Source organism: Thalassophryne amazonica, chromosome 13 (assembly GCF_902500255.1).
Source record: "Thalassophryne amazonica chromosome 13, fThaAma1.1, whole genome shotgun sequence".
Taxonomy (NCBI): Eukaryota; Metazoa; Chordata; class Actinopteri; order Batrachoidiformes; family Batrachoididae; genus Thalassophryne; species Thalassophryne amazonica.
The window spans coordinates 41,601,654-41,660,564 of NC_047115.1; the positions used below are offsets into that span (position 1 = coordinate 41,601,654).

A 58,911-nucleotide genomic window follows, 5' to 3' on the forward strand; every position below is an offset into this window, starting at 1 on the left:
GGAAAGGTGATGTAACATAGTGGTAAACATACCACTGTCCCAGCTTTTTTGAAACATGTTGCAGGCATCCATTTCAAAATGAGCAAATATTTGCACAAAAACAATAAAGTTTATCAGTTTGAACATTAAATATCTTGTCTTTGTGGTGTATTCAATTGAATATAGGTTGAAGAGGATTTGCAAATCATTGTATTCTGTTTTTATTTACATTTTTCACAACATCCCAACTAATTGGAATTGGGGTTGTATATTTACAGTGAAATCTGAAATTAATTTGCATGTTTCCTTGTTGACAACTTTGCAAAGAGCTGCCAGTGCAAACGGTCTTTATTTCCCTGTGATGCAACTTGTGTGTCTGCATTGTCAAAGTCCTTCCAGCTATAAAGGGATACTGGCCTCGGCTGGAGAAGTAACCTATATGAGACTTGTGTCCCGTCCACGGGGAGATGTAGATTCTCATCAGTGTCACGCTTCAGAATCCGGGTATAAGCACCAGCACCACCGAGCCTTAGTGGGACTTGAAAATGCTCCCATGGGAGGATCCTTGAGTACTGCTGGAATGACTTTTTGTCAAACAAACAGTTACGTAGGGAGAATAAGATGAGGAATATCACTTACATTGTGAGGGAACATCAGCTATGACATTTTGGCCATGTGGCGTGTTTCTCTGGGCATGGTGCAGTATGCAGGGGTGCTTCAGTGCTGAGGACTCCAGAAGCTGGAGAAGGCCAAGGGGATGCCCACTTTTTCCCTGGCTGTTGCAGATAGATGGATACATTTTAGAGTTGGGGGCGGACTGATTGTGTGCCTGGGTGGCTACCATATGGAACCCAAAGTGGGCCCATGGTGTCATGTGGGACACCAGCATTTTCCCAGATTTGACCTGACTAGACATATAGTATCTACATGGACATATGCAGGGGCATTTATGAAGCTAAACTGTTACAAAATGTTTTGTAAACTACCAGAACTGCTTTGTATTTTTATAGAGGAGAAAAAGCGGCCTACACGTCTGGCTTCTGTTAGGTGCTCGCCACCTTATTAGTACAGCAAAAGGTTGTCTATTCTCAACATGTTGTGTTGGTTAAATTGAAAATAAATGGGTGACTCTTACAGCTATCCTTCTGGAATTAATCCCTTAAAATCTCGTCTCAGTCACATATTGAGCTGTATATTGTCAAGTATGAATAATAGGGGGCATGGTGAGTCAGACCATTGCCCAAATTAACCCAGAGACAAGAGCTGAAGTCTCAGTCAGATTTGTTTTGAAGAAAATGGCTGCAACAGCAAAATACTTTTGTCTGTGCCACAAATGGATTGGGAACAATTATGGTCAGGCCATGTTTGGGGGCATGAACTGGTACAGCACATCACCAAATCTAACACACTACAGAACTGCAATGTGTCCTGACTGACAACCACACAGGCAGACAATCGGTCCATGTCCACTTCTTGAACTCTGTCAGTCTGGTGAACCTTGGCTTTCCTCTTGGCCTTTTCCAGAACAATTTTGCATACCAAGAAATGCATTACACGTCATTTTTAATCTCTCGTTTCTGTCTGTGTTTGTGTAAACAAAATAATACAAAGTCTTGATCCGATTTGGACCAATCTTGGTGAAATGAATGCGGTTCAGTCAAGGACTATCAAGTGATTTGATTTAGAGAAAAACTGCTTAAAAGTTAAGATCATGGGCCAAGGTCAAACATTTGATGCAATGCTTAGGTCTAGGGGTTATTTAAAGGAAGTGGTTACAACCTCACTGATTTCTTTGAAACACTAATATGAAGCCATATTTTGCATTCCTATTGGTCATATGGGCCATGTGTGACCTTAAAAGGCAATTGCTGAGTTGACTTGTGTTCTGCTTACAAGTGCTTCTTTACCACAAATAATAAGGATCTGGTTACCCTATATTTTTTTGTCCAGCAATAAAGACAAGTGTTTCAGTGAAAATTCATCTTTATTGATACTGCATATGAATTAACAATGACAAAAACCTGGCCCCCCCCCAAAAAAGTTGAGATATAAAATCACCCCTATGGTGAGGTCCTACAGGAGCAAACTACGGTACACTGCTATTCCACCTGTCTGACATATATCAAAACGTTACTTGTGTCATATTTAGGGACCACAGTATTGACATAAGATGTCTGTTGAGATTCTCGGTCATCCAGGTCATGCTGTCCAAGCAGGTTGAGTCAGGTCAACTGAACGCATTTGCGGTAGCTTGTTGAAGACATTTTGCACTTCATCTAGAAAAGCTTCATCAGTTCTAGCTGTAGTAGTGAGAGACTGAAATATTTATCCTCTGTGGGGTACTGATGTCACACTGATGTAATGACAACTGTTAAGAATCATAGATCACCAGAGATCACTTGAGGGCAGGTGTGAGTTCTTAGTTTCATTTTAGGACAGGTGACGATGATCTTTGTTTCTGGTATTGATGACAGAATTATAGGTGGGAGAAACCAATCTTCCCTGTCTAAAATATTTAACACTGTGATATTAGCAAGTATGTCCTCCATCCTTAAGGTGCAGAGACATGTCCTGACCAGCGGAATTGATCTTCCTGTGTTGATTGCTGTGTTTGGTTTCTCCAATGTAGAGCTCATTACACTCCTCGCAGCGCTGACGTGCCAACACCAGATTGCTTTTGTGGGTGTGCTGTCTTTGGTTTGACGCAATTTCTGTCTGATAGTGTTGCTCAGTTTTGAAAGCAGAGGAATCTTGTGTTAGTGTGAAATCCTCCAGTTTCTCAAAAGCACCAGCCACATGTTGAATTACACTGTTATTCCTTTTCTTCTTCTCTTCATCACCCAGTTGTATTCCTTTTTGGCCCAGTTGTTTTCAGAAAATAGCTACAAGAGCCACATATGGCCTCTCACTACTTACTCCAGCTCAAACTGTTTCAGCTTTCCTCAATGAGAAGTAAAACTTCAAGTCCAGTTGACCTTACTCAATCTGACTCAATGTTGACTTCAGATTCCATTCTGTCAGCTCAGACAAACTCTTGCACAACAAAAGGACACTACAGCTGTTAAGGACAATGATTAATGATTTAAACACAAAAGGCTGTAGCTTAGGATGGATTTCCACACAGCTTTTCTTACAGAAATGAAGATGGAGGAATTTCTGTCTGGCTGCTCAGTTTCGTCCTGATACTGAGAGACCCCTGCTGGCAAAGTCTGCAAATTACAATCCAAATGTTATGACACGAGATGAGTCTTTTTCCTGCTATGATGTCAGTGGTCAGCATATGTTGCCATCAATCACATATTTATGAGGGGATTTTTTCCTTGTACGTATCTATAAATAAGATCTGAAACCTGTATGAGCAAAATGTCATAAAATTAAACAATGAAATTTGTTAAATTAACTGCTGCACCACTGTGGCACAAACCAGAGTTTGAAGAGGGATTAACATTTCAAAGTTAAGTGCATGAATTTTCGCATCTTCCAAACAGGTTAAAAGCTACTTAATGTCAGGGAGTTATGGTGTTTGATCTCTGATTTTCAGATTGATTGAAAATCCTTAAGAAAAAAGTACGGTTGGGATTTCCTGTGCATGTAGAAACTTGTGTTGTCAGAGATATAAACACTGTGGAGGGTGTGGAAAAAGGGTTCTTTTAGGCATCTATGTCTTATAAACTTTTAATCAACTTGCGACATACAGTATATTATCTTGATGAAAGAAACAACAAAACAGTATACTGAAAAATATGCTTTAACATGCTTATTGGGCCTTATTGATCGTGTAACCTCATTTATTGTTTGTTTTTAAGTAACAGGAAGGACTTTTTATGCCATTAACTGCTGACACAGCAGCCCCACAAACTCCTCCATATACTTTGATGAGAACTGTACAAATGTGTTGGACCTAAAGAAAATGTCAGTACATAGAAAAATAAATACAGTCTGCTAAAATGAGGGCAAAATTCTTTATCAGTGATTGTACTGTTAAAAATCATGTTTAAAAAACTTTAAGAGGATTTCCATCTCTTTACATTAGATTGAGTTTCTCATAGCTCTAGGAAGAGAATACATCAAATAACTTTTACAGAAATTACTACCTAAAGATATACAAGCACAGACACAAATATGGGGAGTAAAGCCAACAAAACAATTGTTCATAAAACAAACAGCTCAGTGTAATCAATATCCAATGAATCTTTACATGTAACTTCTTGGTCTACAGCTTCCTCAATTGCCAGTAAAAACACTTCTGGGAAACACAAGTTATACAAAAGTCTTTATCTTACTTTACAATCCCTTTGTTTTTAAAATATTTTTGAGTAGCAAATTTGAGAAGCTGTGGTTGTTTTTGAAACAGAGCACCCTCAGAAAGAGGTTTCAAGACAAACCAAAGAGCTCTGGAATGACAAGACAACAGGTCCAAATATGGTGCTGGTAGAAAATTACGTGGAGACACTGGTGTCCAGTGCATTGCTTTGGATTCACATTGAATGACATGTCGTACCATTTTTAAAAGACTACCCTCGTTTCTGCCAAACCTGTTTTCTCGCGCTGAGGTTTATGGAGCTCATAAAAATGATGTCTGGTACACATGGGTGACATTATATCAAGCACAAACTTACATGAAAGTTCTTACCATCACATTAAGAATGATCTAACAGCAATATGTATACATTAATATACTGCAGGTTTCTGATGTTTACAGTTCTTACATTAGGAATAATAGAAAAAGAAAAAAAAATACAAGGTGAATTCATAAGAAAAATAGATTGGAGTTAATAGTGGAAAAAACAGTGCAAAGGATATTCTGGGGTGTTTTTGTTTACTTGGTTGTTTATTTTTTAGAAAGTGTTTACAAAAAATTAAAAATAAAACAAGTCTTAAAACAGAGAAAATGAAAACACAATTCTGAATTGGTCTGGTGATCTAGTCCAGACATGCTTCTCCAGTACCTCAATGTTTTATGCTGTAGGTGTAGGTGAGCGTGTGAGCATTAGGTCGAGTGTGTGTTTAGGATTTTGCGTAGTGGTTCTCAACTCCGGTCCTCAAGCTCCGGCACTGTACAGGTTTTTGTTCCAACCAGGTCCTACAAAACAAATAATTGAGTTTTTAAAAAAAACTGACTGTTGAATTTTTTATGCTAATAGTGCACACAGTTTCTGCAGCCTGCAAAAATAAAAATAAATAAATAAAAAAATAAGTTAAATGAAAGCTAAGCATTTCTTCCCTGTGGCATGAGCACAACAGAAAATGTAGTGCGTTGTCAAGAAAACGCACGCCTGAGAGACCCGAGGTTGGAACAAGAACCCACTGGCATGGTTGCCATGGCGAGCACTCAATGACAGGACATACCGACTTCAGCTAAAACACAGCACTGAGGGGTGACCGTGGAGCACATGCATGGTTGCACACCGCCACCACCTCGCCGGTCCCACCACGCCTCTGTAAGGCCTGACTGACACACCAGAGCTGAGCACCACTGAGCATGTGCAACAACTTTTGAAGGCGCAAGAGTGGGATTCTGGTGAAACCTTCAAACTGTCCTTCATGTGACATCATGGAGCTCTTTCAGTCTGTCATCTATTAATCCTTTCCCTTCCCACTTCTTGCTTGAATTTATTTTTTCCTTACAAAACATAAATTCAAAATTTAACACAAAGTGCTTTAGGCCACCCTCCCTTACTCCTCCTGCTAGTGTGTTGGCTCAAATGGATCCCAGTAGTTTTAAAAAAAATTGAGAGGGCGGGGGGCTGGGACCGTGGCGCTCTACTGGGATGACTGGGAGTTGTCATTCTTGCTCTCCTGACTGGAGGGAGCCTTGTTGTTCCAGGGCGAGTGTGCACCCAGTGCAGGTGAACTGGTGAAACTGTCCTCATCTTCCAGGCCATTCGCCCCATCGTATTGCGTGTTCTCCAGCCGAGTGATCAGACGCTCGTCCTCGTCACCAAACTCCCCTCCCATCAGAGTGGGCTCTCCCACCATCATCACGTCCTAAAAGGGACAGCAAGGGCCGGTACATATTATCCCCATCGTGCAGAGGGGGTGCGCGGAACGACTGGTGGCACGGACCGTTTTCACTGTAAAATTTTCGCCTATTCTCTATGTGTGATCAACAGATTAGAATCCATTTTTACAAACTGAATCCGTGTCAGATTTTTCAAATAAGCTTAAATCACAAAAAGGCATTATTACTGTTTATATTTAATAATATCCCAACTATCAATATCCTGAGGTATCGGCATGCTCTCATTTCAAACCCAATCACAAGACGTGTGGTTACTCTGGTGCCCTGACAGTTCAGAGGCCCAAATGGCCCCGATTTCCTGCCCGTATTCAAAGAAATGGGGTTAAGGGTCAGCAGTGGGCATCCCTGATCCTTAAGTGCTGCATCATGGGGGGTTCATTCCACCTCGGGTCTCGTTGAGTCAACCAAACAACCAAGTAAGCAAAGGCAGCAAGGATGTGTGATATGCTTAGTGGCAGTTGTGTAAGTAGTTAGTCAGGTTGATATCATGGATTTAGAGGAAGAAAAAAGAAATCTATCCCACTGGAAATCAGAGCAAGGTAACCCATAATCCATGGCCCCACAAAATATGAAGCTCAAACAACTGTGTGTGCAGCTAGAGGTCATGATTTCCTCCTTAATGTAAACCCATAAACCTGCGCCCCCCAGAGGACCAGGGAGTGCCCATCACCGGTTCACATTGGAGGGTTTAGAAACTAAATATGCTCATCCTCAAAATTGCAGAAATAACTTTATATAACCCTTATAAATTTTAAGCCCAGTTCAAAACCTTTCTGAAACACCTCTATTCTGACCTTTATGCTACTACATCTACTCCGGCTTGCACAAATAATCAGGCTAGCAAGCATTTATCTAAAATTTCTTTCCCACACTGACTTTGATTCCAGCCCCTCCACCCTCTATTCTATCCTCCCGTGCTTTGCTCAGCATAAGTAACAGAAAGAGGACAAGCAGATGTGATGCTTACAGGTACCTGGCTGGAGAGAGAAAAGCTGTTGGCTGGGCTCTTCTTTTTGCTGTTGCTGTTGTTATTGCTGCCTCCACCAGAGCTCACAGTGCTCCCACCAGACACCTTCCTTTTCCGCCGTTTGTTTGGCGCTTGTCTGGCTGGTTCAGCTACAAGCACAGAAAGAGAGACAATGAGTAATATTTATCAAATAGTGGAATATCTATACATGTATTGTGTCTGGTTGGCTTTAGCCCTGTGCCATGTAAAAATCTGTTCCAGGAACAGAAGAAAGGTATACTCTGCAACTAAAATTAGATTTATTTACACGGACAATAAAGCATAACAAATGTAAAGGATAATGTAATAACTTGAGTTTACAGGTTAAGATGGGTGTCTTACCTGGAGGTGCTACCATCCTTTGCCACTTCTGGAAGAGACAGGTCTTCAGGCAGTCTCTGGGGCTCAAACTGTATGTCTTATGTCTGGACATTAGTTCTTGCATGGGCTCCAATATCACACAGAGCTAAGGTAAAATAAAGAAAAAGCAAAATGATACTAGGAAAGTTTCAGCAAAATGTTATATGTGTAGTTGATTTTAAGTCAATGACTGAACAGAAAAGGATTTAGGGGGCTGTGTAAAAATGTACTCACACGGAGGTAGTTGAGTGTGGAGTTAGACAGCCCACATCGGGTGATATTTTTAGCCAGCTGATCCAGCATCTGAGGATCCTGAATGATGGGATTCAAAAGGCAAGAGACAAATTAATTCATGTGCGTTGCTTGTATGTGCATATGAATGTTTAGGCTTCCAAGTTTACATGCATAGCCAAAATGCTTCTTGGGAGGACTTCTCTGTGCTGTCTGATGCTGAAGTGCCACGTCTTGATCCTCATCATGTCATCAAACATGAACTCCAGGTACAATCGGCCCTCCACACAAACCTTATTCAGGGGTGACAGATCAAAAGTCTGAACGTAAAATACCAGCAAACAAGGAACAAGGCTGAGACAGACAAATCTTCATTCTGAGAAAAGAAGCTCACTCTTCATCTAACAACAACAGTACCTGTGTGAACATAGGTTTGCCGTTCTGGGTAACCATGGTGCACTGGTCACAGTCGAGAGACACAAAGTTACTGTGGAACGACTCCTTTGGATGCTTCAGTACGTAGAAAAGCTCAGTGGCACCCCCCTCAAAAATACTTCGGAAATATCGTGGAATCAATGTCCTGCCAATGGCTGCAAACAGAAAAAGTGCAACTATAAGAATACAATTACTGGCCACTTCATTATGTCTGTTCAACCAACAATCAAAAACTGATAATCTACTGGGATTTTCCTGGACAACCAGTCCCCCACCCCTGATTTTTTTTTTTAGCTCATCTTACTGTATCGTTTGGGACCATCTTCCAAACAGAAAGTGATGGTGAGCATGGCATCATCTTCAAAAAACTCTGTGGTGAAGGCATCCCACCAGAGATTGTCACAATCCTGAAAGCAGTAAAAAATTGTGCATTTCTTATCTTGGGAAAAAAAGGAAAAAAAAACCACACACACATATCCTTATCAGAGGTTCTACATAACACAACTTGCTTATTAATATATTTATAACAAGGTACTATAATAATACCTGACGCAAGACACAGCAGAGCAGATAGCTGAGAGGATAAGGCCTGCCCATGTGTAGACCTGAGTTTGAATCAATATCATACACCCAGTCTTTCTCCTTGGACAAGACAGTTTACTACATTGTCTTGGCCCACCCAGCTGTAAGTGGGTACCTGCCTCATTAGGGAAAATAACCTACATCGGACTGGCATCCCGTCCAGGTGGAGTCATGGACTCTCATGTGCTTGATGCACCTGCACCAATGAGCCTCAGTGTCTATACTGGACTTACTGGACTAACTATTTTCTAGTTCAGCATAAAACTGCATTAGTTAAATGTAGCCCTGCAATAGACTGGCGTCCTGTCCAAGATGGACCCTGCCTCACGCCCTACTACTGCTGGTATAGGCACGAGCCCCCCCCCCACCCCCACCCCCGACCCTTAATTGGAGTAAGCGGTTATTGAAAATGGCTGGATGGATAATAAAATGTATACGAGGAATTATTACATTATAAATTACAGCAGGGGTGGTGGCCAAGTGGTTAGTGTGCTTGGTATCAGTGTAGAAAGTTCCTGGTTCAAACCCTGCCCCTACCACATTTCTCCATATATGAGGTCTGTTAGAAAAGTAAGGCCGTCTTTAATCCAGTTGGAATTGTCCTTAATCTGTGTGATCCCCATAAGATCTTCACCGAAAGCCATCTGAATTTTCCAAATGGTTTCCACTTGGCTGTCTCTCACACTTTCTGAAAAAATTTTTGATGAAGCAAAGCGGCAGTCGATCAGCCAATTTCCTGACAATGAAAATCCGAACAGGGGGCTGGACCACTCCTCCCACAAGGTGTGCTCACAGGTGAATGACGCAACCGACAGGCATGAAAAAACTCACGCATGCGCACGAAGGTTCAAGCTTGGCTGATGCAATCACACATGATTCAAATCCATATAGTTTTTGCAAAAAATAAAAAGGTCCGTTACTTTTCTAACAGACCTCGTAATTTGTCGACCCTGAGTGAAAACAAGGGAGCAGCCAAAAAAGACTTACTATTACATTATAAATTACCTAATGGAACATTTAATTAATTAATTAAACAAAACACTCAGTGTCCTGTATGCTGAAAAGACATGAGGCTGTTAAACATTGTACTTTATGTGAACACCTAGTTGTACCAAAAGAACAAGCAGTATCTTCAATTGTCCATCTTTAAAAACAATTCTACTGGTCTTTTTTTAACAATCAGATCAATGAAATATAACCCCAATTCCAATGAAGTTGGGACATTGTGTAAAATGTAAATAAAAACAGAATACAATGATTTTATACTTTTATAATCTATTGAATACACCACAAAGACAAGACATTTAATGTTCAAACTGATAAGCTTTATTATCTTTGTGCAAATATTTGCTCATTTTGAAATGGATGCCTGCAACACGTTTCAAAAAAGCTGGGACAGTGGTATGTTTACCACTGTGTTACATCACCTTTCCTTCTAACAACACTCATTAAGTGTTTGGGAACTGAGGACACTAATTGTTGAAGCTTTGTAGGTGGAATTCTTTCCCATTCTTGCTTGATGTACGACTTCAGCTGTTCAACAGTCCGGGGTCTCCATTGTCGCATTTTGTGTTTCATAATGCGCCACACATTTTCAATGGGTGACAGATCTGGACTGCAGGCAGGCCAGTCTAGTACCCGCACTCTTTTACTACGAAGCCACGCTGTTGTAACACGTGCAGAATATGGCTTGGCATTGTCTTGCTGAAATAAGCAGGGACATCCCTGAAAAATACGTTGCTTGGATGGCAGCACTGTGTTGCTCCAAAACCTGGATGTACCTTTCAGCATGGATGGTGCCATCACAGATGTATAAGATGTCCATGCCATGGGCACTAACACACTCCCATACCATCACAGATGCTGGCTTTTGAACTTTGCGCTGGAAACAACCTGGATGGCCTTTTTCCGCTTTTGTCTGAAGGACACGACGTCCATGATTTCCAAAAACAATTTGAAAAGTGGACTCATCAGACAACAGCACACTTTTACACTTTGCGTCTGTCCATTTCAAATGAGCTCAGGCCCAGAGAAGCAATGGCGTTTCTGGATGTTGTTGATGTAGCTTTCACTTTGCATGGCAGAGTTTTAACTTGCACTTGCAGATGTAGCGACAAACTGTGTTAACTAACAGTGGTTTTCTGAAGTGTTCCTGAGCTCATTCGGTAAGATCCTTTACACAATGATGCTGGTTTTTAATGCAGTGCCGCCTGAGGGATCGAAGGTCACGGGCATTCAATGTTGTCTTTCAGCCTTGCCGCTTACAGGTGGAAAGTTCTCCAGATTCTCTGAATCTTCTGATTATATTATGGACTGTAGATGATGGAATCCCTAAATTCCTTGCAATTGAGCATTGAGAAAAATTTTTCTTAAACTGTTGGACTATTTTTTCACGCAGTTGTTCACGAAGTGGCGATCCTCGCCCCATCTTTGCTTGTGAACGGCTGAGCCTTTTGGAGATGCTCCTTTTATACCCAATCATGACACTCACCTGTTTCCAATTAACCTGTTCATCTGTGGAATGTTCCAAACACGTGTTCTTTGAGCATTCATCAACTTTCCCAGTCTTTTCTTGCCACTGTCCCAGCTATTTTAAAATGTGTTGCAGCCATCCATTTCAAAATGAGCAAATATTTGCACAAAAACAAAAAACTCTATTCGTTTGAACATTAAATATCTTGTCTTTGTGGTGTATTTAATTGAATATAGGTTGAAGAGTATTTGCAAATCATTGTATTCTGTTTTCATTTACATTTCACACAAAGTCCCACCTTCAATGGAATTGGGGTTGTACAAGTTTGTGAAAACTATGAGAAACTTTAAACTGTGTGAAAATGATGCCTGTGCTTCAATGTTAACCCATTGCTACAGGTTCAATTCTCCAGGCAGACGTGAAACTCACGAAGGTGTAATTGCTCAAACCCCTAAACCCCAAGTTGTTCATGATGTGCAGTTGAGCGGCTTTTGTGGCAACACCCTGATATGGATTTGTTGAGTGTGTGTGGTGTGCGAATGGGTGAAAGCAGGGCATCACCGTAAAGAACTCTGAGTATGTGAAACAGATTAAAAAAAACGTGCTGTGTAAGCGCAGTCTATTTTTAATTTAAGTGCAATCAAAAAATCCTCCATTGTGTAGAAGTCAGGCTTTCACCCTTTTAGAGACGTTTCCAGAAAGATGTTCTCAGAAAACCACACCTAATAACAGCTGCTCAGTCACACTCTTAGTCATAAAAACAGTTGGCACTCCAATTACGTTTTAGGCAGGTTGATCGGATTATCCCATTAGTGCCTGAATGTAAATTAAGTCAGTGTGTTCTCAGGCTTAATTTCCCACAAAATCCCAAGCATGCTAAGCCACACATTAAGCGGCAGCTGGAAGGCTAAAAAAAAACAAAAAACAGAATCAATGTCAGAGGAGCTGTAGAATGCAGTGCTGCAGACTTATCATGACTACCCTGAATATGAAGCACTAATGAGCACAACCTGTGAAGTGTCGCTCACCTCTGTCCAATTCTGTAGCCTTTTGTTCAGCTCATATATCCTGTAGTCTGTCTGGTTCCCGTATGGTGTAGGTCTCCTGAAACAGAAAACTGAGTTAACACTCTGGTATTAAAAAGCCACTAAAGTGGCACCAACTGCAAAGAATTTTTACAACCAGGGGCATTCCCAATGAAATTATTTGGCGCCAGTTCTTCCCTCCGACAACATAAAGACTTGTTTGGAGTCTTTCAGGAGGGGGATGGGGAAATCAATGCTGAAAAGACAGGATATGGCATGCATAACTTTACATTTCCTGACCGTACCTCCTGCATTTGAATATGATAGTCATGATGCTGGTGGTTCTCTTTCTAGATATATTCAACAAAAATAAATGCTGCACTATTGTTTTTGCTGCCATTGCTCATGAGCAGGAGTAAAAGATGTAATACTTACATACACACAAAAAGCTTATTTTACAAATTTGGTAAAAAAAAAAAAAAGTCCTTGGTGGTGACACCCTTACTTGGAATAAGCTGTTTATGAATGAATGAATTATTGCACAAAAATTCCTTGGTCAAAAGAAAAATGAATCACTCTTAAATGAGCAAATCTTCATGAGATTAAGAAGCCAGATGTGGCAGTACTCGCATAGCATGGTTACACATAGTCTACATTTGTGAGACTGGGTGGGTGTACTGCCAAATTTTCAGAAATGACGGAGGCAGTTTATGATGGCGAAATAAACAATCAGTTCAGAGTTCGGGTGGACATTCCTCTTATCTGCATGCACACTCCCTCAAAATTTGTGACATCTGTGGCATTATATTGTGTGGTAAATCTGCAAATTTTACAGTGGCCCTTTATTGTGACTGAAGCCCAACCGAGATATTGATCGACTGAAAATATCAGCCAATATGAGACTTTTACAAACATATCAGTATTAGCACTGTTTGCCGAAATGAAAACCTTTATTTAACTACATAAACAGTGCAGAAATCACCTTGGCTGTTGGAAATTATGTCATTATGTACTTTGTCCAGCAGAGGTCAGTCTGAAGGCATTGTTTACAATGCTGTCAACCATGGCTGGGACCCCCCCCCCCCCCCATCACCTCTTGGTCAAATTAGCTACTAGAGACAAAGATAAAGTAACCAGGTGCCATTCATTTTCAATCAGAGTAGGCATTTTGCAGTAACAAGAGACAGGTGGTCGCTCTGCCACCAGCTAGGTGGGCCAAATTAGAGGAGAAGTCTATTTTATGCAAATGCTGAGCAATGTGACAGGGTGACTGCCAAACCGAGGGATGGCAGTGTGACAGAAGCGTGACTTACATTGGTTGGTTGTTAGTTATATTTATAATTATTTACAATAAACTTTACATTTAAACTGTAAAACAACAAGCCTCAATTACAGCTATTTGTCATAAGGGTTTGATAAGGAAATGTTAGGAAACCATTTTTTTATGTATACAATAGCAGATATATTGGTATCTAAAACTTTTATCAGTCCCAAAAAATCCATATCATCAGGCTCTAATTGTGTCAATCCAAGGTACATGTGCAATAATCATGCTGTTTAACCAGTATCTTGATATGTCCACCTACTAGGAAAGTGAAGTCATAAGTAACAGATCTTCACAAATTTGTGAACAAAATTTGAGAGAAACAAGTCTTTTGTGTGCACACAAGAAATCATAGACTTTTTACATCAATGCACAGGAAAAATGGGAACGAAAACAAAAGTGCTGCATTTGTATTTTGGTTGAGTATAGATGTTGAACCGACCTGAAAGCAGTCACTCAACTTGGTGCATACTCCTTGTTAGCATAGTGGACAGTCTCACCACCTGTCACGCGGAAGACTGGGGTTTGATTCCCTGACAGGGAGAGAGATGTATTTTGGCAGCAAGGTGGATTAGTGGTTAGCACTGGTGCCTCACAACAAGAAGGTCGTAGGGTCGCTTCCTGCCCTTTCTGTGTAGAGTTTGCATGTTCTCCCCGTGTCTGCATGGGTTTCCTCTGGGCACTCCAATTTCAGTCCACAATCAAAACATGCTTATTTAGGGTCTGCTCCTTTCTCTGCCTTTGATGAAGGCAGCGTCTCTACATCTGGAGTTTGTCCCCGAGCACCGGACTGTGGCTGCCTACTGTGCCTAGTGGTTAGATTGTGTCTAACTATAATTTGGATGGGTTAAATAAGATAAGATCAAGTTTATTTATCCTAAAGGAAATTATTTCACCAGAGTACAGTGAACAATGCTGTTTTTTTTTTGTTTTGTTTTTTTACAAGTACAACAAATTTACTTTGAATAACTGAATAGCGCTCTCTGAATAATTCTGTTCATTTATGTATTTGTCCTGCAGAAGGGAGAGGAATTATACAGTCTGATGTAATTAGCATGTCAGTTGTAGCTCTCCCAAGAGCTTAAATATGTACCTGAAAAATATCAACATCATCCAGTTACTAAATGGTTTGGTGGTTTATGATGAGGCCCACAAGAACAAACATATGTCTGTACTCTGCGAGTAAAGCTAGTAACAAGTCTGTTTACTGTACATTGCATCTCCATAATTCTCCTGGCTCAACAGACATGCAACAACCTCAACAACCTCTCCAAATCTGAAGAAATACCTGATATAAGTATTTTGTCTCTGCCTGAACCATAAAATATATAACGACAAATGAAAACGCTCCTCTGACACAATATGAACTATTTTAAAAAAAATTATGAACTTCATTTGACCAGTACTTACCCCATTCCAGGTTCCATGTATGAAGGTGGGTATATGGGTGTTGGCCTAAGAGAGGAAAAACAAAGAAATAAATCAGTAAGCATTTTCTCAACAAAGTAGGAAACTCATTTTTGTGAGTTTTGGCAAATGCATCATGTCATGACTAAACCACATCAATCATTAGTAAACTGAAGCCTTAAACTGTATGTAAGAGCAACTGTTTAATCAGGTAACAAATGGTACATTACTCTAAAATTTAAATTTCTCCAAAACAGGAGAAAAACAATTAGTAAAATGTGAGCAGTTGAAACAAGTGTTAATTTCAGAGGAGGAAAAATAATAAATTTAACAAACTGCTCTAAAACTACAACTGTGTAAATGGACGATCAATCATTGTTCAATCTGAATGAATATTTGAAAAAGTAATTTATACTAACTAAGCACAATTGAAAACCAGGCTAATGATGTAACAAAACACTGGGACAATAACTCACATGAGACTCAAGCACAAAGCATGCTGAGAAGTGGTGTCCAATCAAAGATGCTACATTATGCTATTAATAAAGTGTCAACAAATGGTGAAGGAACTATTATGTTAGCCTAATATCACATTTTTGTTGGCTACAACTGTCAACTACAAAACTGGTCAGTTTTGGCTGTTTCACATATAGAAAATTAACAATTTGAATTATAATACTGGTGAAAATGAGGGAAATACAATTACACAAATACATGTTGCTTGTTTTAGCAACTCCAGCTTGATAAAGGTATTTAATTTTCACAGGGTGAAAAAGGCAACAATTTAATAAATCAAATACTTTAACACTAAAAAAAATCACTTCTCAGTGTTTTAAAGAGGGCAGCACGGTGGCTTAGTGGTTAGCACTGCTGCCTCACAGCAAAAAGGTCATGGGATCGAATCCCACCTGTGGCCTTTCTGTGTGGAGTTTGCATGTTCTCCCCGTGCCCCCCCCCCCACCAAGTGCTCTGGTGTCACAGACCGAACGGTCCCCCCTAAAAATTGGTCCACCCTGCCTCCACTGTGCATGCATCATTTTGGACCTTAGCAGCTCGTCTGACCCACCCAAAGTGATCAAATGGATTATTAACCATCAGATGACAAGGTAAAACCTCTCAAGCCATTCTAAAGTTTTAAGCAGAAACAAGGCCGTTTTAAGCAGAAACAAGGCGATATTAGGTGATGCTTTGAAATGATGGCTAACAGCTTACAGCTAGCGGGCCGTGTAGCTGCGGCACTCTGATCACTTCTTCCGTTTTTTATGATGAAATAACGTTGAATTTATGTGGAAATGATTGTTGTACAAAAGCTTCAGATATCTGTCGCTGAGATAGATGATGACTAGAGTGCAGTTTGAAGCAGAGACAAGGTGATAATTCCTGAACCGCGGCAAATGACGCATGCATAGTGAAGGCAGGGCAGACTGATTTTTAGGGGGGACTGTTCGGTCTGCAACACACATGGAAGTCAGGTGGATTGGAAACTTTAAATTGTCCATAGGTGTGCGTGCGTGCGTGCGGGATATATATATATATATATATATATATATATATATATATATATATATATATATATATATATATATATATATATATATATATATATATATATATATATATATATATATATATATTTGGCCCTGTGGCAGACTGGCATGCTGTCCAGGGTGTACCTCACACCCTGACTGCTTGTATAGGCTCCACCACCCCCCCCCGTGACCTTTAATTGGAGTAAGCGGTTGCAGATAAGTGAGTGTGTGTGTGGTTGAAGGTGAGTGAGTGAGTGAGTGTTTTACATATTTTCCTTCAGGCGTAAATTCTCCTGTCTAGGCAACATAATCTGGACCTACCCCACATCTCTGTCCAGCATAGCGCCTGGATGAAAGGGGGGGAAGCTGCCACCGTTGGGGGGCTCCTTAGGAGAGTACAGCTTGAATGACTTTGACGAACAGCCTGCATGGAGGCACAGAGGAGAGCAGAAAAAAGAGCAGAGATTTAAAAGAGATTTATATTACTTAGATTTAGCTCATTCAAATCACAGCATCATCCAAGTAAAGTAATGCCGGAGGATTTAGTTGAGATTTACTCAAATAAAATAAAAGCACACTGGCAAAACAATTTCCTGCAGCTTTCATTATCTAATGCATCTTCAATCTGGTAAATGGACAAGAAAACAAATTATTGTGATTTTTTTTTGTTTGTTTTATTGTTTGTCTGTGTGTTTGTTTTTTTTTGTTTTTTTGCCTAATGAAATCTGAGAAATCAATTAGTGAAATGAGGGGATGAAATCAGGGAAGGCAGACAGTCTGATGTTGTTCTTCGTACTACTTCACAGCACCAGTAGAGGATGGGAACTTTCCTTACTGCATACATACCCCTGTGATCTGAACCATGCCCCTCTGCCTGTATCCCCCTTGAATTGCCTCGTCCACCCATCCCCCAATTCCCTGCCCTGGCTGTTGTTAACCCGTTTCTGCCTACGTAAGGCTTTCATGCTCCAATAATATGGAGCTCTACCGCACAGACAGAGGTTGCACATAATTAGATTTGACCAAACACATTTAATACACCTGCATTTGATGGCAGCATTTTTTTGGGGGGGGTCATCATTGCAAATTCTGCAGACTGTCAAAATTTTCCCCAAGAAGTGAAAATGTGTGGTAAACTGAAGGAATTACAGTGTTTGTTTACCTTTCTTAAGCGAGCTCAATGTGTAATTGTAATGTTTCAAGGCAGCACATTGTTAAATTGTGACTTTGGATTCAACCCCGTCATTGCCAGCTTAGCACAAAAGTGGGGGCATGTACCTAATTAAAACTGACAGGTGATGTAGCATGGACTCAGGAGGTTAGTGCAGTTCTAATAAAGAACAAAATACAAGGGTTTTATGTTTGTTTTTTAGGTTTTTTATCTTTTCATATCTTTGCTAGACTGAGAAACACCCCACAGGTCAGCCAGGCTACTGCAAAAACAGCTTCTGAGTAAGTCAATTCTGACTCTGCCAGTATAACCAGTAATCTCAAGCATGTTAAGACAAGCAAAAAGTAATAAGAGAGAAAAGCAAGAGTTGGGGTTGAGACAACTTGTGTGACCTATGACCTTCATGGCCTTCCTCAGAGTCTAGTCAGTGCTGTTGCCACTAAAATAAGTTCATCATTTGCTTTAACAACTCTGCTTCTTATGTCATTCAGTATAAGGTCAATTTCTCCTCCCCATTGTTAAAATGGCTACGGAGAAGCTATGAATGCCTTTCAATGCCTTAAGGCCCCCTGACACTTGCATGACTTTGATCCACGCATTTGCACGCACTGTCATGCACGAGAGTAAACCCGTCTCAAACTCACTGTAAACCGCTGTAAACTGTGCACAGATTCGTACAAGTACGCAAAGAAAATTTTGAAATGTTCAAAATCTCCATCACGCATTAATTACATGAACTTCACGAGCATTACGTAAACAAGTCAAAAACACTGTGTGAGTGCAAGTGATTGCGTCAGCGCATCACATCACAACACAGCTCATGTGATCAATTATAACGTGATGTTAAATCTATCATGAACATACTTTTACAGCTGCTCTCAAGAATGAATGTACATGCAACTGTTTTACCAAGCAATTACAATATAAACATGACAAATAATTACCTATTTAGACGCTTCCAAATGCGACCTTCACCTGAAGCGCGCACGCGCGAGAAAGAAAACCTGCAGCTGGAACAGCTCTCTGTGATTCTGGAAGCGATTATAGGCATTTACAACAGCCAACTCCAAGAGAAAATTATTAATCCGCTATGAAATAATTATTTTATATACACAGCATCCAGCGCACAATGCGTGGCAGCCAGTGGAACAAAGCACGGCGTCCAGCTGGGTACACAGTGGGTGGGATCGTCACAACGATGTGTGTGCAAGTGCGCGGATCAAAGCTGTGCAAGTGTCAGGGCACCTTTACTTCTACGCTATGGATCTAGCCTGACACCAACATCAGTTATATGCCCAAGACGTTATTCAGTCTCATTAAACAAGGCTTTTACAATGAATCTATAAACCCAGACCCATGAAAGCTCCATTCCATTATACAGCCATACCATTTCTGTTTATATCCAGTGCACAAGTAGTGCAAGCCATGGTCAAAAATCCATGACACAATACATGTAGAAAAACCTGCCATTATACCTTTGTATGTGTATTTTTTATTTTCTTAATATTCCAACTGGGCTTTGTTGGAGTTTTTACTACAGTGCTGCTGTATACTGGTGCCACCTTGGCTAATGTACACAGGCAGTGGCATGTCTGATAGCCTTTTGTTTGCCACTGGGGACAGTACCACATACAGTATACATCAGAAAGCACAGTATAGGAGCTGTGCTCATTATGCAACAGAGGTGACAAAATGTTACACCCCCGCCCCCCCCCCCCCCAAAAAAAACAGTACTTCTGCACCATTTCAGTATCTATGATGCCTTCTTTGCATAGGCCAGATACAATCATAGACATGGAGAAGCATGAGAGCAAAAAGAAGCCTTGTACAAGCACCTAAACAAACTTTTTCCACAACAAACCAGTATGACTGTATTTGAAAACTATGAGCAAGCATAAATTTCAAACGGGAATACTGGCACAGATAATATACTGACCATGATGACAATGACTGTCCAGATAGCTGTTAGTACCTCACATGTGGCAGTGTCATAATCTAAGCCAAAGGTTAGGATCAGTTTTACTGAATGTTTTAGCAAGAAACATCAACTAATTTGCAGCTCTGCCAGACCCTGATGGAACAATATTCCCTTGCAATGTGTTAGGTAACTGGAATTCTCAATTGGAATAACCAGTATATGTTAGACTAGAGGTTAGATCGTGTTGCAACTATGTGCATGTCAGCCTACAGCAACAACCCTTTTAATATGATGCACATTGTGCAATACATAGTCTCCAGAGCATAACTTCCGATTTAAAACCTGTTCATAGGCACAACAAATATCTACAATTCTGCGGCAAATACTGCTGCCCAGTTTGAATGAAATGACAATTTCTCAAACTTGCACATTCAAATCAAAAGTGATAAATGAATATAACTACCTCAAATTATCCCTTGCAACCACAGTTCAGCAAAATCAAGTTCTAAACCTAAAAGCACTGAGGAAAACCAACTTTTAAAAGTGAGATTGGTGTGTCAAATGCAAACAATAGGATTGCTTCCAGTGTCCCAAGCAATGTACAAAGAGGGTACGTGCACCACTCAGTTATTACTAGTTCATTACTACTTATTACTTATGAGTAGAGATGCAAACACAACTGTGTCATCGTTTTTATGGAGATTACAGGTCTCAACAGGAACAGCAGGGCCGCGTTCGTATCGTACCGGCGGATGTATTAACTCAATGGATAAATTAATAGTGCATTAAGGTTATCACGTCCGACCCATTGGCACGACTTCTTTTAGCAGTTTTGTTGTCTGCTGTGTGAAAATAATAAGGTTGTGGGGTTAAGATACCTCCGGAGAAATGTCCACGGACCAGCTCAGCGGTTCCGCTCGGTGCTTTAGCCAGCTAGCCTCGCTGCTGCTAGCCGGAGCGGCTGGACAGCAAAAGCTCCAGCAACGCCGTCCGCTGGTAATTTACTCCAAAGAAGAAGACAAGCGACGGAAAGTGACCCACGGACAACTACTCAGGGGTTTCGTGTTAATTTGCAACCCCCAACCGCGTGTATAAAGCGACATTTGTTTAAACAACTGCGCTTACCTATTTAACTACTACTACCAGACCCTTTGTTCCTGGCGACCGAGACGCGAACAAATAAAGACCCCGCCTACTCCCCCGCCCATCCCGACCATACACACTGGCGGTTGCAGACGAGGAGCTAACAGGGGCCATTGCCACGAGAGGGGCACCTCCCCCCCCAACCCAAAGATTTTTTTCCTCCTCATGTGGGACCCAATTAAGAAATCCTCTAAAATAAATGTAAAATGTCATGATCAGAAAATAATGTCTAAAATGTCAGTTTATTTCGGAGCAGAATTCTATCTGCAATTAAACTGGAGAATTAATAGATGAGAAAGTAGTGAAGAACTCTAGGCTAAAATTCCTGTACGGAAAAGGGGCTTTTTTAAATAGAAGTGGCTATTCGCACGGCCGCCGTGTCCATAACTCTCATTAGGCTATTCGCACGGCAAGACTCTGGTGGCAAAACTTGGAACTACTTATATAAACAAACATACTGCATTAAATGAAAGTTATGGACACGGCCGCGTTCGAATAGGGTCGCCTTTAGCCACCAGAGTCTTGCCGTATGAATAGTGAAATGAGAGTTATGGACACGGCCGAATAAAATAAAAAAAATCAAAATCGAAAAATATTAAAGGAGTTATGACATCTTCAATGCAGTATGTTTGTTTATACAAGTAGTTCAGAGTTTTGCTACCAGAGTCTTGCCGTGCGAATATACAAGTAGTTCAGAGTTTTGCTACCAGAGTCTTGCCGTGTGAATAGCCAAATGAAAGTTATGGACACGGCCGCCGTGCGAATAGCCACGGCCTTTTTAAATATACAGGCCAGAGAATAATTTGTGCGTCACTTAAAAAAACAATAAGTAAGACTTTTTTTTGTTGTTGTTGTTTATTTTTACTTTCACTTTTGATACTCTGTGTGCTTCTTACCCTGTGTGCTGCTACACAATGCTGCTGGAACCTCAATTTCCCTGAGGGAGCCTTTCCAAGGGATCAATAAAGTTCTAACTAATCTAATCTAATCTCATCTCATTTTTGTGGATAAGCTTAAAGCTGCAAACAGTGAAGATATATATTATTGGTGATATATGTGATATCCTTGTTAATGTGATGGTAGGTTTGCCAGGTTTCTTTTATTTTTCTTACTGATAAATCATATTTTATTGTCAGGTTTTAAATAAGTTGTCTATGCTTCGATATACGAGGTCTATTAGATAAAAAACCGACACTTTTTTTTAACTATATGGATTTGAATGACGTGCGATTACACCAATCATGCTTGAACCCTCGTGCGCATGCGTGAGTTTTTTCACGCGTCGGTGACGTCATTTCTCTGTGGGCAGACCTTGAGTGAGATGTGGTCCCGCCCTCTCGGCTGAATTCCTTTGTTTCACACGCTGCTCGAGACGGCGCGCGTTGCTTTATCAAAATTTTTTCTGGACCTGTGAGAAATATCCGAGTGGACACTATTCGAGAAATTAAGCTGGTTTTCGGTGAAAAGTTTAACGGCTGATGAGAGATTATGGGGTGTTTCTGTCGGTGTAAGGACTTCCCACGGAGCAGGACGTCGCGCTGCGCTTCCAGGCGCCGTCGTCGGCCTGTTTCGAGCTGAAAACATCCTAATTTAAGGCTTAATTCACCCAGGACGTCGTGAGAGAACAGAGAAGATTCAGAAGAGGCCGGCATGAGGACTTTATGCGGACATTCCGCTGTTTAAGGACGTTTTTTTAATGAAAGACGTGCGCGCAAATTCGCTGAGTCGTTTCCGTGACAACTCGGCGAATCTGTGTGTGCCGTGACAGGAAAAACACCTCCGTGTTGAAAACCATTTGTAAAATTCAGGCGGCTTTTGATGGCTTTCAACATGTGAGTAACTGAGAAATTGTTTAACAGCTTGGGCATGTTCCAACTTGCCCGTTAAAGTTTCCAAAGGAGGTGTTTTTCCTGTTGCGACCCCCCGCGGTCGGGTCCGGCCCGACATGCGACTCTGCCCGCACGTTCTTTCGTTACAAAATGTCCGTTAACAATGGAATGTCCGAATAAACTCCTCATGCCGACTTCTTCTGAAAGTTCTCTGTTCTCTCACGACTTCCTGGGTCAACAGAGCCTTAAATGTGGAAGTTTTCAACTTGAAACGGTGAGACGCTGCCGCCTCGACGCGCAGATCGCCGTCAGGCGCCGTGGGCCGTCCTTAAAGCGACACTACCAGACCAAAATCTCTCATCAGCCGTTAAAATTTTTACCAAAAACCAGCTGAATTTATCGAATGGTGTCCACTCAGTTGTGCCTTATAGTTTTGAAAAAATTTTGATCAAACAAAGCAGCAGTCTCTGAGCCATTCATAAACAATGAAAAAAATCGACGAGAGGGTGGGCCACTCCTCACTCAAAGACTGCCCACAGGCAAATAACGTAACCGACAGGCGTGAAAAAACTCTCACATGCCCACGAGGGTTCAAGCATGTCTGATGTAATCACACGTGATTCAAATCCATATGGTTTTTGAAAAAAATAATAAGGTCGGATACTTTTCTAATAGACCTCGTATATATTTGTCTTTTTATTTAATTGTAATTTTGTATTATGTATACATTTTTTTAATATGAGGGACCACAATGAAAACAACTGTGTGTGTGTGTGTGTGTGTGTGTGTGTGTGTGTGTGTGTGTGTGTGTGTGTGTGTGTGTGTGTGTGTGTGTGTGTGTCATCCCTGCTTATGTGTATCATAAAGTGAACTTCTTTGTAATTTCAGGAGTGCCTTTAAGCCAATTTAAATTTTCTCAACTTATCTTCCTGTCTCTTTTCTAAATAGAGTACCAACAGACTGAGGCATAGAAAAGAGTCTGACAAACATGCTAATTTCAAGACACATGCTACTTCAAAACCCCACATATAAGAGACAGAGAGAAGTCTGCTTCAGCTACATTCATTCAAAATCCTTTTCAACTTGGAGTTTTAGTCAGAAAATAATTCCTCTAATTTAATGATTTTTTGGGGGAAAAATGGTCGGTGTCCCTGACAACCATTAGTGGCCACAGTTCATCCTATCAGCTAACAGCTAATTAACAAAGCTAACTTTTTTAGCTTTTCAGCTAATTTTGAAAACCAATAACAGCCCACTTCCAGTAATTTAGTTTCACTAACTTTAAGTCTGCTAACCCATCCATCCATCCATTTTCTTCCGCTTTATCCGGAGTCGGGTCACGGGGGCAGCAGCTCACGCAAAGCCACCCAGACCTCCCGATCCACACACACCTCCCCCAGCTCCTCCGGGGGAACCCCAAGGCGTTCCCAAGCCAGCTGAGAGATGTAGTCCCTCCAGCGTGTCCTGGGTCTTCCCCGGGGCCTCCTCCCAGTGGGACGTGCCCGGAACACCTCTCCAGCGAGGCGTCCAGGGGGCATCCGGAAAAGATGCCCGAGCCACCTCAACTGACTCCTTTCGACGTGGAGGAGCAGTGGCTCGACTCCAAGCTCCTCCCGAGTGACCGAGCTCCTCACCCTACCTCTAAGGGAGCGCCCAGCCACCCTGCGGAGGAAACTCATCTTGGCCGCTTGTACTCGCGATCTCGTTCTAGGTGAGGATCGGAACGTAGATCGATCAGTAAATCGAGAGCTTTGCCCCCTACTCAGCTCTCTCTTCACTATGACGGTCCGATACAACGACCGCATCACTGCAGATGCTGCACCGATCCGTCTATCGATCTCACGCTCCAGCCGTCCCTCACTCATGAACAAGACCCCGAGATACTTAAACTCCTCCACTTGAGGCAAGGACACTCCACCGACCTGAAGAGGGCAAAGCACCTTTTTCCGGTCAAGAACCATGGCCTCGGATTTGGAGGTGCTGATTTTCATCCCGGACGCTTCACACTCGGCTGCAAACTGCCCCAGTGCACGCTGAAGGTCCTGATTTGACGAAGCCAACAGAACCACATCGTCCGCAAACAGCAGAGACGAGATTCTGTGGTTCCCAAACCAGACCCCCTCTACACCCTGGCTGCGCCTAGAAATTCTGTCCATAAAAATAATGAACAGAACCGGTGACAAAGGGCAGCCCTGGGGGAGGCCAACGTGCACTGGAAACAGGTTTGACTTACTACCGGCAATGCGAACCAAGCTCCTGCTGCGGTCGTACAGGGACCGGATAGCCCTTAGCAAAGGACCCCGGACCCCGTACTCCCGGAGCACTCCCCACAGGATGCCCCGAGGGACACGGTCGAACGCCTTCTCCAGATCCACAAAACACATGTGGACTGGTTGGGCAAACTCCCATGAACCCTCGAGCACCCGATGGAGCGTGTAGAGCTGGTCCAGTGTGCCGCGACCAGGACAAAAACCACACTGCTCCTCCTGAATCCGAGGTTCGACCATCAGTCGAATTCTCCTCTCCAGTACTCTGGAATAGACCTTACCGGGGAGGCTGAGGAGTGTGATCCCCCTACAGTTGGAACACACCCTCCGGTCCCCCTTCTTAAAAAGAGGGATGACCACCCCGGTCTGCCAATCCAGAGGCACTGTCCCCGATCGCCACGCGATGTTGCAGAGGCGTGTCAGCCAAGACAGCCCCACAACATCCAGAGACTTAAGGTACTCAGGACGGATTTCATCCACCCCAGGAGCCTTGCCACAGAGGAGCTCTTCGGAAGACGTGACGATGGGATTGAGGAGATCCTCGAAGTACTCCTTCCACCGCCCGACAACATCCCCGCTTGGCTGGTTGGGCAGCCAAGCCAGCCCGACAATGTTTGGCTAACATTTTTGTAAATTAAGTTTAACAGTCAAAAACATTTGCAAACCCTAAAGGCATATGTTTTGTTCTTCTTGGAGCTTCTGACTCAGTTGGAAAAGAGTGATATAAATGCAGTCCATTTACCATTTTTATTCACTGAATCTTTTCTGTACTGTGAATAAAGTGTATGTTGAATGTAAACAACTGTTTAATTTCATTTTCTCATTTAATTATTTATGTAAATGTTGAGCATCATCTGATCTTAGGATGCTAAACCTTTTTGGGAACCTCCACATTTATACTACAGCATATTAAAGTCACCACCCACACGACTACGGGATACTACATAGGCAAAACAAGGTTGGTTTGTTCATTGATTTTGTGCATTAAAGTTCATCAAATTTGAATAAGTTTGTCCTTATATGTTTCGTTTTTATTTGGAGAGTTGCAACATGGTAGGATTAACAACCTGTAGACTCATAGTTATGAGGTTGTTTGGTTATTGTTATAAAAAAAAAACTATTTGTGTACCTTAAGTCTGTGACCTGCATTTGAAAATAAAAATTATAATAAATAAATAACCTGTAGACTCATCTCTCTCAGACTGTAGACTCATCTCTGTACAAATACATCTGATCTTGTACCTCTTGTTGCTGCAACTTAGATATAGGTTCAGGATAAGGATATAGATCCTTATAAACTTACTTGTATGCTTTTGTCAGCCGATCAGTGCAGTGTGACGGCGAACTACGGGGGCCGGTGATGAACACATTTAAGCAGGGGTGTAAGCAGCTCTCAGTTGAATGGAGTCAGAGCTCCATCTACTGGTCAAACGGTGCAAGGACATTTTACATTGCCGACACAAACATTATTTCAGTAACTGTTCTGTTTATGAGAAATTATCGGCGTTCTATCGGCAAAATTTCTGCTGATAGTGAGTACTTCGAAAAGGGCTTATATCGGTCGGGCTCTACTTTTTGGTTTATTGTTTTGGGGAATTTCAGGTATTTGTTATTGAGTTTGGGCAGCACCGTGGCTTAGTGGTTAGCACTGTTGCCTCACAGCGAGAAGGTCATGGGTTCAATTCCCATCTGTAGCATTTCTGTGTGGAGTTTGTTCTCCCTGCGTTTGCGTGGGTTTCCTCCCACATCCAAAGACATGCGGGTTAGGTGGATTGGAATCTTTACATTGTCCATAGGTGTGCGAGTGGGTGTGAATGTGTTTGTTTGTCTGTTTGTGGCCCTGTGACCGACTGGCGTTCTGTCCTGGGTGTACTCCGCCTTGCGCTCTATGACTGCTGGGATAGGCTCCAGCCCCCCGCGACCCTTAATTGGAGTAAGCGGTTGAAGATGACTGAGTTATGGAGTTTGGCTCTCTTTTACAGAAAAGCTAGCATGCAACAATGGTTGTCAAGTTGTGGCACGTGTGCTTGAGGTGGTACTTGAAGTGGTAGAGCAAACTTCACATTAATGTCTGCAAAGCCAAATCACAGAAATGTAATAAGTTTACTGCAATTATGTTAATGTGCAATATTATTGCACATTAACATAATTGTGAATGAAGTGGAATTCATGTTTGGTGAAATGGAGTTGAATTGGTAGTTTGATGGATGTGAGATCATATACAGAATGTGACTTGCACAGTGTAAAAGTGAGCTGGGACGGCGATGATGTAACTATAAGCACAGCATTCTTCAGATACTTTGTTGGTGAGGTTACAATGTTGTGCTAAAAACTTTAATAAAGTCTTATTTCACCCTGTTATATATGCAATGGTATAAATTATTATTCTACTCTCAGAACTGTGATGAAAATGGTCTTTTATGATAAAGTTGGATGTCAGCCCTCAGTGATGGATCAAGGACAAGAGAACGTAACTTTTCATCTTCAGCTGATTACAAATGAAAGTCCAATTTCTCCCATGTTAACTGACATTTCTGCCCCCAGGTGATTTATTCTCATTAATCACACTGGTTGGACATCAGCTCCAAGTTAAGGTTTAAAGTGGTTTTTACTGTGAGATATGACTTCACTAATAATATAATGTTAAAAATGTACTTTTTTATGCAGATTTTTTTCCACTTATTTATTAGACTTTATTTAGAATACATCTAAGCATAAGTGAATGCATATGATTGACTATTTTTAAAAAGTAAATAAAGGCCAAATATCAAAAATGTTCCTTTTCAGGGAATTTTTAAGAACTGACGGAAATCTTACTTGTTCACTAAAGCCTGTGGTCTTAAACTCCATATCCCTCAATGTGTAAAGTGTCCTTGGGTATTTTGAAAGGTGCAATATAAATTATTATTATTATCATTATTATTACTAAGGTAACTGTTTTAACTCGGGCAAAGAATAGTTGCAAAGCTGTCCGTATTTTTTGTTTTTAGAAAAATGTAAGCGCTGTTGGAATCAGCTGGGGTTTTGGGCTATAAATAAACTATAGCACTCACAGTCTGCTCTTGTTCAGTCTTTTAACAAATCCTGTATAATTGTGCTAAAAGGATCAAATGTGCTGTTTCCTAATAGTGTTTGGATATTTATTTTACATTCTGATTACTTTTCGTTAGCACTGTTGCCTCACTTGCTGTGAAGCAACAGTGGATCTTGGATCTCTTCCCACCTGGGACCTTTCTGTGTGGAGTTTGCATATTCTCCTCGTGTTTGCGTGGGTTTCCTCCAGGTGCTCCAGTTTCCTCCCACTTCCAAAAACATGCAGGTTAGTTGAACTGGGAATTTTAAATTGACTGTAGATGTGGATGTGTATCCTGCCTTTTACTCTATGACTGCTGGAAGAGGCTCCAACCCCCTGTGACCCTTGACTGGAATAAGCAGGTATAGAATATGAATTAATTTTGATTATTCACTTTATTGTTACAGAGAATATGTAATCTGAAATTATTCCACACACTCCAATACAGTAGGGGACATTATGCTCCACTAAAGTTGGTTTGCAAGCTGCTGATAAACACAAAGAAGAACTAATTTAATTTTGTTATTAATTGATAGGTGTCATTTTTATTTTCAGACTGTGGCTGACAGTGTGACCAAGACGAGTGCCTTAAAGCAGCTATTCATGATAGATGTAATCGACCACGTTGAAAACAGCAACCATACTGAAGTTTTGTGAGATGTTAGCAAGACCAAAACAATCACGGAGGCAAAGCTGAAGCATTGGATATATGTAACACAAAGAAATCAGCTCACACTTAACAGTGGCACAGAATTTAATCTTGAAGATACCCAATCCTGAAGGCCATGATAATAATTCATTTCTTGGTAGAGTTTGGCAGTGATCGGACCCGTTCCAGTTGAGCTGTTGGTAGGAAAAACTCCGGACAGCAACAAACGTTTTTATAAACAACACAAATTATAGGTCGGATTATTATTATTACTATTTCATTCTCTATATGTTGCAGGCATTAGATATAAGTAAAAAGACATCAGAACAAACATGTTCCACACCACATTGCTGAGATTTTGGGGTAAAGAAAACACTGACTACGTTTACATGCCGTTAATATTTGGGTTAAGGTCAATATTCCAGTTTCTGAATCATTAGGAATAACCCGTTTACATGCTTAAGCAGACAGAGTTACTCCTGTATACATGGTCATTGGTATCATTTGGAATATCCCCATGTAAACAGTGATGCATGGACAACCTCCAGACGCACGGAGAACGTCATGACGCAAATATGCATTTCTGTTTCTTCTTCCTCTTTCTATTGTCAATAAAATACATTATATTCCTGTCTTTCATGATACTAACGAAGTATTCTGTTTCCTCCTCGCTCCAAAAGTGTGGTGCTGTGCTGCCACGTCTGGATTTCGCCATACTTGTTTACCTCTGCTTCTGTGGTGTCCGGTGAGTTGCGCTCGCCGCATACAAGTAGTTGCCGTACTCAAAAGACCAAGATTCCTTGTGGATAGGACATGCACAGAACACAAAATAATGTTCCTTTCTATGGGGATATCCCGATGCGTGTTTATATGACCTGATATTCGGATTAGAAACGGAATAACCCAGGGGTCATATTCGGGTTTTTAAAAACTGGAATATGAGCATATTCGGGTTTTTGCGGGTGTTTACATGGCCGTGCGTAACCGGGTTATTGCTAATATCCCAGTTATGAAAGGGTTATTGGCTGCATGTAAACGTAGTCAATGCAGCTGACCAAAGAGACTTCATGGAAGAGGACAGATGGAACAAACAGATAGTAGTAGGACAGTACTGTGTGCACAATTCCTAAAATTGAGCACAAAAAGTCAATAAAACAATAAAAACTACAATGTTCACTCCTGCTGATGCTCAGAGCAGCCATCTTGGTTTGTGAACTCGGGGTATGTAGGGTTTGAACAAGTTTTTGTCTTGGAATTCTGTCCTCAGGGGGCATTCCTGGTGGATGAGACTGGGAAAATCTTGGATGCACCATTCAACACCATGGGTAAAAATAAGAACTGCATTGGAAAGAAACTAGCAATGATACTTGTGCTGCACTATCTCCCATTTTGTTTAAGATAGGGCCCATGAGTTTAACACAGAGTCTTATCCCATCTCATGAAGTTGCTGTATAGCCAGTGATGGGCAGATTTGAGTTTCAGTGCACCAAAACCAGGAATCCCAAACATGAATTGAATGACATATGTGGAGAGAGAGAGAGATAGAGATCATATAATATTTTGTGGAAATGCAACCGTTGACATTGATGCATTTAAAAACATGCCCATGTCATCATAACTAGCCATCATAAGGAATAATAAAAGTATTAATTTGCTGGTGCTATTGGAAGTACTTGAAGCTGTATTCCTCTTTGGCAACCACAACAACAACATTAGCATTGATTTACACTTTCCTTTATTAAGTTCACAGGCTACAGCCTGTTTGCACGGCTCAGCAGATCTGTGGCATTGACAAGTCAGGCAAGTAGGCTGGAAAATAATTTATTCAAATTGTTTCAACCGCAATTCTGAGTCTTTCACATACAGAGAATATGTAATCTGCAGCCTCACTTTAAAATCAATAACCTCTCTAAGGTTTAGGCCCACAAGCAATATATTTAAAGACTGGAAAGCCTTTTTTTGTGGTTTCAAAGTTCATTTAAAGCTCAATTTCGTTTTGCCTTTCACTTGAACTGCCATTCAGGCACTTATAAAAGACGGGAGCCCTGAAGAGAGAAGTGAAGCAATTCGTTTCACAGAAAGGCTGACCCACACGCTTTCTTCTGTCACTCTTTCTCCATAAATCCCATGTCAGGCGTACAGACACGTCAGTCACAGCTTGTGCTTTTAGAGCGTTCAGCAGCGAGCAGAATGCCACAGGAATAGCTCAGGGTGAAATATGGCGCAATTCATGCAAAAACAAACTCTAGAATAATAGACGTTTCATAATCTACATGAATTGTTAGGCTTGGAATTTCATCTTGAGAACATTTGCCTTCACTGTATTGTCTAATGAGTTTCCTCAGTCAAAAGCATCTGCTCATTTTTTGTTTTCTGAATTTATTTCAAATTATTTGTACTGTTGGCAAGTTGATTGTGATTCAACCTTTGTACATATTGTTGCAACTTAAAAAATATCTTTCATTTTGACAAGTAAATGTGGTGCAGTTATCTTCATGACAAGGTACAAATTCTGAAACAAACAGACTGGATTTTTTTTTTTTTTTTTTTTTTATAAAACTTTTCTGCTTGTCTGTTGCTGATGACTGACAAAGTGCATGATAAAACAGCATCTCCCTCTGCTGGCAAACTGCAAAAAAAAAAAATGCCTCACATAAGAATAGAATAGGTCACATCTTTTTGCTTATTCCACAGTGATCCTTGTACAAACAAGTGAATTTAACAGTGGCGGTGCCAGGAAAGTTTTGTTGGGGGGGCTGGGGTAAAAGTTGGAGGGGCTCCACAAAGTCATTGAAATGAACAATATATAGTAAATTGCTTTATAAATACCAAGGTATATGTTTTAGTCACCCGTGCTCCTCTAAAATGTGGTATCAATGCACACACACATCACTTAGAATGATTGCAAGGCCAGTAAACTTGCACATAGGTATAAATAAAGACAACTGAAGTTTGAAGAGTGGCCGTAATAAATATTTAGGAAACCTAAATTTTTGGAGTATGGAGTTAAATTTGTCTCATTAATACTTGCAAATGCACAGAGGGTGATTTACAAATATCCTTTGATTTGTACGTGTGCTTTGTGATCCACGAACACAAATTTCTGATTTATAACTTGTGTGTGGGTTTTTACAAATAAATGTTTATTTGCAAAACTGAAAATTCTGTTTGTGAAGGGTGATTCAGCATTGGTGGATCACCGAACACACACATTCATCACTTTGCTCAGTTACGCAATATTGAGACATTCTCAGCGCAAAAACTGCAGTTGAGATCCACAAATATGTCAGTCACTATTCACATTATTGGCAGAATTATTGGGGGGGCTGGGGGGGGCTTGGCTCATTATTGGGTGGGCTTAAGCCCCCCCCAGCCCCCACTTGGCGCTGCCACTGGAATTTAATATGGTGTGAGTGTAAAATAATTTGCATTTCTCCACAGGATATGTTAAAGATTTAACCAAAAGTGAATGTTATTCAACTGTCCAAATTCAGTCACTGTAAAACCAGAAACACTGTGTAACATAACTGAGATTAAAAAGATATAGCAAGTTATGTTTTATTTCTTAGAGCACATCACAACTTTACCCACTCTTTCAGTGCCGGATGTATGCTGTAAAAAAGGGTGCATATTTACTTTTATGCATCTTTTTTGCGCTTTTATCCAAAGCAAATTACAAAAAACACTTGACATTCAGTCATACTGATGCAAGGAGTAATTTGGGGTTCAGTTTCTTTCTGAAAAACACGTGCTGCAGTAAGCGTGGACTGTACCCCTGACGCATTAGTTAATCAACACCCTGCTCTGCCTATAATTCAGTACACTGCGGTTAACCTTTACGCTTTCTAAAACCTTGAGATCCACTCAGTCTGTGTTCGAGTTGTGATGTTCTGACACAGAGGATAACAGTGGGTCGGCTCTGCAGATAGAGGTGGCAAACATCATGTTCAGTTCCTTGTTACTACTTTTCTACACACTGTCATGGAAACGAACCTGTCAGGAAAACTGCTGTGACACCTGACTGTTTGTGATAACAACAAGGCAGAAAACCCAACGGACAGACAGGCACGCAAAAAATGCTAATGTGGCGACGCAGAAGGAAGTTCAGCAAGGAGTGTGTGAAAGATGAGTTGAAGGATAACACATGAAGATACATGAAAATGTGCATGAGGAAGCAATGAACAAGGTCACTGATAGCACACAGCTATCTAAATGGTTGAACTGTATGGCCTTATTCTTAAAACATTCTACAGTGTATCTTCAAGGAAGTGAAAATTCCAAAGATAACTGTGTTCTAAATATGTTAAATTCTATATGCAACTAAAATATAAATGCAAAACCCATTTTTTTAGGAATCGAAGTAACGTAAAAGTCTATTTCCTCCAAATTTTGTTTACAAATTTGTGAAAAACTTGGTGTTATATTTGCCAAAATAATCCATCCACCTGGCTGGTGTGTCATGTATGAGGATGCTGATTAAACAGCATGATTATTGCACATTAAAAGGTCAGTTGATCTTGAAAAAAAATCTTAAGTGAAGTCAAACGTGGGGGGCCATTCCTGCAGACAGTATGCTGGCTGCACACTCCCTGTACACATGTGACATTTGTGGCATTGTGTTACGACAAAAACACATATTTACTAGTGTCTTTTTATTGTGGCCAGTCCAAGTTACAACTGTGCAATAATCATACTGTTTCATTGGCATGATGATATGCCACAGCAGCAAGTGGATGAATTATGTTGCCAAATGTGAAGTGCAAATTTGTGAACAAAGTGTAACAAATGTGTGAAAGAAATGTGAAAGAAATAAGGCTTTTTTTTAAGCATATAACACGTTAGATCTTTTACATTAACGCATGAAAAATGGGCACAAAAAACAAAAGTATTATACTTTTGATATTTTAACATTTTGACATTGACATTCCTACAATCTAACAAATCTCACACAGTGTCAGCATTTTGCAAAACCAACGTACCAATATTAAAAAAAACATACATGTAGTGCTGTGTTTTACATATGGGAGTCTTTTATTGCAATTGTATTTTGTAGGTTTGTTTAGAAAGTCCTATATTATTATTATTAGCCTTTCTGTCCTTGCCTGCATCCGTGGACATTATAACATATTTGGAACCACTGATATGGACATAATTTTATTATCAAATTTTTTGCTCAATAGAAAGTTTCAATAGTCTGTAACGGAACAATTTGTCAACTGTGATATTATCATTCCAACAGCTGAAAACAACAAAATTCATCCACTCCTCATCTCTCAGTAAGCAGTGAAGCTTGAGGTACTATCTTTAGTTTAAGTTAGTCAGGGATGTTACTCAAGTTACTCAAGTTTCTGTTTGATCGAACTGAGAAGTTTTTCTGAAAATTACCATAAATTCCTGTTTTGACCTTTGATCCCAATGAAACTACATCTCACTTCTCACTGATTTTCCAATGTTAAGAGATTGATTTAACAGAATGTAAAAAATGTTAGTTGAATATCTGCCTTTTAGTTTGTGGTGATATCACGCAAAAGGGAAATGGTTTTGTGTGTTGGGAATACTTTGACACATGGGCGCAATTTGGTGGGGGATAGGGGGACATGTCCCCCCACCTTTTCAACCAGGAGGACAGAATATGGTATGTCCCCCCCACCTTCTGACATATATGTGTGTACTTGAAACATGCTATGCCAGTCTTATGTGCAAATCATGTCAGAATAGTATCTTTGTTTCTGCAAGTTTGTATTTTTAGCAGCACTGACTTGTTTACAACACCTGTTTCTTGTTTGTCACATTCGGAATTTTCTGGGACTGCATTTGCCCAGATTTGAAACCAAAAATAGTTGCCTCTAGGGACTAGTGTCTACACATAAGTATCAATGGACCATATGCTAATTTACTAAATTCTTAAAGTTAGAAAAGGAAATTAGAAAAGCTATCTAGAACCTCAGAAAGCCCATCTGCAATTATTGCTTGATCTCCAAAATCAGTCTATGCAAGTGAAATTATGTTCAGTGTGAGTGTTGTCATTAGTGCCACTTCAAAAATTAAATTCATGATAAGTAATTTATCCTAAACTTATGATCTGTTGATTTTTCAAACTTATGCAAAAACAAATCTTGAGAAAAAAATACAGTATGCGATAGTTAATAATTATTAAGAGCCTGTTCATATTTATGAATACATTTTATCACATTGCAGTGGTTTTTTTAAATGAAAACTCAACCTATCATTCTTTTTGAGTTCTACACATGTGGTGATACCTTATTTACACCAGGATGTTAATAAAATCAATGCTGGCTATTCTCAGAATAAAGTACTTAAATCCACAGTTTCAGTTAGACCCCCGGCCTATGGGCTTCGGCTCTGCGGGCCTCGCACTTTGTCCCCCCCAATTTCGATTTCTAAATTGCGGCCTTGCTTTGACAACAAAATAAAGAGTAGAAAAACTCCAAACTCCAAAATAGCTGCAACAAAGCAGGTTGTGCACTGCGTGAATAATTTGCCTGATTTCACTGATTTGTTTGATTTTGCTGCTGAAACTTAATGGGGACATGTAGCATAGACTTTATAAGCTCCATGGAGGGCTGTTTACAGTCAGTGTACATAAGTCAAAGCGTCCATATCATTTGAAAAGATGATATTCCAGATAAATGCTTTTACTCCTTTTGATCACAGTTCTGAAGCTTTAATCTTAAACACGTGCACTCACACATGCATGGGCTGGCACAGAGCTAACCGTGTCTTCCTCACATCTTCTGTATTCAGCACAACAATTCACTTTGATCACTGCTGCCTTCACCTCTTAACCTGCTTTGATGCTAAAGGCTGCTGCGCATCTCGCGCTCTTAACGCTTTGATTCAAAAAAATTATAATTTTGCTAACTTTCCACATGTCCTTCCCCTCTTCTTTGCTGTGTGGCACTTGTCATCTTTCCTCTGCCATCCTGTTGGCTTGCGGCAGATGTGACATCATTGCAACAGCTTGTCTCCGCTCCGCACCCCCCGTTTCCCTGACTCTACAGCATCTATGTCTCCCACGCATTCCTTCCTTCTTTCTGCTCTTTTGCACACACACATGCAGCCATTTTGATCTCACCAGATCTGAGAGTCTCACCGGGGTAATGAGAGGAAGAGGAGAAAAGACAAGCAAAAATGGAAAAAAAAATGAAAAGAGAGAGTCAGAGAGGGAGAGATAGGGGATCTGGCACACAGAGATAAAGCTGAAGCAGCCATGCTGTTGTGTAATGGTAATCAAAAAAGCTTGAGCTGTTTGGCTGCCATCTTGGCTCTGCTTTTAGTCAATTTTCCCCCCCAATCAGGAGCCATGTGACTTTCTGCATGAGGTAGCACTGCTGGTACTGCAGCACACAGTGAAAGGGAGATGAGAGAGTGACAGAAAGGGAGAGAGAGCAAGCAGAAAAGGGAAGGTTGGAGTGAGATGGGTGAGACACAGAGAGTGGTAAGCAGTGGGGAGCGCATGCTTGAGTGGGTGCATGTGAAAATTGGGAAAGGAGGGGGCATCTTCTGCTCGCAAGCAATCTATTTTTACCATTTAGTCTGAACAAAGGAAGTGATTGGCTCCACTGTGTTAGGACAGAGCTCCTTCACACTGCGAACAAAGCCTTAAAAAGGACGATTCGAGGCAAAGTCACAACAGCAGGTCACAGGGTCGACTACGAACAAGAAGAGACACATACAGACGGGCACATCTACACTATTACGCGCTCACGTTTTGATTCGTCACTACTGGCAACAAAAAAAGAAACAAACAGAAAAGATGTGCAGCACAAGAGAGAAAGAAAAAGTGATGTCAGGATAAGAGGGGTAATTTGTTTGCAGATTTTTGCACAAAGGACGGGGAGGATCCTCCATCCACCATCGAACAAGAATGCAAACAAACCAGCCTTCAAATGCAATGATTTAAAGCATGTGTGCGCGCGCACACACACACACACACACACACACACACACAGATTGAGAAACTGCACGGCAAGCATCGAATGCCGTTCTCCTGTGATTATCTGAGATCCACGAGCCTCAACTTGCTGAGAACCTACTCGTGAAGGCGCAAACGTCCGCACATGACGTGCGAACGTGGATGCGCGGCGTGCATGTGGCAGATCTGCTGGTGGACTTCGTTTTCTGTGTGTTCCGTCAAAAACATGTGGATGCCATTAAAAGTTTCTGCTCTGCAGTAAAGTCTGTCAACAGAGAGAGCGAAGGCAGCAGGAAGACTGGAAAATACGATCGAGGTGAACGGTGTGGAAGCAGAGGGCCGATCCGAGGAGAGAACATCAAGCGGAGGCCTATAATATTATTGCATCTGATAGCCTGCTGCCGATGAATCAGAGCAACCCCATTAAAATGATACTGACATCCTAATTCAATCTACCCTCTCTAAATCCCCCGGAGCAGATGCCGCGATTCAATTTCTATCTGTTGTATCTGTTACTCGTTCCCTTGTGTAACTGTCTCTGTAGCCTGCACACTCTCAGTGGGGTACGACCAGGGGCGTAGGCAGAAATCATAAAATGGGTGGGCCCAGAAAAAATCAGACGGGCCCAACCTTTGGGGTTGTAGGTAAGGTGTAGGTATTATAATACACCGTTTGAAAAAGTGTGCCTTGTTTGGACATCGCAAGCAACGTTATCACTTAGCCTACAGCACTGGCAAAGTGAGCACACAGACGCGACACGTCAGACACAAGTACTCTTCATGGATAATGCAAGCTGCAGTGCAGCGCCACACACACACACATTCAGTGCAAGTCTGGTAGCCTACTTGGCTCGGCCTAAACCCAAAATGTCAATAGGTATTTAAATAAGGCATTGCTTCAAAAATGAATTCCAAGTTTAATGATGAACACATCTCAGCCAACTGCACAGATGCTGTGTGCACAGTTATACAGACATAAAGTGTCAGACACAAGGCACCCCATGGATAATGCAAGCAACAACGCAACACTTAGTCATGTAAAGTCCTTTTAAAAAAAATTCAAAATATATCCGCAACATGAAAACAGGTTGGCTCGGCGGCCAAATTAAAAACCATCAGAACAGACACCAACATGATTCATGGCAGTTGCAATATAATATTAACAATTAGGCCTATTTAGAAGAAAAAGTAATTAATGGTCTCACACTTACATTTGATGAATCCTTTTAATGCTACAGCAGGAGACGACGGGGTTTTTTGTTGAACTCTCTTATCACGTCATCACAGTCCAACGATTCACTCAGTTTTCTTTCAAGGGAGAGTGCATTCAGTCTGTGAGTCAACATGGATGTTCTGGTGGATGTTTTTATCCGATTAACAGTAGAAAACAGCCGTTCGACGGTGCATGTTGTTATTGGCATTGTGATGGAGGCCGCCAGAAGACATATTTATTTGAGGGAAAATGTGGTCCCTCGTTATCGTGGGAGTTACATTCAAAAATAACCTGCGATAAACAAAATCCGCGAAGTAGTCAGCGCTATTTTTTTACAATTTATAGATGTTTAAGGCTGTAAAACCCCTCACTACACACTTTTCTCAAACAGGCATTAACATTTTCTCACTTTTCTCTCCTGTGTAAACACTCTCTTTTTTCTTCTGTGCGAGAAGATTATAAACAGACACACGCAGAACACAATGCGCGTGCTCTCCCTTCGCTCACTGCCTCTGGAGGTACGGATGCGGGACCCGCGAAGAATCCAAGTCCTCTCTCGGTGGCCACGGAGCTCTGCGTCTGCGCTCAACATCCAGATCAAAACAGCGAGCGTAGTCTCTGGACCTGTTGCCAGATTTGGCGCAATTCTGCACAGCAGACAGGAGGAGGTGGCCTGCAGCTGCATTTACTGAGCCTGCAGAAAGCGCATCGGAGGCAGTGAGAGCAATTGCGGTGATGCCGACCAGTGCCAGCGAACGGCCCGTCTGATAAGGACGCAGACACAATGCGCCGTTTAAAAAAAAGCATGCAAAATTGCACTAAAAATCAGCGAAACTGCGAGGCCCGCGAAACGTGAACTGCGTTATCGCGAGGGACCACTGTACTCTGAAAAATGAATTAATAAAAATCACAGAAGATGAACCAGATTTTTTTGACAAAATTTATTAATTGTCGTTCAGTGCTAATGCAATACCATATCATAGGAATACAATGAGGCAACGACAGGTGACTGTCGAATGTCGACTCAGCCTTCTCATTGGATGGGGTGGGCCTGGCTGACAAGTGGGCGGGCCCAGGCCCATCCAGGCCCATCCTTGGCTACGCGTAAGGGTACGACTGAAGAAAATTGTTCCAATGTCAAAATGGTTACAAAAAAAAAAAACAATCAAACACTGTGGAAGGGGGCAGATTAGAAGAGCTGCTTGATTTAGGAAAAAAGGGAGCGAAACATTTGTGGAGAGATGTTTTCTTTGTGCTCTCTGATATAACAACACGGGAGAATGAGGACACTTGAGTGGAAATAATCTGTGTTGTACCGTATTTGTAGAAAGCATGACATCTTTACACTCAGTTTCAAGACCAACACAATAGTGTAGCAGTCTTCACATAACAGTAAAATTAAAAAATAGAAAAAAGAAAAAAAAATTACCCAATGTTCAATCCAGATAATATCTAACAACAGCTACAATGTCAGACATTAGAACTCACTAAGTCTTCCTAAGAACCTTTAACAAGACTAAGCCATTTTGCAAATATTACTAAAGAAAGCACCTCAGAGTAAGGGAGCATTTGCTAAATATTCAGATCAGTATCAGTCCAGTATTAGATATGGATGTTTTCCTTGAGGGGAATAGAATATTTGTTCCACACTTTGAGTTCCTGTTTTGTCAGCAATGTACATCCAGAGAAGTGTATTTATTAACATGTTAGTAGTTTAAGACAGGCAAAACTGAATCGGATTGGTATCGTATCAGCAGATACTGAAGGTTCCAGTATCGGTTATGTATCAGACATAAAAAGTGGTATTGTGCCAACCCTAGTTCAGACTCAGGAAAAATCTGAAAAGCATCACTGCGGCATACGATGGCTCTTTAGGCATTAGCATGAGCTGGACGAGGTTTTATTTGTGTGCACATTAATGATTTTTTTCAGCATGTCATAGATTGATTAATACTGACTTAATTAACAGAGTATGAACTTTCTATTTCATGCATTCATTTACATTGCAGGTGGATTCACTGACACATCTAAAACCAGTCATTTTAAAATGTTTCACCAGGAATTCAGCAGCATCTGTGTTGCTGTAATTGGGAGATGTCGTATATGTGAATTTATTTTCTCCTTTCTCTTGGGTATCTTCTCCAATATGATCCATATTTTGTACGCATCTTAGGGTGATTCTTAGACTACGGGCACTTATGTCCTTTGATCATATTGTATGAAAAACAGAAAAAAGGGGAAATTTCACACTTTATAGTTATCTTACAATGAAAGTGTGTTAAGAAATTTGTTCTAGTAGTCTATGATGACTTTTCACCTTTTTTCAGCATCATTCTATGCCAATATGCCGTTTTGTGCTTGTCCCACACCCAGACTTTTGATCTTCAATGATAAAATGAATGGTAAAGAAACATTTTTTCTAATGTTTTAAAATATCTCTGAATAAAATATCAGTAAATAATCAAACGTAATTGGGGTATTCAATGTCATACAACTGTTGTGATTTTTTTGTAAACAAAATGTAGTGTCCCACACTATTGCCGTAATTTCCACCACAACACTGTAATGTCCCTAACAGTTTGTATGAAAGATTGTTTGGGTAGTTTCTATGGAGATAAACAGTGACATCAGAGCCCATGTATATAGCGCCAAATCACAACAAACAGTTGCCCCAAGGCGCTTTATATTGTAAGGCAATGGTGTGGTGGAAATTACATTTACAAGGCCAATAGTGCCCGTAGTTAAAGAATCACCCTTTAACGGTCATCAGCTGACATCGATATTGGTAAAAACAGTGGAGTTTCAGTTGTAAACCTGTCAGTAAATCCCAAATGACAACATTTCTGCTCCTACTACATCAAACACATGCTTTCTTTATTTAAAAGGTATTTATATGTTTCAGCTATAATATCTCATCATAACCTGTTTTCAACAGATGTCATATCATTTTAAAGGCATCATATTGTGTTCAATCAGTTTGTTATAGTTAAATATGTTAAACACCTCAATTAAAGCTGAAAGTCTACATTTCAGTCAAAATAAAAGTTCTGAAACTATCTAATGTTGTACTGTATGTATGTACCCAACTGCACAACATGATATCACACTATTTATTATTTTTAAAGATTAAATTTTTGTTTAAATCTTTTTGCTATTAGCAGCACATATGCAGAATTAAGGGTGTTGGTCAGTGAGTCTGCGACCTCAGGGATGTCAGTGAGTGAGTGAGTCTATAAAATTTCCATTACTCTGTAAAAATGTCTACATATTTGGTTCTGAATTTTGGGGTTTAATAGATACAGGTGAGTATCAGTGAACCTCCTATTTTAGGCTGTCTTATACATGCAAAATAAAATAACAGGCAGACAGATGTATCAAATTGCTTGTTGCTAACAGATTTGTCCCGGAGGCCACTGGAAGCCACGGATGACTTGTATGCAAGAGCAATTCGATCTCTGTTGGTTTAAGGTTGACTGAGGTGCTATACTACTCATAAGGGCACAAACAGTCAAGACAAATACTGAAAAATGGGCACTCTTACACTTACAGAGTGCTACACCTGCACCTTACAGTGATTCAAGTGTTTTCTTTGATACCATAAATGGTGGTTCTGTGTGAAGTTGATGTTTGATTAATTCTGTCCAAAACAGAACCACTGTGTCACTGATTTAAGCCCCTTTCACACCGGGCCAATGCAGAGTTACGTATTGCTGCGTACTTACTACACTGAGCTCATGCAGCCATATGTGGCATATGCTGAGGCACACAAGGGTCTGCAAAATGGATGCAAAAAATTAAACGTTTAGTTTTTTTCATGGACATTCATCATAGAGCCCTGCATCCAGCGCTATACACACGTCTATGCAACACTTTGCTACTGTATGAAAGTCTATGTAACACTGTGCTACAAGCCTCCGTAATTGTACACTACCCTACACCAGTCTGGTGAAAAATTCTTTTAGTTTTCTATCAGTACGAAAGAGGTTTATTCATCCCGCTGGATTCTGCTGAATTTTGGTGGCAGTGAAGTTTCAAAACCACAGAAGAAGAAGGGGCGGGCCAAAGCTCCCCCCCTGCACGCAACATACACAGCCATTCCTGTGTAATAGATACACAGCCCAGTGCAACTCTATGCAGGCCCGGTGTGAAGGGGCTTAACAGACAACCCTTGACAACATTAAATCCATCTTGATTCTGAATTGGGCACCGCAGTCTCGTTTGAGAGTGGGCACTAAAGGGGTAAAATATGATGCATATGATGTAATTTCTCTATTTTCGGGGAAGGAAACAGCATTTTCTCTGAGTTTTTTGGGCAAATACTACACGTCGCAAACAAAGTGAAAATGGAAAGAAAAAGTGACAATGTGGTGGGAAGTGGACATGTGTTGCAGTTTGTTATGACCCGAGCTCAAACATATCGAGGCAAGTTGTGCAGGCAAGAGAAAGTAGCTACTCTGGTTAGCTGTGTAGGCTAACACTTACCGACTCGCTTCATCTACTCTTCCCCACTGGAAACGAAAAAAAAAAACACTTTTCGCAAATACTTTGGTGATTGCAGCTGAAAACAAAACAGTACACCATTTGTCCGTGTGAAGTTCTGCTGTTATATATTGCACAACTTCAGCCGTGGTCCCCATAAGTAATCAAATCCCGCGATATCACGCAGGGTTCAAAGGTTCACAGGTCATGTTAGCAATGGAAAGTTGACATATACTGTGTATGTTTAACCAATTCATCAGACTATCCTGTGTAAATATCCCATATCTGCTGTATATCAGCATTAGGCCAAAAATTAACCTTGGCTTGTGGCCTTGACTTTTAAGCAATTAGTTTTCAAAATCTAATCACTCAGGTCTTGGTTAACCTTCAGTCATTTCAAGTACTGTCCAAAATCGGATCCAAACTGTTTGGAGTTATTTTGTTGACACGCAAAGCCAAAAACAAAAACAATACCCCCGCACGCGTGACTACCAGATAAACCCTGAGTGAAACTGCAGTTGTCCCTGTATGTGACAAAACACAGTCATTAATCTCCGACACGGCAAACTGTAGCACGACAAAAGAGCCCATCGAGCAACTCGACTCGGCCACGTGTGCCGAGAGAGTACAACACGGTTTCAGTCGCACACAGGGAGAGACAGACGTGCATGCATGCACGGCAGCTTGACACTGGCCCTAAAGCAGCAACGCTTTTACATAAGTCATCTTTTTTGACAGCACCACTGAGCACAGAGGGGGTGTGGGAAGGGGCAGCAAAAACAGAGCAAGAGAGACAGAGGGAGACATAGAGAGATAGGCACTCACCGGGGCAAGCACAACCTCCAACAGACATCTTCTCACATGTTGGTCTCTGCTCTGAACAAAACAGCTGCTCTTCGTCCACGCGCTGCTCGCATGGGCTAAGTGAGCAAAACAACACAGACAAGAGGGGTGGAGAGATAAGAGGGAGTGGTACAAAAAGAGGCATGTACAGCACACCAACTCTCTCTCTCTCTCTCTCTCTCTCTCTCTCTCTCTCTCTCTCTCTCTCTCTCTCTCTCTCTCTCTCTCTCTCTGTGTGTGTCAGAGGCAGGAAGTTGGCAGTGTTGCTCAGGCTGCATCATTAATAGGCATATTGCAACACAAGTGGGAGGGAAAATGAGCGAGGATTGAAATAGAAATAGAAAGAGCCCTGACGGTGTGTGAGACAGGAGTAAGTAATGCAGAAGGGAGCAAGGGAGCCTGTGTGAGTGTGTGTGTGCGTGTGTGTGTGAAAGGGAGAAGGCAGGAGGGAGGCAATTATAGCAAAGGAGAGGAGAAAGAGAAAATGCACAAGGTATGCATGTGTGTGGCAGTGATGCATCGTCTATTTTTGTCCGCGCTGCTGTGGGAGATAAACATACTCAGTAGGAGCCCAGAGGCGGAGGGTCATTACTGCCAAACAAGCACACCCTGCCTCTGCATGACAGATTTCCATCTCTCTTTCCGTCCCCTTTCCCCTCGCTCCTTCCTCCCACTGCAGAGAAGAAGTCTGGCGTTAATCACTACAGAGAGTATCGATTAAAAATGCAAAAGCCCACCTGGAGCGCTGGGACGCAGGAGGCCCCATGGGAGGAAAGCGCGTGTAAATTTGCACACGCGCATAAATGCGGAGAGGAGCTGCGTGTAAACAGTGACTGCGGACTGTTTACCCGAGCAGCCTGTGTCTCTCTCCTCTGCCTCCTCTTTTCACTCTTTCAATTTCACTTCATATTACGCTGACCTTTCTGCAGCTCAATGTTACATGATGTGATTTCGTTTCATTTCCTCCTCCTCCTCTCTCTCTGGTTTCCCTTCAATCCTGTAACTTTTGCAGGCAAAAGTCTTCAAAGCAATAATCTCATAATCTCCCACTTCACTAACACCGCCGCACATACCGACTCCCAGGAGGCCGAGCGGTTTTTGTTGTTTTGTGTACTTGATCCTGTCAGGTGGATAACAGCCTGAGTTATTGTTGTAGAATATGTGGGGGGGAAAAGGAAATACACAACATAATGCCGCATCAAATAGCTGTAGGCTTCAAAAGGATGATGCGCGGTGCAGTATGTACTTGCTTCTGCTACACCAAATGAGTGAGTTGAAGCACAAAGGTCAAATCTCTGCTGCCTGTCGCTCACAAACAAAATCACAACAAAAACTGTCCACACTGACACGCGTGATGTATTCTGTTCTCACTCAGACAGACATGACTTGTCTCATCTTTCTCTGCACATTATGTCACCATTTTATCCTTTGTGCACCTCATAGTTGGTGATCCGTGCGTATGACAGCCACAGATGCTGCTGCTGTAAAATGGTAAATGCTGAACAAAGGCAGATATAAAAGAGAAGGAGGCGCGCTGCACTGTGAGAGAGGAAAACAGAGATAACAGACAGAGAGGAACAGAGGTGGGGTGCGTGGATGGGATTTGGAAAATGGCATCTTGTTTCCAGCAGCAGTGTTTTTTTTGAAGCGGAATACAGTTGGGCGTGCTGTGTCTAACTCTCTCTCTCTCGTCTCCTTCACATAGTGATTCCCGCTCTGTCAACACATCCGCACATCACTCACAAAGCTGTGTGTGGAAGAATGAAGTTGCGCCTGTGTTCCACCGTGGGAACCAGCAGAGGCACTTCCACAACACTGTCTGACAGCAAGAGTGCACGTACACATGCACACTGACTGACTGAAGATCGTTGCCCCTGCACAAATGTCTCCTATATAGTGGCACACAGTTGTCTCAGGTGAGTTGTCAGCATCACACTCACCTCTTTTGTCTGTGCTCCCCCTCCCCTCCCCTCCCCTCCCTGCCATCCTTTCTCTCTTGCACGCACACGCAAAAGCTCAACATGCTCCATCTCAACGCTTACCTTTGTCTTCCTCTCGTCTCTTCTGCCCACACACGCTTGCTCGCAAAGTCAGGTCAGATGCACAGAAGAGACCAGGCTGAGAGAGCGGGGAAGAGTGTGCTGATGGATGTAGGCGGGAGCGGCGGGGTGGGGGGTACTAGTGTGCAAATTGGATGATGAGAAGGAAGAGGGGAAGAAAGAAGAAAGGACAGAGGAGGAGGAGAGAGAAAGAGGGGCAGTCCTCAGCTGCACTGGTATGAATATGACGCAGAACCACTTCTCTTCAGCCCCATCCTTCCATACCCACCGCGAGAGCACAGAGGGGGGAGAGGGCACTGTATCCATGGCAACGGTGGAACAGCGGTAGGTAGCAGCTAAGCAGTGTGTTATGGCACAGCGGTGTTTGTCTCACACATATTCCCGTCGACGAGTCTTTCGGCCTCGGCAGATGTACCACACGCAACATCTGCTGCGGGGAAACAGTGAATTCATGAGGACGCCACAGATAATGAGAGGATGAACAGTTGTAGCTGTACGCCAGAGGACACAAAGGTTTAGGAAAGAATAGCAGGGAATGTACAGGATATGGGCAAGGTGAGGTTCTCTGTTTCCCAGTCGATTTACACTCCTATGGTCATGCGCTTTGGGTAGTGACCAAAAGATACAAGCAACGGACATGACGTTCATCTGTGGGGTGCCTAATCTTACACTCACAGACAGGATGAGAAGTTAGAATACCTGGGAGGAACTCCAAGTAGAACAGCTGCTGCTTTGCATATAGAAAGGAGCCAGCTGAGGTGGTTCGGGCATCTGGTGAGGACGCCACCTGTTCATCTCCCTACTGAAGTCTTCCAGATGCGTCCAACTGACCCTGGACATGTTGAAGAGATTATATCTCCCTGCTGGCTCAGGAACATCTAGGGATTCCCCAAGAGGCCTTAGAGGGCCTGGCCAAGGATAGGGAAATGTGGGATGAGCTACAACCACAACCCACATCTGGATAAGCAGCACTTATTCTGCGGAGTTTCATGGTAGGATGAAACCTTTCCCAGTGTGCACCTGGCCAAAAGGCGAGGTGCAGACATAACAGGTTTGGGTCTTCTCCCAAAAGGGCAAGACTAATGTGCAACATTGCTAACACAATGGCTTTATGACAACTTTGGGGATGCAAAATGTGCTTTACAAATTGAATGAAAAATCTAAAATAAAGTGAAACATCTGAGTGACTTTTGACCCTGCCCTTTGATTTGAATGTTATAGAACGTATGCTTCTTTCACCTGCACAGTAAGATTCTGTCTTTTCTGTCAACTGATTCAAGACATTTGTGCAGATATTTGCATCCAGAGGACACCGGCTGCCCTGCCTGCTGATCACCTGAACCTCATTAGTCACAGTTTTACACTGACCAGACCGTATTGATTGGTTCTAAGTACCAGTACAGACTTGCTGCGTTTTTGATGCCTTGATTTTTGCTTTAGTTCTTGGTACTCTGTTTTTATGACAGTCTCGATTCTGCTCCCACTTCAATTACCTGTTTGCCGGTAGCCCAACAATTTTTCTGTGAACCCAGTTCTTGGGGGAATTGGGTTGTTTTCCAGTAATGTTAGTCATTCATTCATTTTGTGAACCTGCTTAGTCCTTTTCAGGGTCATGGGTGGTGGGGGTGGAGATAACCCCAGTGGTCACTGGTACATCCTGGACAAGCTGCTAGTTGATCACAGGGCTGACACAAATACAGACAAAAACATCCATAGTCCGTCTCACACTTACGGTCAGTTTAGAGATCCCATTTCACCTAACGAGAGTACACAGAAGGAACCCGCTTACCGGTAGACATGGGGAGGAGAACATGTAAACACCACACAGAAAGGTCAGATTCAAGTGAGTGACAAAGTGACAAAGTTTTTATTCGGCACACAATATATTCAAATAGAAAAAAATGAACAATTCCACAAACAAACACAGACAAAACTAGTGAGTCCGAAAGGGTGCGGGCTGAAGCAAAGCTTATTAGCGCCCACCCCTGCTCGTACAAGTCCAACAATTCTTATCAGTCATATTTACATAAATACAAATTCACTACTACATGTCGACACACAGACATACACATCAATATACTATTCACTTATAATTATATTTATATAGTACCAGATCACAAGAAAGTCGAATCAAGGCACTTTACGCCAGTAAGGACTAACCTTACCAACCCCATACATGTTGGGGAGATGATGGTCGAGTGATTAAAATGTTGGGCTTGTGACCAGAGGATCTTTGGTCTTTAAATGCCCATGAGACTGGAAAATCACTCAGGACCCTTGGGGAAGGCCATTTATCCCCAAGTAACGAGCAGTGCCCTGAGGTGTGTGTGAGGTATCCCTGTAGAGCCCTTTGACCATAAACGTGCTCTGTAACATTATTGGGATTTTCAGCCTGTCTGATAATTGCTTCATCTCAATCTCTTTGTAACTCAGACACTTTCAAGTACAGATATTACATAGGCGGCTCTAAGTTGGTGCTTAATGGGGCGTCATTTTCTCACTTTTTGTCTCTTATCCTATACTGCCCTCAGACGTAAGACACATAGAGGAAGTAAGACCAGTACAGGTTCTGAGGCCATCCAGCCCATACTTATCTCCAGATAGCTTAACGTAAACTGCATGTGAGTCAATGACTCCACCTAGAGGGAACATCAGTCCATTGCAGGTTGTTGCCTCAGCGAAGGCCAGTACAGCTGGGTGGACTGAGACGATGCAGATTAGGTGCCTTGTCCAAGAAAAAGACCTGCAGAACACACCCAGAATTGAACCCTGGCCTATATATTGGTGGTCCAACTTCTTTCCCATAGAGTCACTTGCTGTGATCTATTACATTACAATTACTACATTTTTGAGATACAATGTGATGACAGCTTGGGGTTGGTTACTGGATTGATCTTATTGTTTTAGTTTCAGATCATTATATAGGTTTTATACATTTATACATTTTAATGTTCCTGACTTTGTTCTGTTGTGATGTGATCTTTTATTGTTTTCCTATCAGCTATTGTTTTCTTGGTGGAAAGTGCTAAACTAATAAATGCATCATTAGTTTTCATAGCAGTCACAAGATATTGTTTATGCATTGCACTGAAATCAACTGTGCAAGTTCAGGCCACTCAGGCCATAACGTAAGTTGTGTTTATTTATTTATTTATTATTCCATTTGCTCTGGTATGCTGGTATGATTAAAAACAGATTGTTTCCTTCTCAAATAATTCAATCCAGGAACTAACAACCTGGTAACATTTATAAATGGAAGAGTGACAGTCCAACATTCAGTATTGTTTATTAAATCCGCATGTGACTTACTCACTTTATCCAAATTTGCATTTCTCTTCTTTCAGAAGGGTAATTATTATTATTACATTATAACAACTGCTATAGTTAGTTCAATCTGTTGTGAATCAACGTGTATAAAAGACAGTTCAAATTAGCTTTAAAATGCAAAATGTCATGATAACCAATATTTCCATTGCAATAATCATGTCATTACTGTTCCCCCACCAAGGTAGAAAAAAAAACTTTGAACTGCCAATCGGATGCCAGATTTTAACCAAGATTAGAAAATTAAGACACATTTCTCCAGTTTAAGCCTTGCAGCACTTTCCTCATAAGATGTTGAATGCAATGCTGCAGTGGGTTAAGCCTTATGTACCTTATGTAAGATGAAAAAGGGTTTGTGACATGATCATCCTGATAAAATTATTCAGCTTCTGTTCATAAGCAGCGGTAGCCTTAGAGGCCAGCTGAACCCTGCGATTAGCAACAAGGCTTCATAAATCATATCTTACCTGTACATTAGATTAGTAAATAATGGCCTTTATTTTGATGCCACTGTTGCAATATTTAGACAGATGCTGTCTAGCTGGCACAGATACTCTGACTCTCTCTCCCAGAATGGACTATTTTATGACAACCACATACTGTAGCATAAGAAATCTTCAAAAGAACCAGAGTACTGGTGCTAGAGTTTTGATCAGGACTAACAAAACTGATCAGGTGATAGCGTCCTTTGACTGGCTACTTGCCCATACTGTATGATGATGGATGTCAAGGTTTTACCATTAACATATAAAATACTGGTTAGCACTGTTGTCTGACAGCAAGAAGGCCATGGGATCGCTTCCCACCCTTTCTGTGTGGAGTTTGCATGTTCCCCTCATGTCTGCGTGGGTTCTCTCTGTGTGCTCCGGCTTCTTCCCATATCCAAAGACATGCATGTTAGGTGAACTGAAAACTTCAAATTGACCGAAGGTGTGTGTGTGTGTGTGTGTGTGTGTTTGTCTGTCTATATGTGTCCCTGCAACAGACTGGCGTCTTGTCCAGGATGTACCCCGCCTCATGCCTTATGACTGCTGAGACAGGTTCCAGCTCCCCGTGACCCTTAATTGGACTAAACAGGTATAGAAAATGGATGGATATAAAATACTGGATAGAATCTGCTGAGCCTATATGCCAGGATGTCCTCTGAAGTACTGGCTTATTGTGTATTCCTATGGTGAAAAAGAAGTTAGCAGGCTGTAAAGTCTTTAATATTACAATATTATTTATTGTTGTTGTTGGCAGTTTCCTCGCTTGCGAGGATAGTGGGAAGGCCTTTTTTTTTTTTTTTTTTTTTTTTAAGTTTATTTTCTACAAGCCCTCTGGTGGCTGAAAAGTCCGATGCAGGATGCACAAGACCTGTTACACTTGGGGCAAATGAACACTTGAGTAGGCTGGGCTTGTTGACAATGTGCTGCAAGGCTTGCTCCGTATGGGCGACGAGGGTGCAGTCATCTGCGAAGAGCAGCTCCATGATTAGCTGTTCTGTGATCTTAGTGTGGGACAGAAGGCGCCGCAAGTTAAACAGACTTCCGTCGGTTCTGAAGCGGATATAGATGCCGTCTGTCAAGTCTTCTTTGGCCTCACGAAGCATTATGCTGAAGAAGATGGAGAACAGAGTGGGCGCGAGGATGCAACCTTGTTTGACGCCATTTGAAATGGGGAAGCTGCCGGACAGAGTCCCGTTGTACTTCATTTGTCCCATCTGGCCTTCATGCAGCTGGCGGATGATGGTGAGGAGCTTTGGAGGGCAGCCAAGGCGTGCAAGAATCTTCCACAAACCCTCACGACTGACCGTGTCAAAAGCCTTGGTTAGGTCTATGAAGGCTGTATAAAGGGCCATGTTCTGTTCTCTGCACTTCTCCTGGATCTGTCTCAGGACGAAGATCATGTCGGTGGTTCCCCTGTTGGCCCGAAATCCGCACTGACTCTCGGGAGTATTTTCATGCGCTATGGTAGGGGTAAGCCTGTTGAGCAGCACTCGAGCCAAAATCTTACCTGCTATTGAGAGGACAGTGATGCCCCGGTAATTAGAACAGTCAGACTTGTCGCCCTTGTTCTTGTACAGGGAGACAATGACCGCATCCCGAAGGTCATGTGGAACCATTTCCTTTTCCCAGCAACTGGAGAAGAGAATCTGAAGCTTGTCGAGGACTGCCTCACCTCCATTTTGGTACACCTCTGCTGGGATGCCATCTATGCCAGGAGACTTCCCTGGATTCAGCTGCGTGGTGGCCTTTTGGATCTCTTCAAGTGTTGGGGGGTCATCAAGTTCCCATTTCACCTCCACCTGGGGAATCTTCTCGATTGATGACTCTTGCACAGTGCGCTTGTCACTGAAGAGGTTTTCAAAGTGTTCTGACCAACGCTGCATAATGGTTTCCTTGTCCGTCAGAAGGGTGGAGCCGTCTGAGGAGCGCAGGGGTGCTTGCACTTGATGTGCTGGCCCATGGATGGTCTTAAGGGCTTCATAAAAGGAGTGCATGTCTCCGGCATCGGCATGTTGTTGTGTCTTCTCCGCAAAAGCTAACCACCAGTTGTTCTGCAGTATGCGGAGCTTGCTTTGCAGTGTGGAGCAGGCATTTCTGTAAGCTGTCTTGGCAGAGTGGTCATCAGGTTTAGCTAAAAGAGTCTTGTGGCATGCACGTTTCTTTTCTAGTAGTTCCTGGATCTGTGCATCAGACTCATCAAACCAGTCTTTATTTTTCCTGGCTGAGAAGCCAACTACTTCTGCTGCCATCTCCTGAAGGATGGTCTTTAATCTCATCCACTGTTGTTCAGGGTCATCAGACAGGCCTTCTTCTCCACGCAGTCTCTCCTCTAGTTTGGCCTGGAACTCCATTTTTGTGTCTATGTCTTGCAGCTTGTGGACTTGTACCTTCTTAAACTGTGGGCCTTTCTTCTTAGGAGGAGGCTTGAAAGTGAAAGCAATCTTGGAACGGACCAAGCGATGATCCGTATAGCAATCTGCACTAGGCATCACCCTGGTATGTAGTACGTCTCTTCTATCACGCTGTTGCGTGAGAACGTAGTCCAGAAGGTGCCAGTGTTTGGAGCGTGGATGTCTCCAGGTTGCTTTGAATCTCTCTTTCTGTTGGAACAGGCTGTTGGTGATCCTCAAGTCATGTGCAGAGCAGAACTCCAGCAGCAGGCGGCCATTGTCGTTACAGTTGCCTATGCCATGTTTCCCTAGCACGTCCTTCCATACATCAGAGTTGCGGCCCACTCTGGCGTTGAAATCTCCCATGATGAGGAGCTTGTCCTGGGTGTCGACGCGCTGTAGAAGGTTGTGCAGATCGCTATAGAAACTCCGATGTCGGCCTGCATGGTTGGGGCATACACACTAACAATAGTGGCAAAATCCTTGTTGTTGATGGGGAGCCGGAGTGACATGAGTCGGTCAGAATGTCCAACTGGCAAACTGTGTAACCTATGTGCTATGGCGCTCTTAATCATGAACCCGACCCCTGAGAGTCGACGATCTTCTTTAGCCTTCCCTGACCAGAACAGTGTGTAGCCTGTGCCTTCCTCGGTGAGTGACCCTTGGTCTGCAAAGCGCACCTCGCTGAGTGCAGCAATGTCTATGTCAAGCCTTGCTAGCTCTTTGGCGACTAAGGCTGAGCATCTTCGAGGACGATCGCTATTGTCTGAGTCCATCATTGTGCGTACATTCCAGCACGCAATTTTCAGGTTCTTTGTTTTTCTTTTCGCACCGCGTGTAGTGATGCCCGTTGGCAGCGGTGAGCCAACTGGGTCTAGTGAGACAAGCCATGTTTAGACCACCTTTTCTAGGTCTGTCTCCATGTGGAGCAAGCAGGGCTATCCCTAAACAGGGCTGCTTGGTCACCCAGGGCCCTGCCGGATGATGCTGTTGTCTCAGGTCAGCAATCAAACGACCACAGCTCCTGAGCCGCCTGCATGCAGGATCGAGACTGCAGCTCCCAGTGCCATCATGCACCTGCTGTTTTCGCCTCTTCCCATCGCTGCAGGGCTTTCCTTCCCGCCTGTGCTCGTTGCTTAAACTGGGGATCAGCTCATGCACACCAATTCCACTCTTTAGGCAAGGTGGCACTCCACAGTGGCACAGACAAGCTGAGATGGCTGTGGCGACCACCAGGCTGTAGGTTTTACATCAGAGTGACCTTCTCCTAGCCTCTGGCTAAAGAACCTTCCTCGGAGGCACGGGGGCAGTAACCCAGGCTGGGGGTTTAACATCAGGGTTTTCCTTCCCCTAGGTGGACCGCCTTAACAGGGCTAATGAGTCCCATCTACCCACTGCTATAACCCAGTCAGCTGGGAGGCTCGTGATGGCGGGAGCGCCTAGATCCCGTATAGGTCATGGACCTACCACTGCCATACTTGAATAAACAATATGTGTGTTGTAAAACAACAACAACAAAAACACAAAGCCAACCTAGTCAAAACCAAAGTGAGTGCAGCTCCAGGAAAACCTACCTGAAACAATCTAAAACTGACTGAAAATAAATCTGACTCAATCTAAACCGAAAACAATTAATCTAGCGCAACGTAACTATAGCTTGTAAGCTAACAAACGGAATATCAAATCAAATCAAATTTATTTATTTATTTATATAGCGCCAAGTCACAACAAACAGTCGCCCCAAGGCGCTTTATATTGTAAGGCAAGAGCCATACAACAATTACAGAAAAACCCCAACGGTCAAAATGACCCCCCTGTGAGCAAGCACTTGGCGACAGGGGGAAGGAAAAACTCCCTTTTAACAGGAAGAAACCTCCAGCAGCTAACTGAATCTGAAAGTAACTGAAAAACAGGTAACTGAACATAAATTAATGCAAAGATATGCAAATTGTTAAATGAATATAAAGCTATCAATCTAAAATGTACTAAAAATCACACTATCTGAATCTAAAAATGTATTTATCACTATGAACATAATTTCATGCAAAGCAATAGCTAAATGGATATAAAGCTAACAAAGTAAAATTGTAAAATTGATGTAAAATAACACAATCTGAATCTAAAAATGTATTTATTACTATGAAAACAGTTAAGTGTATATAAAGCTATCTGAAAAACAGCTAACTGAACATAAATTCATGCAAAGCTATGTGACTAGCTAAATGAATATAAAGCTAGCAATCTAAAGATTTACTTAAAATAACACTATTGTTGTGTGGGCCACTGAAGAGGAGGTACTGCTGGCCCACCACCACCAGAGGGCGCCCTGCCTGGAGTGCGGGCTCCAGGCACCAGAGGGCGCTGCCGCCTCACAGGAGCAGCCAAGGTGACAGCTGTCACCCATCAACCAAAACAGCTGACATCCATCAGCTGAAGGGTATATCAGCTGGACGGCATCTCCACCTCATTGCCGAGATATCGCTCTACCAAGGAGGTAACGTACTCAGCCTATTGTGTTGTTTTCTTGACAGTAATACTTTGTTGCTTTGCACAGAAAGAGAGAAGAACAGCAGGAGACTGTATTTTGGGATAAGTACTCGCATTCCTGCACTACAGTGTTGTTGTTGATTAGAGGTGGAGGTGGTGTTTCCACCCTACGTGTTGCTGGGTGCAGCCGCACCCACATCTGACTGTTTCTGTTCCTCGCCAGCAGTACCGGATCCGACGAGCGGAGGCAGTGGCCACCTGGGAGTTCGGGACTTGGCGGCTCCAGTATTCCCGGGGTCCGGTGGCGGAGAAAATCGGGTGGTTCTGGTTCGACTCGGACAGACGTCTCCTATCGTCGAGCCTGCCCACACGACACCATTGGAATTGGTTATAACCACAATTGTAATCTGTTGTGTTTGTTGTGCGTATTCACAACAGTAAAGCTTTGTTATTTGACTTTCTCCATTGTCCGTTCATTTGCGCCCCCTGTTGTGGGTCCGTGTTCCTACACTTTCACAACAACTATATGAATCTAAAAATGTATTTATCACTATGAAAACAGCTAAATGTATATAAAGCTAACCGAAAAACAGTTAACTGAACATATAAATTCATGCAAAGCTATGCAAATAGCTAAATGAATATAAAGATATCAATCTAAAATGTACTTAAAATAACACTATCTGTGTTGTGTGTTGGGGGGTGGCTGGATGTTTTTGTGTTCTTTTCTTTTCTTTGCTCTCCAGGTGGCATGCAAACTGGTTTTTGTCTGTGGAGAAGGTGCTGGCAGAAGAATCCTTCACCCTCATCAACATTATTGGCTGCACTTGTGAAGGATGTTCACGTGCAGGCCTAATGACTCGCTGCACCTGTGGATGATGCTCACGTGCAGACTTAAAGACTTTCAGCTGAAGCAGATAATGAGATGGCGTTCTGCATTTAAGCCTTGAATGATTCAAGCAGAATTGCCGGGAACTCGACCTTGTGACGTTCGTTTGTGAGACGCTGAGGACCACGCCTGGGTTTGACACATCGTGCCTGTGAGGGACACATGCTGTCAGCACACATCAGAGGTGATTGATTGTCTGAATAATTGTTAATAGTAATTTGGTATTTTGTTACGCAGTATAGTTGAACATTGATGAGAATTGTGCAGCTCGCTTCTCACAGCTGTGGCGTGCGGACAGATGATCCTCCACCTGTTGTGAGAAGCTGCTCATTTACATAAAGCTTAAATTCAGACCTGAATGTGTTGCTGATAGTGTGTGCCTTTGAAGGATATTAGTTGTAGCTGCTGACTTACCTCACCTTTTCTATCCTTCGCAGAGTCGGTTTGTCGTGTCCACCTGGGGGGTGTTTGGCGGTGAACGTGAGTCCAGAAGCGCCGGGCTTCGATCCCTTTGGGCGCTGGAGAGCGCGCCGTCCTTCACTCCGCCAGACAAACGCACTTTTACGTTGTACACTGAGTATTGCACAAAAAGGGGAAAATAAACTGTTTTGTTTTTGGAACCACTTTCTGGTTATTTAGCGCTGGGTTCAGTCAGACGCAGGTCTGCTCCTCAACCCGCGTCGACACATAACAGTAGTTCCCGGCCATTCTAAAATGGACCCAGCGGCAGAAGCGGTTCCATTTGCAGAAAAAGTTCAAGAACACTTGGAGAAAATATGGGAGCAATTACAGCATCTTGCAAACCAAATTAAACAAACAGATGCCCACGTTACGGAGCTTGCAGCGCAAGCCATTCCGCTTCCTGCTGCTCCAGCTGCGGCACCATCGATACCGGTGCAGATAACTCAGTCACCCAGAGATTCGGCTTCCGAACCGATTATTTGTCATCCGGAGCCTTATGCGGGAAACGTTGAAGCCTGTGCTCCGTTTTTGATGCAATGCTCTCTGGTTTTTGCTCAACGACCGGCTTCCTTCTCTTCTGATGGTAGCCGTGTCTCATATGTGACAAATTTGCTCCGAGGTGACGCCTTAGCTTGGGTCACTGCGTTGTGGAGTAATAACTCTCCATTGTTAGGATCCTTTAAGGATTTCTCTCGGGAGTTCCGATTGGTTTTTGACCATCCGGTGAAAACAAATACCGTTGCCCAGTGGTTGCTGAATCTCAGGCAGGGGAGGCGGAGTGCGGCGGAGTATTCCGTGGATTTTCGAATTTTTTTCTGCTCAGTCCGGTTGGAATGCCACAGCTTTAAGAGGAGTGTTTGTGGATGGTTTAAATGATTCATTAAAAGACGAGCTAGCAGTCCGTGACGAACCAAACGATTTAGATGAGCTAATATCTTTGGTGATTCGTCTAGATGATCGGATAAAGGAGCGTGGACGCGAGAGAGGGCGGACATCAGAGCGGGTTTTTTCGTCTCGGGGCTTTCCCCGACACAGATCTGGGCTGCCTCTTCTTCGCCCCACTGAGACTCCGCCGACGGGACCTCTGGCTCCTCTTGTGGATGAGCCCATGCAGCTCAGACGAGCTGAAGCCGCCATATTGCCCCGTCACATAAGCGTCAAGAAAAATAGTGGTGACGTATCTCCAGGTGTTCTGGGACAGGCAAAATAATGCACAAAAAAAAAAGAAAAAAAAATGATTTGGGCTGTTTTGTTTTTTTTATAAGGGGTTATAAATTGTTTGGGGACTTATAGGCGGTTCTGGTGGAGTGAACGACAGGTGGTTCGGAGCTCGGCTGGACTCAGTCATTCGTTGGTTTTTATTATTTGTATTTTTTTTTTTTTAATTTACACTTTATTTTAGTTTTCAAAAGGATACAGTTTTACACATAAACATTTGCACCGATTGAACTTGGTAGCATCCCACAAAATTAACATTTGTGAAAACTTACTTTTTTTTTATTATTTTTTTTACGAGAACTGTAGCATTGAACCCGGGTGTAAAGAAATAATCTTATTCATAAGTCCACTTTGTGAAAGTCCATTGAAATATGTTGAAAACATAGAAAGCAGATTCACCTACAGCATTTACACATTTTTGTACCCCCCTCCCCCATTCTTACTTAATATGTATGTGGTAAAATCCTATATAAAGTCAGATCTATATTGTCTAATGTACTGTAGCCATCCTTTCCATACATTATTGAATTTGTCAACTTCCAATCTAACAGATGCTGTTACTTTTTCCATAGTGTATATATTTAACATGACATCAACCCATTCCTCCACCTTTGGGATCCGATCTGTTCGCCATCTTTTGGTGATTGCTTTTTTACTAGCTAAAAGCATGATTCTCATAATTTTATAGTCATCTTTTCTTCTTAAATGTAACATTTCTATATTAGTCAAATATAACATTTCAAAACTTAACAGAATTCTGACCCGTACTACTTCCTCTATAATGTTTTTGATTTCAGACCAATACTGAGTCATTAAAGGGCAACCCCAAAAGATGTGAAAATGATCCGCTTTGTCTTCCCCACATGATCTCCAACATTTTGTCTACATATTTTCTTTGAGCAGGTGTTAAGAAAAACCTTATTACATTTTTCCAGCCATATTCTCTCCAGAATAGAGAGCTTGTTGTTTTCCATTGATCCCGGAGTATTTGATCCCAGTCCCCCTCTGAAATTAAAATGTTTGCTTCCCTCTCCCACCTTTCTTTGACATATCCTGTGGCATCCCCCTTTAACTCCTCTAAAGCTGTATATAATTTTGAAATAACTTTGTAACTTAACTCTGATTTATAAGCATCTAGGATAAGTTTGAGTATATTTGACCGAGTAATATTCATATCCTTATTTTTCATTTCTTGCTTTAAATAATGCCTTAGCTGCAGGTACCTATGGAAATCCTGATTTCCAAGATGAAAGACATCTCTTACTTGTTGAAAACTCATTACATCATCTCTTTTGATTATCTCCCAGTGCATTCTTGGACCATTTCCCCACAATTTAAATGTGCTGTCCAATGCATTTGGTACAAAATCAGTATCATATGCGATCCATCTCAAAAGCCTGCATTTTTCAACTAAAGGTTTTTATTATTTGTATTTAGGTATTTTCTGTTTGGGATGGGGTTGTTTTGTTTTGTTGTTTTTTCTTTCCCTGCTTCCCTAACCCCAACCTCACTTGCCCTAAGACCGTTCATCTTGTGGGTTGTGGGGTGGTGCAGGTTGGTCACGCTGAGCGATCTCAGAAGACCTCTGCACCTAGGGGGGGTTGTCAGGGGCGTTTTTTTTTGGTTTGGTTAGGGCCCGGTTCCACTCCAGCCTCGGTGGGCCTTTGTACTGTTCGTCATTGGTGTTGCCGGGGTGTGGTGCAGCGGGAACATACCGCAGTCGATCTGTTGCCGTTCGCCATTTCGGTAGTTCCACCCCTCCCGATAGGCTGGGGGTATGGTCGGGTTGGGGCACCGGACGTATTTCCGGTTTTCCGCTGCGCCTTGGGGTTGGGGCCGGGTTGGTTTTTCCTGTTCCCTTCCCCGGCTTAGCAGTTTTGTGCCGTTCGCCAAAATTGAGCCGACGGAGGGCTCTGGGAGTGATCTGGGGTCTTTCGGGGTGCTGGGGGAGGTAACAGGGTTTATCAGTTGTTTTAGTTGCCCCGGGGGTAGTTTAATGAAGTCCACCGGGGGCTGGATTTTTGTGTTTCTTATGTTTCCTTCCAGGTTCCTCCTCCAGGGTTTTTGTCTGTGGAGAAGGTGCTGGCAGAAGAATCCTTCACCCTCATCAACATTATTGGCTGCACTTGTGAAGGATGTTCATGTGCAGGCCTAATGACTCGCTGCACCTGTGGATAATGCTCACGTGCAGACTTAAAGACTTTCAGCTGAAGCAGATAATGAGATGGCGTTCTGCATGAATGATTCAAGCAGAATTGCCGGGAACTCGACCTTGTGACGTTCGTTTGTGAGACACTGAGGACCACGCCTGGGTTTGACACATCGTGCCTGTGAAGGAGGACGGGTGAGGGACACATGCTGTCAGCACACATCAGAGGTGATTGATTGTCTGAATAATTAACAGTAATTTGGTATTTTGTTACGCAGTATAGTTGAACATTGATGAGAATTGTGCAGCTCGCTTCTCACGGCTGTGGCGTGCGGACAGATGATCCTCCACCTGTTGTGAGAAGCTGCTCATTTACATAAAGCTTAAATTCAGACCTGAATGTGTTGCTGATAGTGTGTGCCTTTGAAGGATATTAGTTGTAGCTGCTGACTTACCTCACCTTTTCTATCCTTCGCAGAGTCGGTTTGTCATGTCCACCTGGGGGTGTTTGGCGGTGAACGTGGGTCCAGAGGCGCCGGGCTTCGATCCCT

The 58,911-nt window shown here is 42.2% G+C and overlaps 1 protein-coding gene and 1 long non-coding RNA gene across 10 annotated transcripts; one reads left to right on the top strand and one right to left on the bottom strand.

Moving 5' to 3' along the window:
- Positions 1-3,798: 3,798 nt before the first annotated feature.
- Positions 3,799-44,973, bottom strand: LOC117523680 (LIM domain-binding protein 1-A-like). 9 transcript variants are annotated; one of them, XM_034185265.1, is made up of 12 exons: positions 43,454-43,497; positions 42,876-42,970; positions 16,695-16,797; positions 14,848-14,892; positions 12,117-12,192; positions 8,338-8,440; positions 8,016-8,188; positions 7,769-7,891; positions 7,602-7,679; positions 7,350-7,473; positions 6,975-7,117; positions 3,799-5,062 (listed from the first exon to the last, which is right to left on the bottom strand). In XM_034185265.1, the coding sequence occupies exons 1-12, from the start codon at positions 43,480-43,482 to the stop codon at positions 5,009-5,011; spliced, it is 1,146 nt and encodes a 381-aa protein (XP_034041156.1). In that variant the 5' UTR covers positions 43,483-43,497; the 3' UTR covers positions 3,799-5,008. The 9 variants fall into 9 exon arrangements, with proteins under 9 accessions (XP_034041156.1, XP_034041155.1, XP_034041154.1 ...); XM_034185264.1 differs by having other exon boundaries at positions 6,969-7,117; XM_034185263.1 differs by lacking the exons at positions 3,799-5,062; positions 43,454-43,497 and adding exons at positions 5,202-5,967; positions 44,936-44,973 and having other exon boundaries at positions 6,969-7,117.
- LOC117523681 lies at positions 43,133-45,148 on the top strand. The gene is made up of 3 exons (XR_004564582.1): positions 43,133-43,248; positions 43,302-43,308; positions 45,135-45,148. It is a non-coding gene; the product is annotated as an uncharacterized LOC117523681 (long non-coding RNA).
- The last annotated feature ends 13,763 nt before the right edge of the window (positions 45,149-58,911 follow it).

Coding starts and splice junctions, on each gene's coding strand:
- LOC117523680 (XM_034185260.1), bottom strand. CDS start 43,659: ATGGGGCCTCCTGCGTCCCAGCGCTCCAG. Junction 12,193..14,847: donor TACATGGAACCTGGAATGGG/GTAAGTACTGGT, acceptor TTTCTGTTTCAG/GAGACCTACACCATACGGGA. Junction 7,474..7,601: donor CCACACTCAACTACCTCCGT/GTGAGTACATTT, acceptor ATTTTACCTTAG/CTCTGTGTGATATTGGAGCC.